Here is a 71,302-nt window from a genome sequence, read left to right as displayed (position 1 = left end):
CGGATCCTGTGAATAGTACAGATTCCTATTCACTATTGTCATTTGGACATTTTGTCATTTTTGTGTAGATCACATACAATGGTATTTTTTCGTGAAAACGCACACAAATATGTATCAACATAATATGTACATGCAAAATTTTACTACATATTTTTTTAAAATTTTGAAATAGCGTTTTTTTTCATTTTCTGGAAAACTGGGTGCGCCCGCACCCAGGTTCCATTCGTGCATGTCGCATAGGAGGAGGCTTATATGATTCTAGGTGGGGCTTGGGCAGTGTGGATTGAACGTGCCATATGGCATGGCGAAGTAGGATGCTCGGTTACCACATCATTGCGTTGGGCCATTGAGACTACAGTAGATGTTAGACATACTGGAAAGGAGAAAGCAGTGCAGCCACAGAGGAATAGTCCTCGCTGGATAGTGCTGGAGCAAGGTACCGTCAAGATCAATGTCGATGTTGGGTACAACCCTGTGAACAACAAAGCTACCTTTGGTTGTGTGGTTCGGGATCACAATGGATCACTTATAAGGGCGCAAGCCTTGTGGTACGAGCGTGGATCTTGCCCCCGGTGATGGAGGCCGAAGCACTAGGAGATGGAGTCCATCTGGCAGTCAACATTGGACTTCAGAATGTGATTATGGAATCTGATGCTTTATAGGTTGTTAACTTATGGAAGGACTTAAGCTCTAGCAGATCTTTAATCACTAGCATTTGCCATGAGATAAAGGAGCTTAGTGGTTGCTTTGGAATTCATCATGTAAACCGGCTTTCCAATGAGCAACTCATTCTTGTGCTCAAAGAGCTAGTGCTGCTATGAGAAGGTGTGTGTGTGGATTAATTTCACTCCACCCTTGTTAGAAGGTATCATGTTGAAGGATTGTAACCCTGTTGATTAAATCAATAAAGCTCTTGATTCGCAAAAAAAGAACATTTTGTCTTTTTATGAAATACCAAAGAGTCAAACCTAGGGTTCGATCTCTGGTAGGATGGGGTGTCGCTGCCCTTCTAACGATCCAATCGTAGGTTGGTTCTCTAACTTAGTATTTTTATTCTGCCGCTTGACCGAGCATCTCCTCGCGGTCCACCAAACCATTTCGCAGAGACTTTTGGGACGTGCCGGACAGAAAAACACATCCAGCCGTGTGCCTCAAGTGTCTTTTTATCCGGCAGCGCACAATACCGCGTCCGACGTCCCAAAACTATGCCCGGTCTACAAGTGACATGTCAGGCGCGCCGGACGCAACCCGGTGACGACGTGGCGAGTAGCGGGTCAGCACTGTCATAGACACGATGCTTGGCTCATATGCCTCACAATTCTCATCTTCCTTTCATTTCTCCCACTCGTCGATACAATTTCCCGCCCACACCTCGTTCTTGCTGCCGAGCACACGCTCCCCGTTTGCTCCTCGCAACTATGACATCGAAAATTCCCAAGCCATCATCGAAGTAAACCTAGCCAAAGGCGATGAAGGAGCCCTTCAACAATCCACACAAGGCTTCGGTAGAGAAGACAAAGCCGGCTTATATGTCGCGAGAGAAAGACAGAGAGAGGCATGGTGCGCCACCGGTTCGAGATGGCGGCATGCAAAAATCAGCACGTGAAGACCGATATCAAGAAGACAGCGTCCGCCAATGCGGCGCACATGGCCTTGTTGACTTCGGGAGTCATTGATCTGGATGCACCTCTAGAAACCTCGATGGGACGCCCAATCAGCAACAAGAGGGCCAAGCTAGTTGTGATTGAAGCGGCATCACCAAACAGGGTGCAAGCGTCGATTGACTAACGCCTCGCCGATGTCTCGGCGAACTTGATCATTCGGGGTGAAAAGAGCAATGAGGGGCGGAGGGTCCTATTTTCGAAGCAAGACGAGAAGATCATGATCGAGAAGGAGAGAGTTGTTGTGAAGAAAAGGAGGGAGGACTTCACGATATTGACCGCTAACACTTTGCAAATGAACAATAAGGTGAAGGCGTCGCACATGTTCTACCACAAAATGATCTTGCAAGAAATTACCGTTCTAAGGGCAGCGGCGACGATGGAGACAACAACATTGGTGACAGCATTGGCGTCGGCAGCATCGGCATCGGCATCGGCTACCGTAACGGGCAAGCAGAATGATATTGTTGGTCTGGACGAGACGCCATCCACATCGGGCACCAACCCATTCTTCTAAGTTTTATTTACGCCTTGGTTCTATAATACTATAGTTGGCTGTAGTTGGCGAACAGGTCGATTTAATGGCGTGAAATTTGGAATCCAGATTTTGAACTCCATGGCCGGTTCTATTTCTACTTTGATTTGAATTTAGTTGCAACAAACTGTTTGGCGGCCTGTTTGGGGTTGGGGGTGGGAACGGCTAGGAACGGGCATGCCCCAAACACGGCATCACGTGGAAGCGTCCCCAGTAAATCGATCTGGGGTTGTTCCCATACGTCCTTTGAGGGACACGGCTGGAGATGCTCTAATAGCCTCAAACCACCACATTTTGAAAAAAATTACCAAATAATACTGATGAGGACATCCGTACCTCACTACTACCTCCGTCATTACAAGTTGAAGATGATCCTGCTGTGAAGCTCAAGTCCAATGAAATTAGGATTGGACTAATGACACGAGCCCGTGCGAAGCTACTTAAACAACAGGTGAACTTGTTCCTAAGTGATACTTTGATCGACGAGAATTTTATACTGCCTAAGTCGTATTACTTGTGTATGATCAGGTATAAAAAGGAGCAAGCATCGCACGAGGAGGAGAGGAACAACTGGACAAGAAGCTGGACGTGAAGCTGGACATGGAGCTGGACATGAAGACATCCCATGAACGCGTGAGGGAGGAGCGGGAGGCATGCGCGAGAGGAGGAGATGTTCACGCCGGCGCCCAGCCCGGTCAACCGGCCGTGACGCCGGACCACCCGGTCACAGGCCCGGTTCCACCGGTTTCCACGCCGGACCAGCCCGGTCCCGGCTCCGGTCGGCCGGCTCCCACGCCAGACCAGCCCGGTCCCAACCGGGCTACACGCCTGTGCCAGCCGGGGCGATTCCAGTAGGTCTGGACGCCCGCCCGGTCGCCACCCGGTCCCAGGCCCGGTCCAAACCGGACCGTCCGGTCCCAGGCCCAGTCGACCGGATCCCAGACCGGCCGAGCCCGAGTCTGTCTCGACCAGATCTATTCTGGGTCGGTTATTTTCGTACTTTTTCGACCTGAGGTCGTCCTGAACTCCTATATAAGTGCCCAGGACGCCCCCAAAGTAGTTTTGGACCACGTTTAAGATAAACCCTAGTTCTTAGTTGTTTGCTATGCAAAACTATTGAATCCCTACACCATATTGCTTGATTTGGTGTAGATCTGAAAGTCTTATGTGATCTGTTGTCCCATTGGGAATTGGGAGGGCTACGTGCGCAAGTGTGTGGAGTTGCGAATATCTTGCAGGGTTGAGAGCTGTTGCATTGGCGACAGGGACCAATCGATAGATCTCGTTGCGTCATACAAGTTATCATCCACTACATCATCGTGTTCCTCCGCTGTGTTCATCCCGTGATCATCATCACCACCGTTGCTTACTGAGAAGATCGGGCCACCCCATATCATCTTGGTATCAGATTCTCGGGTTTCCTCGGTAAGCCATCCACAATCCACCCCATAGTTGAGTTGTGAGTGTTTTCCTATCCAGAAAAAGCCAAAAAAAATATTTGGGTTAGGGTTTGCCATAACTTTAGATTGCACTAATTTCAAGTTTTAGTTGCTTTTCGTAGTTGTTTTTGCGTATCTTTTTCTTTCATCTAGTATTGTTAGGGTTTGTGTTTCCGCTTTCATCTCGTTTCAGTTTTTGTTACTCCGAGTCCACATAGCGTACAGTGTGCTTGTTCCTAACCATAGAAACAGCCTATCGATATAAGTGACTAGGAACTTCCCCAAAAGAGACTAGTTTTACCGCTCGACAGGCTCCTCATTAGGGTTTTGGTGCTTTGCATATTTTGTTGGCCGTGTTATCAAGGAGTTGTGTCATAAAATAAAAAAAAAAAGAAAATAGAAAATAAGCAAAAGGAGCTACATAGCTGTGTTACAAAAAGAAAATACAAAAATAAAAGTGTGAAGTGCTAGTAAGATCAAGTGAAGGCCTAGTTTCCTTTTCTGCACCTGTAGTTGAGCAATCTTGTGCCTGTTTCGTTGAGCTTTGCTAGTGTCTCTCGAGTGCATTGCAACCTTTCCTCCATATAGTTGCATTGCCACATTTATCGCCTTGTGTGAGGAACTTTGGTTGTCTACGGTCAGCGCTAGAGCTTGTTATTGGTGCAATTGTCGTGTAATTGTTCTTATACCCTTGATATTCGCTTCGCTACATCCGTGCACTAGTTGTTACTACAAGTGGTAAGCAACACTAATTTACTTTGGAACGGTAAGATCTCCTTTTCTTATCAATTTTTGAGTGAGTTGTGAGAGTACCACCATATATTTTTGATTTAGTGCACTAACCTACTAATCATGTCTGCTAGTGATGCTAAACTTGTTAACCAGGAAAACAAAAATTCCACAGATATCATCACATGGAGGTAGTATGAGGCTCTTCGTAATGAGATGCGACGTGAATTCCGCACTCAGGATGATGAGCTTAGGGGTACGGTCCAAGGGATCTCCCAGAAGTTGGATGCTACTAGTGAGACCGTCAATACTATGAAAGATCAAATGACGGATATCCAGCACACTCTTCAAGTCTTGCAAATGTCTGTTGAGAATCTTACTTTGATCCTAAGTGATACTTTGATCGACGAGAGTTTTATACTGCCTAAGTCGTATTACTTGTGTATGATCAGGTATGAAGAAGGAGCAAGCATCGCACGAGGAGGAGAGGAGCAGCTGGACAAGAAGCTAGACGTGAAGCTGGACATGGAGCTGGACATGAAGACATCCCATGGACGCGCGAGGGAGGAGCGGGAGGCATGCGCGAGAGGAGGAGATGTTCACGCCGGCGCCCAGCCCGGTCAACCGGCCGTGATGCCGGACCACCCGGTCACAGGCCCGGTTCCACCGGTTTCCACGCCGGACCAGCCCGGTCCCAGCTCCGGTCGGCCGGCTCCCACGCCGGACCAGCCCGGTCCCAACCGGGCTCCACGCCTGTGCCAGCCGGGGCGATTCCAGTAGGCATGGACGCCCGCCCGGTCGCCACCTGGTCCTAGGCCCAGTCGACCGGATCCCAGACCGGCCGAGCCCGAGTCTGTCTCGACCAGATCTATTCTAGGTCGGTTATTTTCGTACTTTTTCGACCCGAGGTCGTCCTGAACTCCTATATAAGTGCCCAGGACGCCCCCAATGTAGTTTTAGACCACGTTTAAGATAAACCCTAGTTCTTAGTTGTTTGCTATGCAAAACTATTGAATCCCTACACCATATTGCTTGATTTGGTGTAGATCTGAAAGTCTTGTGTGATCTGTTGTTCCATTGGGAATTGGGAGGTTGCAACTTACCGCTTCGTGGTCGGCGGCTACGTGCGCAAGTGTGTGGAGTTGCGAATATCTTGTAGGGTTGAGACCTGTTGCATTGGCGATAGGGACCAATCGAGAGATCTCGTTGCGTCATACAAGTTATCATCCACTACATCGTCATGTTCCTCCGCTGTGTTCATCCCGTGATCATCATCACCAGCGTTGCTTACTGAGAAGATCGGGCCACCCCATATCAAATACCACTTTTAAAATAGTAAATCATTAAAGGTTCCGGCTTGAAGGAAAAATACAGTTTCGGCTTTAAGGAAAAATACGGTTCCGGCTTGCGTTGCTTGACTGAAAACCCCCCGGGACCTTATTTTTTCGGTGAGTTTACGGGTTCGGGCCGAAAGCTGCCCAGACGAGAGCCTGAACTCGCGGCCTGGCTCGTAAACTCAAATAGGGGGCCTGAGAAACGTGAGGCGCACCCATATTAAACGTGACGTGGAGGGGAGTTAGGTTTCCAAACCCTACTGCCCTACGCCGCGGCCGCCGCTCCGCCGTCTTTCCTCCACCTCCTCCGATGAGAAATTTCACCACCGACAGCGCCGCGTTCGCTCCACCGAGACCTCCCATGGCTAGCCGCGGAAGCTCCGCGAGGGGAGGCGGCTGGCCGGGCGGCGGAGACTCGCCGTTGCGCCCTCCCCCCCCCCCCTGTTTTCCACTCGGAGGTGGAGCGACGGAAATGGAACCGGTGGGAGGGCTCGCTATGCAAACGTGGCGAGGGCTCATCCTCCGGCTGGTCGTGCCACCCCTCTCTCATGTTGGTGTACGACATCAGCTCGGAGGAGGAAGAGGACGCGCTGCCGGCTCTGACCTTCTCCGCCGGCGACTACGTCCACGACGACCAGGAGGAGGACGCCGTGATTGCGCAGGTCGTGGACGTGTCCGAGGCGGAGGCGCGAGCTCGATTCCGCCGGGAAGAGGCCGACGCCGTCCACTAGGTCCGCGAATATCAGGCGGCGTGTCGGGAGGTACGCGTCTGCCGCGTGAAGCTCGAGATCGTCAAGCTCGACTCGGAGTAGGCCGCGCGCCGCCATCCGTCGCCTCGCCTCGCCTTCCTCCGGCACCCACTCCGCCGCCGCGTGTAGAGACCCCCGGGGCCAAATTTTAGTGTAAATTAGGTACCGCAGCGGAGTATTTTAAGTTAATTTTATGTTCGTAGTACAAATTATGTAAGTTTGATGCTCAATCGGAGCAAGAACTATCATCTTAGTATATTTTTATTGCCGAATTCTCTCACGAAAATTTAATTTCGTTTTACGGATTCTATTCTGCGCGAGTGCCTAAATCAACCAAAGCTGCGTTTTCGGGAGACTAAACTCACCGTTTTCAGTTTCGGGCGGAGGGAGTGGTCGACAAAAATTAAGTGGGTGACTTGAATCAGTGGTTCTAGGCGGAAGCTGATACGTCCATTTTGCATCACTATTTTATATCATAATTTATTGTTATTCATTGATATATTTCATATTTAGAGATGATACTTATGTTATTTCACCTATTTTGCATGTTTCATGATTATTGGAGAATCACTCACCGGAGTCAGGATTCCGATGGAAAAAGCACCGTCGGGATACGGTATTTCCGAAGATCAACAATTGACGGAAAATATACCGAAGCTCTTATTATTCTAGAAGACGGACACAGCCAAAAGGGGAGGCTGAGGAGGGCCGCCATGGCCCCCCCATAGGCCGGCGCGGGCTCCACCCTGGCCGCACCGCCATGTGGGGAGGGGGCCCACGCCCCCCCTTGGCCATCTCCCTTTCGCGTACTTCATCTCCAGAGAACCCTAAGGTGTGGAGGGACATCGAGAATAGACGTAGCCCCCTCTGCGGGGCGGAAAACACCAGAGAGAAAAGAGCTCTCCGGCAGGCTGAAATCTGCCGGGGAAATTCCCTCCCGGAGGGGGAAATCGTCGCCATCGTCACCATCATCGAGCTGGACTTCATTGGGATCATCATCACCATCATCTCCACCGCCAACACAATCATCTCTACTGCTGCACCTCGTCTCCGTTGTAACATCTAGGGTTGAATCTTGATTATTTCATAGGGAAAACTCTCCCGGTATTGATTACTCCTTGTTATTGATGCTATTGAGTGAAACCATTGAACCAAGGTTTATGTTCAGATTGTTATTCATCATCATATCACCTCTGATCATGTTCCATATGATGTCTCATGAGTAGTTTGTTTAGTTCTTGAGGACATGGGTGAAGTCAAAATGTTAGTAGTGAACTATGTTGAGTAATATTTAATGGTTTGATATTTAAGTTGTGGTGTTATTCTTCTAGTGGTGTCATGTGAACGTCGACTACATGATACTTCACCTTTATGGGCCTAGGGGAATGCATCTTGTATTCGTTTGCTAATTGTGGGGTTGCCGGAGTGACGAGCAACCTAAATCCCCGTTGGTATATCGATGCATGAGGGATAGCGGGATCTCGGAGTTTAAGGCTGTGGTTAGATTTATCTTAATTACTTTCTTGTATTTGCGGATGCTTGCAAGGGGTTTAATCACAAGTATGTATTAGTCCTAGGAAGGGCGGTGCATTAGCATAGGTTCACCCACACAACACTTATCAAAACAATGAAGATTAATCAACTATATGAAGCGAAAGCACTAGACTAAATTCCCGTGTGTCCTCAAGAACGTTTGGTCATCATAAGTAAACAAACCGGCTTGTCCTTTGTGCTAAAAAGGATTGGGCCACTCGCTGCAATTATTACTCTCGCATTTTACTTACTTATACTTTATTTATCTGCTATATCAAAACCCCCATGAAAACTTGTCTGTGAGTATTTACAGTGAATCCTTCATCGAAACTGCTTGTCAACACCTTCTGCTCCTCGTTGGGTTCGACACTCTTATTTATCGAAAGTACTACGATACACCCCCTATACTTGTGGGTCATCAAGACTATTTTCTGGCGCCGTTGCCGGGGAGTGAAGCGCTATTGGTAAGTGGTATTGGTAAGGAAAACTTTTACTGTACGTGTTGTTTTTATTTCTGCCTAGTGCTATAATTCATTATGGAGAGATCTTCTCTTAAATTCCTATTTGGAAAATCTACTACTACTGCAACGGTAGTGGATGAGGCGCCAAGTGAGAAAGAGGTTCCATATAAAATACCTATGAAAATTATTGAACGTGTTGTGGATAACCGCTATGAAGGGGATGGAACCGTCCATCTGGGAGATCATTTACTGTTTTTACATGAATTATGCGGGTTATTCAAGTGTGCAGGTATTTCTATGGATGAAGTTAGGAAGAAACTATTCTTTATATCGTTGTCTGGTAAAGCGGCGCATTGGTATAAATTGCTGAAGAATGGGAATTCTCTTGATTGGAAGGATATTGTGCCTCTGTTTTATTCTAAATTCTATCCTCCAAGTGAAATTTACAAAGACCGGAACCGCATATATAATTTCTGGCCTCATGATGGAGAGAGTATTGCCCAAGCATGGGGGAGATTGAAGTCTTTAATGCTCAAATGCCCCATTCATGAGCTTCCTGGTAATATCATCATTGATAATTTCTATGCAAGACTTTCTTTTCAAGATAAAACCTTGCTGGATACTACTTGTTCGGGACCATTCACACGTAAAAAAGAAGAGTTTAAATGAGACCTTCTTGATCGGATTCAAGAGAATACTGAAGGATGGGAGAACAACAAAGGTAGAGAGTCAGGTATAAATTATGATTATGAATGCATTGAAACTTTTATGGATACTGATAATTTTCGTAATATGAGTGCTACTTATGGTCTTGACTCTCAAGTTGTTGCAAATTTTTATAAAGCTTTTGCCTCTCATTTTGAATTGCCAAGGAAGAATTTTGATAAGTATCATGAACCTTACAAACATAAAACTGATTCACCTATAGGTAAATGTGTTGAAATTAAAACTTTTGATCATATTCTTCCTGAAGCTTATATTGGAAAAACTCTTTTCCCTGCTAAAATGAAGGAGTATTCTGTCATAACTAGTGTGGTTAATAAAAGTGCAAAGAAACCTATAGAACCTGAGGAGCAAATAAATGTTGAACCTGCTATTGCAATAGTTAAAGATCTTGTGACTGAAAATGTAGAAGATGGTCACATCATTTTCTGTGAAGATGCTTCTAATATTGTTTCACATCCTAGTAAGTCTAGGAAAGCTAGTGTTCCTATGCTCTCTGTTATAATTGGTGATCATTGTTATTATGATTTATGCGATATTGGTGCAAGTATTAGTGCCATTCCTTATGAGCTTTACAAGGAAATCATGCATGAAATTGGTTCTTGTGAAATTGAAGATATTGATGTGGTTATTCGGCTAGCTAATAGAGAAACTATCTCTCCTATTGGTATTGTTCGAGATGTGGAAGTTCTATGCGGTAAGATTAAATACCTGTTGACTTTTTGGTACTTGGTTCTGCTGCTAGTAAGAATTGTCCTATTATTTTTGGTAGACCTTTTCTAAATACTTGTGGAGCTATTATAGATTGCAAGAAAGAGAAAATTGTGACTAAATTTTCTTGTGAATCTTATGAGTTTAATTTTTCTAAATTTGCCAAAGTTCCTTATAAAGCTGAATTGCCTAACGATGATTTTAGAGTTGAACAGTGTGCATCTATTGCTCTTGCTCCAAATAATCCTTTGCAGCAACATTTGGAGGATCATGAGAGTGAAGTCTTTAGGGAAGAAAGGAATGAGCTTGATGAAATTTTCCTTCGTCAACCTATTCTTAAGCATGACTTACCGGTTGAAGATCTAGGTACAACACCACCACCAAAGGAAGATCCTGTTTTTGATTTGAAACCGTTGCCTGATAATCTTAAGTATGCTTATATTGATGATAAGAAAACATATCCTGTTATTATTAGTGCTAAGCTTTCAGATTTTGAGGAAGAAAGATTATTGGAAATATTGAAGAAACACCGAGGAGCTATTGGCTACACTCTTGATGACTTGAAGGGGATTTCTCCCGCTATTTGCCAACATGCCATCAACATGGAAGATGATGCAAAGCCTGTTGTTGAACATCAGCGTCGTTTAATTCCTAAGATGAAGGATGTGGTAAGGAATGAGGTATTAAAACTTCTTGAAGCTAGTATTATATATCCTATTGCTGATAGTAGATGGGTTAGTCCTGTGCATTGTGTTCCTAAGAAAGGAGGAATAACTGTTGTACCTAATGATAATGATGAGCTTATCCCTCAAAGAGTAGTTGTAGGGTATAGAATGTGCATTGATTATCGAAAAGTTAATAAAGTTACTAAAAAGGATCATTACCCTTTACCATTTATTGATCAAATGTTAGAAAGGTTATCTAAAAATACTCATTTCTGCTTTCTTGATGGTTATTCTGGGTTTTCACAAATTGTTGTCAGAACTAAAGATCAAGAGAAAACCACTTTCACTTGTCCCTATGGAACTTATGCTTATAGGCGTATGCCTTTTGGTTTATGTAATGCTCCTTCTACTTTTCAAAGATGCATGTCTACTATTTTTCATGGTTTTTGCAAAAAGATTGTGGAGGTATTCGTGGATGATTTTTCTGTCTATGGGAATTCTTTTGATAATTGTTTGCGAAACCTTGATAAAGTTTTGCAGAGATGTGAAGAAACTAACCTTGTTCTTAATTGGGAGAAATGCCACTTTATGGTTAATGAAGGAATTGTATTGGGACATAAAATTTCTGAAAGAGTTATTGAAGTTGATAGAGCTAAGGTTGAAGCGATTGAGAAGATGCCTTATCCGAGGGATGTTAAAGGTATTCGTAGTGTTCTTGGTCATGCTGGTTTTTATAGGAGATTTATTAAAGATTTCTCTAAAATTTCAAAGCCTCTTACTAATCTTCTTCAAAAAGATGTACCTTTTGTTTTTGATGATGATTGTAAGGAAGCTTTTGAAACTCTAAAGAAAGCCTTAACAACTGCTCCGATAGTTGAACCTCCTGATTGGAATTTACCTTTTGAAATTATGTGTGATGCTAGTGATTTTGCTGTTGGTGTTGTTCTTGGACAGCGAGTAGATAAATAATTGAATGTTATTCATTATTCTAGTAAAACTCTTGATGCTGCTCAAAGAAATTATGCTACAACTGAAAAAGAATTATTAGCCGTAGTTTTTGCTTGTGACAAGTTTAGACCTTATATTGTTGATTCAAAAGTCACAATTCATACTGATCATGCTGCAATTAGGTACCTTATGGAAAAGAAAGATGCTAAGCCAAGGCTTATTAGATGGGTGCTTCTTTTGCAAGAATTTGATTTACATATTGTAGATAGGAAAGGCGCTGATAATCCTATTGCTGATAATTTGTCTAGATTGGAAAATATTGCTTATGATCCTGTTCCTGTTAATGATAGTTTTCCAAATGAACAATTGGCTATAATAAAGGTGAGCTCGCGAGATAGTCCTTGGTATGCTGATTATGCTAACTTTATTGTTTCCAAGTACTTGCCTCCAACCTTTTCAGCGCAGCAAAGGAGGAAATTCATTTATGACTTGAGGCATTATTTTTGGGATGACCCACACTTATATAAAGAAGGAGTGGATGGTATTATGCGAAGATGTGTCCCCGAATATGAACAACAAGAGATATTGAGTAAGTGTCATGGTAGTGTTTATGGAGGACATCACGCCGGAGATAGAACCGCACAAAAGGTTCTACAGTCAGGTTTATATTGGCCAACTCTCTTTAAAGATGCAAGGAAGTTTATTTTATCTTGTGATCAATGTCAAAGAGTTGGTAATATCTCTAGATGCAATGAAATGCCTATGAATTATACTCTCGTTATTGAACCATTCGATTGTTGGAGATTTGACTTCATGTGTCCTTTCCCTTCTTCAGAAGGTAATACTCATATACTTGTTGCTGTTGATTATGTTACTAAATGGGTGGAAGCTATACCCACAAAAAGTGTTGATGGTGAGACTTCTTTAAAAATGCTTTTAGATGTTATTTTTCCTAGGTTTGGAGTACCTAGATATATTATGACTGATGGAGGTTCTCATTTTATTCATGGTGGTTTTAGAAAAACTCTTGCTAAATATGGTATTAATCATAGGATTGCTTCCGCTTATCATCCTCAAACTAGTGGGCAAGTAGAATTATCAAATAGAGAAATTAAATCTATCTTGCAAAAGGCTGTTAATAAATCTAGGAAAAATTGGGCTAGTAAGTTGAAGGAAGCATTGTGGGCTTATAGAACTGCTTATAAAAATCCTAAGGGTATGTCTCCTTATAAAATGGTTTATGGAAAGGCTTGTCATTTACCTTTAGAACTAGAGCACAAAGCTTATTGGGCTGTAAGAGAACTTAATAAAGATTTTAAACTTGCCGGCAAGAAAAGGTTGCTACAATTGAGTTCTCTAGATGAGTGGAGAAGTGAAGCTTATGAAAATGCTAAACTTTTTAAGGAGAAAGTTAAGAAATGGCATGATAGAAGAATTATCAAAAGAGAATTTAATGTTGGAGATAAAGTCCTATTGTATCGGTCTCGTCTCAGATTTTTTGCAGGAAATTACTCTCAAAATGGGAAGGACCATATGTCATTGTGGAGGTGTATCGTTCGGGGGCAATAAAAATTGGTTCTCCGAAAGGTGATGCCACACAAGTGGTGAATGGACAAAGACTCAAGCATTATATTTACGGAGATTCTTATAATGAAGATATTGATGTTATTCGAGTGGTGACTCCGGAAGCTTTCATCAAAGATCAAATTGATAGTTCTGTAGAGTTCAACTTCGAATAGGTAACAGTTCTGGTAATAAAAAGTCCGCGTTTAACTTTCCGAACAATGTTTCAGCTATTTTTAGAAAATATGAAAAATTACGAGATCGAATCGGAGCGGAGGAGACGCACGAGGGCGTGCCCCCATAGGCCGGCGCGGGCCCTACCCTGGCCGCGCCGCCCTATGGTGACGGCTCCTCGGAGTCCCTCTTCCACTCGTGTTCGACCTGGTACTTTCCTTTTGTCGTGAAAATTCTTGCTATATAATCCCCCGGATCCCCAGAGGTCCGTATATCGTTTCCTCGTCGTGTTTTGTTTCGAGCTGTTTTCTGCCAGGATCTGTTTTTGATCTAGAAGCGCCGTGGTCTCCAACAACAAAGGCAAAGAGCTTTCGGAGGAAGATATTCAAGACCCCGAATTTAAAGAATAAGTTGAGAGTGAAGATGAAAGAGAAGTGGAGGAAGACCCGCGTGTATACCCGCGTTCCACCGTTGCAAGCATCGGGGTGGTGGCAAATCCGTTCAACACCAAGAGAAGCGCACGGATTACCACCGGAGGAAGAGTCCCACGTCGCTTCCTCGCTCCAAGGACATCTCCTCCAGGAATCGACAACCCCTTCCACACTCTAATTCATAATAGCCAAATTGAAAGGATTCCCAAGGCAGTATTGCCAAGTAGTTGGGATATGGATCGTTCTAACACTGCAGGAAGGATGAAACCTGAAGCTGAGGAGTGGGGACATAACTCTAAGAGTTGGGACTCACCGTCTGACATACTACTTAACCGCGTCGAGAACAACTCGGAACTGATCAGCGACCTCACTTACGAGATTGATGAGCTAAAGGAGCTGGTTAAGAAGCTTATCAAGGATCCACCATCACCACCGAATGAGTAATTCATCATTGGTATTGGCATCCCCTTGGTTTGTTCCAAGCTTGGGGAGTGTCGCGGTATCACATCATGACTATCTTTTACCTTTTTACTATCAAGTAGTGTCATATCATGAGTAGGGAAGTTATCATATAAGATAGTTTGCAGTGTGGAAGTATCTCTCTTTTAGTTGGTTATCTATGCATCCCTTGGTGTGAGTTATCGTTATGGAATATTAATGAGAAGTTTTATCATTTACTTTTTGCACACCTTATTTTAGTTTGCAATTTATGTTATATGATTGATCTTGTTGTTAGTATTGGTATCATTTTGGGAGCATCAAGTAAATCTATTTGGTTTTGGCAAACTTAGCATTGGTCAATAGCAACATTACTTAGAGACTTAAGTAGAAAAGAGGAAAATACATGTAGATATATTATTTCAATATCTTTATTTCTTGTTAGATAATGAGCTTAGTATTCTGAAGCTAAAAGTGTTTGTGCTTACAAGGAAGATGCATGATTGTTTCTATCACATGTATACCTGTTTGTTTCCCTCAACTCTTATGCTTGCTAACCAACCTTGCTAGCCAAAGACCTGTACTGAGAGAGAATGCTTCTCGTGCATCCAAAACCTTAAACCAAACCCATGCCATTTGTGTCCACCATAACTACCTACTATGTGGTATCTTGCGCCACTCCAAGTAAATATTTCATGTGTTACCTTTAAACAATTAAAAATTTATTATCTCTTATTTGTGTCAATGTTTTATAGCTCATGAGGAAGTATGTGGTGTTTTATCTTTCAATCTTGTTGGGCAGACTTTCACCAATGGACTAGTGACACATCCGCTTATCCAACAATTTTGCAAAAAGAGCTGGCAACGGGGTTCCCAGCCCCAATTAATTAACTTTCATTAATAATTCTCTTCACATGTTTTGCCCTGATTCATCAGTAAGCAACTTAATTTTGCAAATAGACACTCCTCCATGGTAAGTGAAATGTTGGAAGGCACCCGAGGATTCGGTTAGCCATGGCTTGTGAATTAAAGGTTGGGAGGAGTGTCATCTATAAATAAAACTAAAGTACATGTGTAAACAAGAGAGAAGAGGGATGATCTACCTTGCTGGTAGAGATAACGTCCTTCGTGGGAGCCGCTCTTTGAAAGTCTGTTTGGCAAGGGGGTTAGAGTACCCACTACCATTCGTTGACAACAACAAACACCTCTCAAAACTTTACTTTTATGCTCTCTATATGATTTCAAAACTTGAAAAGCTCTAGCACATGATTTAATCCCTGCTTCCCTCTGCGAAGGGCCTATCTTTTACTTTTATGTTGAGTCGCTAAACCTATTTCCCTCTATCTCAAGCAAGCAATTGAGTTGTTGTGATCCAACCATTTATATTGTGATCTATTTAATCATGTCTTTTATTCTTCCTTGTTTAGTACAAAATTTATCTGAATGGATATGACTTTGAAGGTTATCTATGCCTATGAGAGATTATGATGAGCATACAGATGCCATAAAGCTCTAATATAAAGGCTTTACTCAAAGATAGTACAACTATGTTCTGACCAAGAACAAAGTTTGCCATCACCAATTATGATTTCCTATGCACCTTTATTTGTGATTTCTCTTTACTTGTTTCAAGTTGAGTTATATGAGGAAGTTGTTTACTAGAATGTCTTGTGTGGATTAATAAATGTGATGCTTCTTGTCCGTATTTTATTTATCGACTCTTCACTCCATAAACATGTGGTCTTGTTTACCGAGTTCAGTTTCGCTTGGGGACAAGCGAGGTCTAAGCTTGGGGGAGTTGATACGTCCATTTTGCATCACTATTTTATATCATAATTTACTCGTTATTCATTGATATATTTCATATTTAGAGATGATACTTATGTTATTTCACCTATTTTGCATGTTTCATGATTATTGGAGAATCACTCACCGGAGTCAGGATTCTGCTGGAAAAAGCACCGTTAGGATACAGTATTTCTGAAGATCAACAATTGACGGAAAATATACCGAAGCTCTTATTATTCCAGAAGACGGACACAGCCAAAAGGGGAGGCTGAGGAGGGCCGCCATGGGCCCCCCCATAGGCCGGCGCGGGCTCCACCCTGGCCGCGCCGCCATGTGGGGAGGGGGCCCACGACCCCCCTCGGCCATCTCCCTTTCGCGTACTTCATCTCCAGAGAACCCTAAGGTGTGGAGGGACATCGAGAATAGACGCAGCCGCCTCTGCGGGGTAGAAAACACCAGAGAGAAAAGAGCTCTCCGGCAGGCTGAAATCTACCGGGGAAATTCCCTCCCGGAGGGGAAAATCGTCGCCATCGTCACCATCATCGAGCTGGACTTCATTGGGATCATCATCACCATCATCTCCACCGCCAACACCATCATCTCCACCGCTGCACCTCGTCTCCGTTGTAACATCTAGGGTTGAATCTTGATTATTTCATAGGGGAAACTCTCCCGGTATTGATTACTCCTTGTTATTGATGCTATTGAGTGAAACCATTGAACCAAGGTTTATGTTCATATTTTTATTCATCATCATATCACCTCTGATCATGTTCCATATGATGTCTCGTGAGTAGTTCGTTTAGTTCTTGAGGACATGGGTGAAGTCTAAATGTTAGTAGTGAACTATGTTGAGTAATATATAATGGTTTGATATTTAAGTTGTGGTGTTATTCTTCTAGTGGTGTCATGTGAACGTCGACTACATGATACTTCACCTTTATGGGCCTAGGGGAATGCATCTTTTATTCGTTTGCTAATTGTGGGGTTGCCGGAGTGACAACAACCTGAACCCCCGTTGGTATATCGATGCATGAGGGATAGCGGGATCTCGAGTTTAAGGTTGTGGTTAGATTTATCTTAATTACTTTCTTGTATTTGCGGATGCTTGCAAGGGGTTTAATCACAAGTATGTATTAGTCCTAGGAAGGGCGGTGCATTAGCATAGGGTCACCCACACAACACTTATCAAAATAATGAAGATTAATCAACTATATGAAGCGAAAGCACTAGACTAAATTCCCGTGTGTCCTCAAGAACATTTGGTCATCATAAGTAAACAAACCGGCTTTTGTCCTTTGTGCTAAAAAGGATTGGGCCACTCGCTGCAATTATTACTCTCGCATTTTACTTACTTGTACTTTATTTATCTGCTATATCAAAACCCCCTGAAAACTTGTCTGTGAGTATTTACAGTGAATCCTTCATCGAAGCTGCTTGTCAACACTTTTCTTTCCATGCTACGTTATACACTCTCTATTTGTTGGATTACGATTCATGTTCTATGCATGGTTATTAAGTCATATTGTTGTGATTATAGCTATCATGCATATTGTTAGGGATTCTATGATTCTAGCTATGTTAGCAGGTACACTTAGATTGATCAAAGTAGTGTGACAACATGTCACCGCAAAAATTATCTATGTGGTTATCACGTACCTACTCGTGGACGAGTCGGAGTTAACTTGGAAATCGAGTACTCAGATCTACAACATGGATCTATAATTTTTGATGCTCCATGCTTGTTTTGTTACAATTCTTATATGTTTTATGTGCACGTTTTCACACTTTTTAGCATTTTCTAGGACTAACCTATTAACAAAGTGCCGCAGTGCGCTCACTGTTTTCTGTTGTTTTTGTGTTTCGGAAAAGTTGTACATGAAAATTTCTCGGAATTGGACGAAACAAAAGCCCGCAGTCTTATTTTTTCGGGACGAAGACGGAGCCGGAAGGACACGCACGGGAGAGCTGCCACATGAAGGTACATAGGGAAGGCGCGGCCCCACCCTTGGCCGCGCCTGGCCCATGTACTGGCGCCTCGTCGCCTCGTTTGCTCCGCCCTTCCGCCTATTTATTCCTCGTATCGGGAAAACCCTAGGGACGAGAGCCTCCATCCACGAAAAGTTCCGACGCCGCCGTCAACCGAAACCCTAGTTCGGGAGGGTTCTGCAGTCCATCCCGACACCCTGCCGGAGAGGGAAATCACCGCCGGAGGCCTCTACATCGCCATGTCTTCATCCAAGGTGATGCGTGAGTAGTCCTCCACGGGACCATGGGTCCATAGCAGTAGCTAGATGGTTGTCCTCTCCTTGTTGTGCTTCATGTATAGATCTTGTGAGCTGCCTAACATGATCAAGATCATCTATTTGTAATTGCTACATGTTGGTTTGATGTGGATCCGATTTATAGGGAGATTGCTTTGGTTGAGATTAGGTATTATGTTATTATGATCTTGCATGCTCTTCGTTTCTAGTAGATGCTCTGGCCAAGTAGATGCTAGCGACTCCAAGAGGGAGTATTTATGCTCGATAGTGGGTTCATGCCTCTATTTAACCATGATAAGTGACCTTGTTCTCTACGGTTGTAGATGTGCTGTTGCTACTAGGGAGAAAACAGCGGTGTTCTATTCAAGGGTAGTTTCATCATTTACTTTACACACATTGCTTAAAGCGATAGTCCGTTGCTTGCAACTTAATACTGGAGGGTGTCGCGGATGCAATCCTGAAGGTGGATTATTAGTCATAGATGCAGTTGGATTACAGTCTATGTATATTGTTGTAATACCCGCATACTTTTATAGCATGTATTCTGCACCAACCATTAGCGTAGAATCTCTCGTTTTGTCAATTGCCCATCTGTAATTTGTTTACCCAACATATTTATTTTATTTGGGAGGCGCCTCTAGTGAACTGTGGACCCCGGTCCTTCTTCTTTTAATTGCAATCTTCTACATCATTTTTCTGTTTTGTTCTTTGCAAACAATTCTTCTTCCACACGGTTCGTTTAATCCTTTGTTTTCAGCAAAACCAGTGAGCTTGACAACATCGCTGAAAGTTGGGGACAAAGTACTTGGTTATTTGTGTCAGCAGCAGCAACATCCACCTCTTTGAAGATCGAATTGACATTGATCTTAAATATGTCATGACTAGGTTTCTTCTACCGTTCTTTCACACAATGAGGTTTAGCTACCTTACTTTCGCCCACACTAGCAAGATCCATTGTTGTATAAAAAGTCCATTTCACCGACTAAATTATGGGTCTTCATATGTCTCCATGCCACACCTTGTTTTGTTCATCACCCAACACCCACATAAAAGGACACTTGTCTTTTCCTCGGTAGTGACCTTTCCTTCCACCAAATTTATTGCCTAAAATATAGGGCATGATTGTGGTGCTTTGACCCTTAGAATTTCCTTCAACTCTTGCCAAAACTTATTCGCCCATATGAAGAGCAAATAGTTGTTTCCTTTTCGGCACCACGGGTTTTGTAGTAGGCTATTAGTTTCATATGACTTTGCTTTAGTACTTGGCGACATGGTACAAAATCTTGATGACCCTCCACAAGAAACAACAAACTTTAGGTGGAACCTAGAGTTTCCACACCTTTTTCCAAGCGTTTTCATCCCTTCACCTGAGCTTGATGTTAGCAAATTCTTAGCTCACCAACTAATCAATCTGTAACATCTACACCATTGCTTTCTTCTGACCAAACCCAACTATCATCCAGAAACCTCTCAATAGGAATTCTGAGTGGACGCACTTGTAGGAACGAAATTCTAATCAATCTTCATGGAAATCCAGCATTTTGTGTCCACATCAATCAACTAATGGACGAAAATAGTTTTTTTGGATGCCGCTAGGGCTAGCCCTGCCAATTCACTGGTGCGCGACAAAAGTTTGATGAAGGAATCGAGCGTCCGCTCCTTGCCAAATGTTGGCTTGAAATGAGCTCGAAAGCCAAGCGAGCAAGAGCACACCAATTTACCAGCACTCAACTAAACATATGCAACAAACCGTTCAATCAATGGTCGCGCGGCTCAAGACTCTAATCCAGACAACCCCTACAAATTTCATCGGAAAACATAGAATCAGTCTTAATTTTTGCCCAATAATGATCCTTTATATCTGTCTTTCGCAGCGACGTTGTCTCCCCAAACCCCTTCTCTCGATTTTATGAAGTACAGTGTGCTTTTTGTTGTCATATATACGTTGCAGAAACATACATTAAAACATACTGAATGTTTTGGCAAACATGCTAAATGTTTTCTTTTGTTCACATATATCCAAATTTTAACAAATCTACGGCTACTTTTGTAGGACGGAGGGAGCATTTTAGTTTACCAAAACGTTTTAGATTATGGAAGGGAGTAGTTGTCAGCGGCATATGCACATCCTGTGAACTGAAAATATAGCGGCCTAGATGGCTAGATCCCTGCTTTTTTTTTTCCACTTGATTGAAGAAAAAAATCACTACGGTTGATGTAGACATGTAGTACGTGCTTCTTTTGCTTTTCTCCCCAAAAAGACAGAAAATCGAGCGATTGCTTCACGAGATGAACGTTGGCGATGGCGATGGATTGGGCGTTTTGAATCCCGTGCCCAGATAAAGCAGAAACCAACGGCCAACGGCCTTCTTCCGCGAGCCCCACCACACCACAACTTCTTTCGGATTTTGGCCGCCGCCGCCCGCCCCCACGATTCCCACCTCCCTCCGCTCCCCCGTTTCAAATCCTTTTCCCCAGTCCCCACGGAATTCCCGTCTCCCCTTCCAAATCGGAGGCAATTACTACGATTCATTGCCACTCCAATCCCACCATCCCGACGGTTGCCGCTGCACTCCGCTCCTGTGCTCGGTGCTCCGGCCCTGCGCCTCCCGGACTCCGGTTCTCCGGTCCGATTCTCTCGTACCGAGCGGCGCCGCGAGTCGCCACGGCGGCCGGCCTCACGAAACAGGCAACTCCTCACCCTCCCTCTCCCAGGTAGGTCTCCACTGCCCAGTCCACCGTGATTATTACTTATCTCAACGTCATCGGAGATTTTTCACCAAAACACGATCACGCGGTGAAATTTCCGTTTCCAATGTTGTTTGATGTTCGGCGATCACGGTCTGCTGTTTTGGTCAGTCCAGAAAATGGATCGGCTGTCAATTTTTATTGTTTGGCGTCGTACTGTTTGTTGGTGATTTGGCGGCGAGATTTTACTGACGCAGAGTGAGCTAGCCCGCTGCCTAGTTTTAGTAGCTCTGCAATATAGTATATGACCCGATCTCCTGTCCTGTTCTCTTCCTCGCGCACAAAATCTCCAGGCCTGGTTTTACGTTCGATGTTGCCGCTCAGTTTAGTCGGTCTCAGATATTTGAAGAGTACAACATCCGATTCCGTTATTCTTTCCTGGTTCTTGTGTGTACGTTTTCTTGTTCCTTTCCCAATAGTATGATCTATGCCTGCATCCCGTTCGACGAATTCCCTAAACCAAATTTAACCGGTAATAATGGCTGAATTGTCACGAATTTACCCATATTTCCCTACTCTCTTCAATTGTATTGTTGTCTATCTCTAACAGCTACCGGCCTTATCACCATTGCTATGTTTCGTGCTACAACAATTCCACTATCCTTTTTTGACCCCAACCTTTCTCCATGCAGCAGGTCACTAGGCATTTTGGGAGATGAGAAGATTCTTTCCATTCCGCTCGTTCACAGGCAATGCCGGGAACGACAAGCCAGCCCCAGGACACGATAAAAGGAACGAGAACATATTGGATGAGGGTGGGACTAATGGTGCCTCTCATTCTCCTGATACCAGGGCGTTCAGATCGAGGGGCCGGTATGGGAAACCGGGGAAGGAGGAATCACCTAATCCGCAGCTCAGGAGATGCCTGTCGTTTACAGCCACAGCCACTGACCGTCATTTGGATGATCGGGCAATGAGCTTTTCAGGCGATGTTCCGTGTTCCATGTTTGATAGTTCTGACACGCCTCGTCATGTTGCCGATGTTGAGTAAGTGGCTTGATTATTATTACTGGAACAACATCAATTTTGCAATAGTTTGCTATCACCTTGCCACTTCCTGGATGCTATGTTAAAATCAATGCATTCAATGAATTGAAATTAAAATAAAATCTGGTAGTATGTTTTTGTTAGGTTTGGCTGTATGTCATAAATTGTACTTTAGCGGTAGTTTTAGTTTAAGTGAAAGTTCTTCTCTTACATGTACACCTTGCCCATTCTTTGAATTAAATTCCTCATGGCCATACTTAGTGTTGTGTACATATGATTTTCTTTGGTGCAGACAAACTGCAGCCACCAGCTCATTCGTTGGATTAAAGTCCTGTTAGCCATACCATAACATTTTTGTTACATACCATACCATAACATTTACTTGCATGTTGTTCTTTCTAGCATGCTGCCTAGAAATTTGTTAGTAATACAGGTTAATGTCTGCAGGTGCTACTCATGGCCACCAGAAAGACATCCTAATCTAGGGGAATACACGATAAAGGTTCCGAAAGGACATGACGTACAGGAAACTGATTCACCACGTTCAAGAGGCTACTCATGCTCATCAACAGGACACTCTCCTCTTAGCTCTCCTGTTGCATTAAAATGCAGACCTTCTAGGTTGACCAATTTATTGCACAAGAATGAAGTGCTGGACCTGTACATTGATAGGGATCAAGAAGCAGACAGATTAAATGAGAAACATCAGCAGAAATTCCCCATCAGAACTGCAGCTTCTCATTTGGGCCGTGGACGGCCACCTCGACCTCATTCTACAGCTCCATCTTCACCAAAATCTTGCAAAGAAATATATGAGAACTACTATAACATCGACAATAATGATGCCTACCACCATCAACTTGCTCAGGAAGGGACAAAGGGCAGCTTGAATCACAAAGTTGCATCTATGTGTGATTCAGATGGAAATGGCACAAATCTATTTGAAGGATCTTCTGATAATTTTTCGCACCCAGAGGAGTGTAAATCACAAAGCATGACTACAGTGGAAGATATCTATGAGGACTCACGAGATCCCCAACCTCCATGTTTCTGTGGATCTTCAGTGAATCCGTTTTCAGTAACTACCTCAAGATGCTTTGCTGCCGATACTTCTCAACATGATGAATCTTATGGTTTTCATGACAAAAACTTGGAACAAGACACTGATGATAAGTTGCTTAGAAGAGCTGAAGAATTAGATGCGTGTTTTATGGTTCCTTCTGAAGAAGTGAGTGAGCTTAAAATGCTCAGGGATAAGAGACTGAACTCAACTGACTTAATGCAGCTGATTCAGAGTTTGATTGAAGACAGAAAACAATTAGCACTCGAACTGTCTTCACAGATTGAGTCACGTCTTACAGAAAGGTTTGTGGCCAAGGAACAATATAAGCGGTCCAAGCTAGAATTGGACACCAGAACTAGAAAGCTGGAAAATGAGAAGACTGAAGCACAAACTAGCTTGGAACTGGAGCTTGACAGAAGGTCAAATGATTGGTCAGCCGAGCTGGCAAGATTTCAATCTGAAGAACAGAGACTACGTGATAGAGTAAGGGAGCTAGCAGAGCAGAATGTGTCATTCCAGAGAGAAGTTACTTTGCTTGAATCAAACAGAATCGATGCTTCTAAGAGGATTAATAGTTTGGAACTGCAAAACAAACAACTGAATGATGAGCTGGAGAAAGTTATGAATGAGCACAGCAGTCTTTACAGATCCTCAGTAGAATTGCATGATAGCCTTACAAAAACTGCAGAAGAAAGGGACCAAATCCAAGAATGCTTAAAATCCAGGGAAGATAACAGCAGGGCGTTACACAAGGTGATTGCAAGGTTACAAAGGGCATCTAATGAGCAGGAGAAAACAATAACTGGGCTCAGACAAGGATTTAGTGCTGAATTAGAAACTAAATCTGTTGGAAATAGCGAAAGCACCAACAGGATGCAAATGGAACTTCTGAGACTTACTGGAGTTGAGCAAAAGCTGAGAAAAGAAATTCAGTCCTGTACCCTTGAAGTAAACTCTCTTAGGCAAGAGAACATAGGGATTTTAAATCGCCTGCAAAGCAGTGGGAGCGGATTAAGCTTATCCTCACTTCGTCTTGAACAAGAGCTTAACGCTAGAGTGGAAAACTTGCAGATTCAAGGCCTATCATTACTAGATGGTTCTAGTCGGCTTTGTGGCAGATTGTTGGACGTGCTGAAATCTAAGAGTGAGAATATTGTTAGTGTTGATGCACTAGCAGTCATCGAATACAGTTTGAAGTACCAGAACATAAAAGAAGGAATGGATAATTTAGCACTTGGTCTGCGAAGAATTAAATCTCTGTTGGTTGAAAAGCACAATGAAGAAGACATCGCATTGGGTATTCCCTCAAGACATGATACATCATCTAGGGTATGAAACCTCCGTTGAATTTTGATGTTTTAAGTGAAGTGTATGAGTCCAGTGTGGGTTTATCGTTTTGCTATAGAGAACGATATACAAACCACTAATAACATTATTTAATGCTTGTATTGTAAAACATGTGCTACCCTGAAATTTGCTCTAAAAGAATCTGTCAATTTATGGCAAAGTATACTACAGTATTATGAAGCGAAATTGCTGATAAGGATCACAGTAGAATATCTGGATTAGCATGACCGGCTGAAACTAGTAGCAGTAGCTGAAACCAAAGCAAGCTTTCTTATTTTACTTTTCTGCAATGTAGGATGACTTCGAAATTAAGCTGAAAGAAGAAGCTCTGATCAATAGAGTATTAAAGGAGAAGCTATTGTCAAGGGAACTGGAGATTGAACAATTACAGTCAGATATAGCATCTTTAGGGCGGATCCAAGATGTCATGCAAGACGAGATCTATAGAGCTCAGGACGAATTATGTTCCATGACCCAGAAGTCCAAGCAGTTTGAAGTTGAGGTAACCTTACATGACCCTGATTGGCCCTATTTTGAGGGGCAATCAATCTAGCAAATCCACTCTCGTCATGTATTATCCTCTAACAATGAATGATCAATTGTCTTGTGAGTTACATTGTGTTCTAATCCCTCTGAAGTTGTTCTCAGCTATTTCTTTATGTATATGTTCCCCGACAAGTCTTGTTTGTTGCTTCAGTTAATAAATTAGTAGAAAGGAAGAGCTTTCTACCCTCTTGTAAAGAAAATTGCACAAATTCTCATGTAGCAGCTAATCCGCATCTAAAATCTTGTCGTAAGTTCCCGTTAATCATCTGATGCATCTGCTTGTGCATGTCTCTAACATTACATTTGGTTTCAATTTGCAGGTTTTGAAGAAAGCCGAGAGCATTAAACAGATACAACAGGATTTTCAGGAATCTGCAAAGGAGCTGACTGCTCTCCGGTGCGCACTTAAATCAGTGAGCGATGAAAGGGATTCCTTGTGGCAGGAAACAAAGCATTTGCGGAATACTGTTAGTGACTTGCAAAACGATGTTGCCTTGTTCAAGCAGAAGATCAAATCGCTTGACGAAGACATACAGCTGAAGGAAGGGGAGATCCTGCTTCGCGAGGGGGAGATCTCCATATTACGGGACAGTATCGACCGGCCTTTCGACATCATCTGCAGTCCCCGGTCAATGAAACAGTTCGACATGGAGTGAATTTGCACATAAGAAATTGGAGAAGTTGGATTCTCAAATAGCCTTTTCCTTCCCTCTCATACAGAAGACAATTCACATCGTATCCCTCTTTAGACAACGTTCTCTGTGAATAGTGAATAGGTCGTTGGATAATTTCCCATCCCCTTTGTTTACACCATGATCATGCAACCTGTGTTGCTACTCTCATTTAGTTTAATGGTACCGCACTTTGCATTTTGTCTAAATGTAATTGTCTGTTAAAAGAAAATAGTTCGATAGTTTTGAGTTACAGTTTCCTAAACCGTGCTTTACCTTCCATTCAACGGTGCCAATTTAAAACAGAAGGTCTTACGAGAGGCATGATGAACATAGTACATAATTTCAATATGAGTAATGCTACACCTACAGAAAAATCTTACGAACTCAGCACCCAGAGGAAAGGATGAGAACGTGGCCCGATTTTTTAGGGCGGAATCAAAACTGAACCAATCAACAGGCTACACATCTGTCCGTGTACTTTCCGTAAGGCCGGAACGTCCGTAAGTGTTGAATTATTGTTTCAATATTCAAGTAATGAAAATGGCTAGTAGGCCCTAGTAATGAAAATGGCTAGTAGGCCATAGTTTCAATATTCAAGTAATGAAAATGAAATTCAATTCGGCTCCCGGATGCGTATGATCCCTCTACCATAAAAATATATTTCCAAGTGTTAAAATATTTTGACAAAAAATTTACATGTACATCTCCATAATATATGTGTATTCGTCAAGTTTCACGAAAAAATGATAGTATTTTTGTAGTCTAAGCGAAAAAGACAAAATTTATCTTATGACAAGTCTTTGTTTCAACACCAAATTTTATCTTTTTTACACACCCATATGACATGTCAATTTTTCATGAAACAACTTTGTGAGCCCATAGCACATGAAGATGTACGTGCGAAATTTTTGTTTCAATTTTTTTGACATTTTAAAATATATCTAACATGTGCCAAAACATCACTCCTAGTGATTGTGCATACTAATTTAAGTACGGTTCTGAAACCAGCATCGATTCTCTTCATTGTTTCATGGGCCATGCTCACTTCTCAAGTGCTAATCTCCATACATTTTCAGCCCTTGTTGACAAAAAAGTGTCGCAAGGATAAATAAAGCTATGAACTGAGTTACATATAAAAAGCAGTAGCATATAAAAAGAAATTGCACAAGTAAATTGGCCATAAAAGATAAAAGAGAAACCAAATGTCTTTCAGACTTTCAAGGTTGCAAATGATGGATATCTGCAACCGCACAAGTCAAAATTTTTGGGTGAACACAAGCTAATCAACAATGGAACAAAAAAAAATCTTGAATCGCCTGACCTGTAGCCTGTGGATCTGCAAATACCAATAGCAGACCCATAAACAGATGCTGCAGTAAGTTTCAGCACATAGCTTATTGCAAAGAACACAATGATACTATGTAATGGCAGTAGTGCTCAGCTCAAATCATGTCCCAAACCTTAAGCAGATTTCCATCACTTATTTAAATCTAAATCCCTGTGATCTTCCTCGTCATGCTTGTATTACAGGTCATTGCTGATCTACTCGGACAGGTCTGTGAGGCTTCGGCGCTGAAATGCAAGGGAGAAAATCATCGTCATCATATAGAACATTAAATGACATGGCAAAAGCATGTTTGATGCTTTTATGTTACTAATCCTCAACGTCAGTTTTTCAAATCAAACTGAAAATGAAATCTCAGTGATTAGATCTATATTGCTAAGTGCTAACTGCTGAGATCCCCAACTACGTTATAACAGAACCGGTAGATTTTGAATTTTAAGCAACATTTTAGCACAGAACTGAGAATTCTAACGTGCAAAAGAACAAACCATTCGGGTTTCCTTGTTCATAGAAATTCCTGAAAAGAGCTACTGCCTCTTCTGCCATTATCCCCCCGGTACATTTAAAACCTCTTGGTCTGGTATCTTGCCTCCTAGCAAAAGAAATATGTAAGACCATGTTAGCTGTACAATCCGTGAATAACCTAAATAACTAACGTAATTCAGGTTACAAGAATTTACGAGAACTCAAAAACCATGTATGGCATGCACGCAAGGAAGAAAAAAAATGGAAGGTTATTCAAGCCCAACTTTGTCATGACACATCATTCAGCATATTGAAATTCTGGCAGAAAAGTGTTAGCACTCAAGGTATTTGTTCTGATATTTCCCTCACCCTGTCAAATCATCTGACGAAGAACTCTCATGCAGTGACATGACTGATCCACATCCTCCAAATTTATCATTCGCACAACCGAAGTATACTTCCCTTATTCCTAACCAAAAGAAAGAAATTCTTATTACTGTTTAATATATAGTTTTGACAAGAAAAATAGAACAATCAAGGTATTCAGACCTAGTATTGCTAATGCTGAAGCACACATTATGCAGGGCTCACACGTGACATAGAGGTCGCATCCTGTGAACTTCTCCGCAACTAGTGGCTGGTCAAGGCCAAGACTCTGCCACTCACGGAGAAGGACATCGATTGCTTCCATCTCAGCATGTCTGGTAGCCTTAAAATTGAGATAATCTCTTTTAGATAGGAAAAGACGGGAAAACATTCAAATATCCAGCACCGATAAGAATAGCATACGTTTCGGGTGGCATTGGTCTTGTTGCTACCAGACGAAATAACCTTCCCATTCTCCACAATCACACATCTATCTTGATAGGGACAGAACAATATGGTTAGCATGTTAGGAACTACATATTCACCTAGTGAACTGTAACAATATTCAAGCGAAACTGGAGCATACCCTACAGGAACCTCGAGGTTGTCCAGCGCAAGCTTGGCCTACAAAAACAAACCCAATTTTTTTTATTCAAGCAACTAGCAGTAGCTCTGCCTCTCCACAAATCGAAATAATTGACAGGTTTATGAGAAAAAAGTAGAAAACAGGCAAAACTGGCTCAACCTGCGGAGCTAAACTAGGCCAGGAGCAGCACACTCACCAACAACACAGTGAATGCAACAAATGAACTCATTATCCCAAACACCCATAAACCAACGAACATTTGAGGCAACCGTGAGAAGATGTCCTCGAGCAGACCAGATCCGGTATGTCCCACATAAACGAAGGGCACATGATTCCCACTAGGCTTCAAAGAAGCACAAAGGACACAATACAGAGAGCCGATGACTCTGAACACCGCCGAAAGCTGCCGCCACCACCGCCACAAGGAGAAAGAATCCAAACCCATTGAGGCCTTGTTCGGTTGCTCCCGACTGGGCTGGTATCGGGCTTCCGTGTGGTTCCACCGGTGTTGGGCCCCCGGGTGTTAAATACCGGCCTACGCCTAGGAAGCGTTCGGTTAAACTGCGCCGGTTTTCTGCACCGCCCGGTTTTGGCCGAAACCTCTCCGTTAGACCGGTTTTCAGATACACGAGGGTAGACCCATGGATTTCATCCCGACCGACGCGAGCGACACGTGCGAGCGATACGAGTTTCCTTCCTCTCGGCTCTCGCGTCAGCGGCGGCGGCTCTACCGGAGGGGATGGCGACGGCAGCTCGACCGGAGGGGATGGCGGCGGCGGCTCAACGGTGGACGGCTGGAGGAGAGGAGATCCTCGACGCTGACGCCGCCATGGAGACCGACCGAAGACCTTGCCGACGGAAGCTCAAGATCCTCGGCATCTCCCCCTTCCCGCCTCCAACGCCGGCTGGTAGAAGGTAAGATCATCTCCTCCTCGTCCTCCTGTTCCCCTCTTCTTGTACTGTTAGGGCTTGCTCGTGTAGGAAGGTTCAGGGCGCTAGGATGTTCTTGCGATTTGGGAAATGGTAGGATTAGCACAACACAACGACAGCAGATCAATAATCCAAGCATGTGTACAGAGACTGGTAAATCTACAGGGCACCTACTTTTTACCTGAACAGTCAGATTGGCACTCTGCTAAAATAACACTCCACAAATCTAAACCAACATCATTTTGCATAACCAATATTATGTGTGTAAAGTAGCTTTTATTAACTCTACAAGGCTTACTCAAGAAATATTATTTACTAGTGGAAAATAGTACCAAATGGAGGAACTGATCTATCTGCAAGACCACAATAGTTTCAGGCATGTCCCAAGTTCTAATAGCAGCAGATTAGCAACAGTTTCAGGCCACCGTGTTTCAGTAAACTGTCTATCAGACTACAACTGTTTTAGTCAACTCTTTTGACAAGAACAAGTAAAACCCCACGTTTACTCTTTTTTATTTGTTCATGTTCAGTTTGGCACAGTGGTGACACTTTCCATCGGACCATCAATAACTTCTACAACATAATTCCTCTTACCAGGATCTCCAACTCCAGGTATATGTTGCCCCGGTACTGTTAGTTAAAGATTAGGATTACATGATTGGCTGCATCTGGCAGCAACCAAAACCATGTTAATAAATTGCTAATGTCATCTGTTTAAGATTTGCATATTATATTACTAATAATGTCATTTGTCGAGTTTTCTGATTGAAGAAGTAACCTGAGAATTATTTCGTCATCAGTTTCTTTCTGAAGGTAAAATCAGTTAAATTATCTTGAGAAAATAGAGCATAATGTGCATTCAAATGGACCATATCCTAAACAAGCCTCTCCGATGCCATTTTTCCATCCAAACTCTGTTTTTTCTTATGTGGCCTTCAAATGAATTTATGTGGTCTGCAAATGGAATATCATTTTAACAAGATCGCAAAATTACATGCAGGTGGTTGCGGGGAAGCTATCATAGACATGCTATCTATAGAACTGGATTGTTGCTACAATACCTTGCAAGTAGCTGCTGTCTCTCACTTATACAGTTTAATCTCAAGTATGCCAAGATTGATAGGAAGCGATGTTCATCCGTGGATGCAGATTTTTTGTATTCCATTGTCCATAATATTAAATGTTGTCTGGCATCTGAGTGGCATTGCCAACTACATCTACAAGCTGCGGTGAAATCAGTTTGACATATGCAACCTTGATTCTTCTTGTGGCTCATGTGTCGGCATCGCAACCTTGCTCTTACAATTACAATGATTTTTTATGTGTGCAGCAATATTCATCTGTTGAGAAACTGCAGGTTGGTCAGGTAGACAACTCAGCACAGCTAATTGATAATTTCATTCTTTGGCAGGGTTTGAAGTACACTGATGGTAGGATCTGGTATTGAGGTGGTGCACGCGAGTGCCATGGATTTGTGATTGTGCCTTGCCATTTAGGAATCAGCAGTGTCTATTTTGCTAATTAGGAGTGATGTTTTTTTCTTGATTTTGTGATGAACTGGGAAGATGAATGCTATACCGTGGACTCAATGAGCCATGGAATTTGTGTGTGTTACTTCAAATTAGTCATCAGCATTCACGTTTATGAGTATATGACATGTGAGTGCCTTTGATTTCATCGACGAACCTTCGTGAGTATACTCCTCGCTGCTTCCTTCGTCAGGTTAAGGATGTGGTTTCTGGCATTTTCTTGTTTTTTTGTCTGTTCAGATTCATCCTTTCAGTTCATATAAAAGAAAAGAGAACATTTGCGTCTGTGTGATGATGAAATATTCGAATTTACAGTATTTTAAGAAAAATAGAAGTGTAATTCTGTATGCTGATGAATTAGTGGAAAAGCATGGTAGTAAAGTAACTCATGCATGCTAACGTGCGATTTGCCCACATTTTCCTGTGAAACCAACGGACCAAGCCTAGCATTAAGGTTGCAAAGCGCAACCCTGCCTAGCGTGAGCAGGGATTAACCAAGCCTAGTGTCAGCAGGTATTAACCGAACGGCAGAAAAGTAAGAGGATTATACGGAAGGGATTAGCGGGGGTTTGGGTGGCCGGTGTGGGTTCACTCGATTCCACGAGCGATTCAATCCACCGCGGTATTCGCCCCCCTGTAACCGAACGAGGCCTGAGTTGGGTGGATCTTGGCCGCTGGTGTCTCGATGACAACGACAGTACACAACCATCCTTGAACTATCGGCAATGTAATGTGCTATCGGAAGTGGATCTTGGCCGCTGGCGGGGTCTCACTTTGGCAAGTCTGATTCCTGTTAGGCCACATCCAGTTATTATGCCATATTCTACATATCGACAAAATCAACTTCAAAAAGTCATGTTGGAGAAAAATGGGCACCTGCTAAATGCAAATTCTTCACATAGACACTGCTTCTAGACCAGGTTCTCATGGCCGACAAATTACTCATGTGTCAAAGGGGAAATGAGTACTTCTGCCTGGTGTGCATTAGAAAACTGGAACCCCAAAGCACATCCTCATGGATTGTCCATGGAACAAGGCAATATGGGTAGACGTTGCTAGCAAGTTCCAGGCTACAAATTCAAACCCAGAATGCGGGTGTGACGATGCAGCATGCTTCAAGGATACCTTCACGAACTTGGCTAACAAGGGCACTTTGGCCCAAAGAAAAACAGCGCATACTATCTCCTCCCTTGTTTGCTGGGATTTCGAAAAGAACAAAATCATCACCATCTTCAGCAGAAAGGGTATTACAGAGCAAGCACTATCAATTTTAATTAAGGAAGAGGAGGCAGCCTGGTGCCTGGTGCCTGGCAGGAGCACCTATCCCTCTGGTGGCACAATATGGATGAATCCCCTTTGATCCAAGTTGAGCTTTCCTTCTCTTTTATTTCATAGGGGACTGACCTCTAGTTTTCCTCTTTTTTGTAAACAACCCTAAATTCTCCATTGATAAATGACTAAAGCATTCTCCTGCTGTTACTAAAACACACACTACTCGGTAGTTTTATTTGGAAATCCTTCATGCTTTGTTGCAACATTAATTGGCATATATCGGGTTCAACTATCCCAGAATTAATCTCAATAACGTCCACTGATTACTGAACCATCTAAATTATCTAAACGATGACCTTAGGATTGAGCTAATCTACCAAACTTTGAGAGAGTTGACACAGCATACTCTCAGACTAGCTGTAGGGAGAACGAACAAATCATTTAATTAGGGGAACACCCCAACTACCCATTGGCAAATCCACCAGCCACACCTATGGTAGGGATCAAGCTCCCCCAACACCCGATGCTGCATGCCCAATGCCCGCCGCAGCAGAGGAACACGCACACAGACCATGCCAGATGCCACCGCACCGCCCACATGGCCATGACAGCCCACCTCTGCCACAAATCGACCTGGGGCCACCATACCGACGTCCAGGCTCCGTTGAGCTTGCAGCGAGGACGGAGGATCCCTGTCACCATCAGCGACAGGCTCCACCACACTTACATTGGTTGGGCAGGATGTTTTACTCGTACGACAAGCAGGATTTGAGCCATACCTGGTCAAGCGCAAGCTCCATAAACCCCGTCACTGCCATTAATTAGGCACGAAGGGTCACCCGGGCGAGAGAGTGCAAGAAGGCGGACCGGCGGCGTCAGGTGCGGCCACGCTGGGAGAAGCGGCGAGGAGACGAACTGCTGTCCAGCAGCGGATCCAGGATTTTGAAGTAGGATGGTCCACCTTTATAAAAAAAAATATCACAAATAAGACAATGGTGATGTACTACCGAGTTACTCCCTCTATCCCAAAGGAGGTGGCACACACGTTTTTCGAGATTCAAGTTTGACCATTGATTTCACCGACCAAACATGAATTATATGTTATGCATGCTATACCATTGAATTTGTATTTGAATAAAGTTTCTAATGATATAATTTTTGGAACAATCGAGAAATGTTAAACTGGTCAAATTAGTGGTCAAAAGTTTAGGCACGCAAAACAATGGCGCCACCTCCATTGGGACCCAGGGAGTATCACCTTTTCCATGCCGAAAAAGTCTTATATTTTGGAACTGAGGTAGTAGCATATAATTTAACTACTCCCTCCGTTCATAAAAGAATGCCGGAAATTTATCTAAAGTTAGATGTATCTATACACTAAAGAGTGTCTAGGTACATTTAAATTTAAACAACCTTGCGACATCAGGTAGAATATAACTATGGTCTTGCGAACTTATAATAATTCACAATGAACTCTGAAATTTGAGAGAGTAGCCAAAATACCACTAGTGAAAACCGAACATGCCAAAATACCACTAGTGAAAACCAACTTGCCAAAATAATACTCGTCTCCCAGCTTTTCAGGCCAAAATAACACTACCGTAATGTCAAAGAAACTCTGGTACCTTACCTAAGAGGAATAAATTGCTGCTGTGTAACACGCTGCTCTCTACTGCTGTCTGCTGCGTGCACGCCGCCGGGCGAAACGGAGTGCTGCCGCTGCCGCGCCTCCCAGCTCTTACCTAGGTATAACCGCTGCAGCTAGGGATTGGGGATTTGGGGGACAAGGAGGGGAACGGAGAAGGGCGGAAGGGCAGATCGGGGAGAGGTCGGCGGTGGCCGGGTGGCGTGGCGTGGGGCGGCGACGGAAGAAAACGTGGCGAGCGAACGCTTGGTGGTCTCTTTAGGCCGTGGGCCGGGCCGAGAATCCCCGGCAGCCCAACCACTAGTACTTGGTCGGCGTCGAACCGCAGCCGAGGGGAAATCCACCCACACCGGCGGAGATGAGTGGCGGTGGCGCGAGGAGGGTGCTGGAGGCGTGGAGGCTGGGGGTGGTCAAGTACAGCGACGCCCTCAAGCTCCAGGAGCGGCTCGTCGCCGACCGGAGGGCCGGCCGGGTCCCGGACCTCGTCCTCTCGCTGCAGCACCCGCCGACCTACACCTTCGGCAAGCGCCGCACCGACCACAACCTGCTGGTGCCGGAGTCCAGCCTGGGGGCGCTCGGCGCCGAGCTCCATCGCACGGAGCGCGGCGGCGACGTCACCTTCCACGGCCCGCGCCAGGCCGTGCTCTACCCCATCCTCTCGCTCCGGGACATCGGGCTCGGCGCGCGGAGGTACGTCGAGGGGCTCGAGGCCGCCATGGTCGAGGTCGCCTCGCTGTACGGCGTCGAGGCGCGCCCAGGGGGCCGCTGCACCGGCGTCTGGGTCGGGGACAGGAAGATCGGGGCCATCGGGGTCAGGATCTCCTCCGGGTTCACCTCCCATGGCCTCGCCTTCAACATCGATCCTGACTTGGGCTACTTCAAGCACATCGTGCCCTGCGGCATCGCCAACAAGGATGTCACGTCGCTGCGGCAAGAGGCAAAAGTGGAACTCCCTCCTGACGAGGTGATCCATCATCAGCTCGTGCAGAGCTTGGCCAAAACCTTCCGGTTCAGCCATGTTGAAGTCAAGGATGATTCCGAGTGTACAGAGATGGTTTACTCTGCTGCCGCGCAACAATGATTTGTATTTTACTCTGTAAAAATACATACATTGTTATAAATTTGGGTTTCAAATTTGTTTGTCTGCAAATGTTTGTTGCCAAGGGAGGGGATTCTTCTCAATACATTTGAACCATCTTATTGGTGTCTACTTGTATGCTTCCAACAACATCATGCTTCATGGAGATGATAATTATGTGTGGACATATAACAACATCGTTGAAATATATTGGGGACAATTCGGTAACGACACTTAGAAGACAATGTCTGATTATGCTTGTTCCCAACAAATGGAAACTAAGGTATATTCCATGGTATACATAGGCAAATAGAGAACACCTGAACAGGCATATTAGTGTCTGCTTCATGGAGTTGGCAATTTCTGTGGATATGTAGCATAGTTATGCTCTGGATACTGAATGGAGCTAGCAAATGTAGATACTGATACTTTCTACTATTATTGAGCATGCAGACTTTTTGTCTGGTTTGATATCTTCTCCTTGTTTTGTTCTCTCTTCGTGATTAGGTCCATTTGGACAGGCTCTGGCTGCTGCAGGATGCTTGAATTCAAAGAAGTCGTTAAGAATGTAATTCATATGTAGAAGTGCACCAATAACCTCTCAACTATGGGATATAATCTATTTATGTTTCTTCAATTTCATCAGCCTGATTCACTGAGATGGTAAAGCTGCTATGTTGGTTCGCCACTCACAAACGATCTTATGTTTTCTCTGAATTAGAATTTTGCTTATTGCAATGGCATTCAGCAGATGATAGCCAAGGCACAAGATGTGGTTTGGAAAAAGATTGTGCTGCACATCCTTCATGTTCATATACTTCTTGACTTTTCTGTGGTGTGTTTTTATGGAGCATAGCTAACATTTGAACCATCTGATTGGTGTTTCCTTTGGTATGCTTCCAACAGCATCCTGCTTCATGGACATGATAATTATGTGTGGACATATATAACATCATTGTTGAAATATATGGGAACGCCTTGTCATCGAATTTGGGAATAACATTGGGATGAAATTGTCTGATTATGCTTGTTTCCAACAAATGGAAACTAAGGTAATTTCAATGGTATAATAGCGAACACCAGAACAGGCATATTTGTGTTTGCTTCATGGAGTTGGCAATTTCTGTGAATATGTAGCATAGTTAACAGATGCTGTGGATACTGAATGGAGCTAACAAATGTAGATACTGAAATTTTCTTCTACTATTGATCATGCATACTTTTTTGTCTGATTTGATGTCTTGTCCTTGTTTTGTTCTCTCTTCATGATTAGGTCCATCTGGACAAGCCCGGGCTGCTGTAGGATGCTTGAAGGCAAAGAAGTCTTTAAGAATGCAATTCATATGTAAAAGTGCACCAATAACCTCTCCCTATGGGATATAATCTATTTCTTTTCCTTCAATTTCATCATGAGTATGTCTCTTGATTCACTGAGATCGTAAAGCTGGTATGTTTGTACAACACTCACAAATGATCTTATGTTATCTCCGAATTAGAGTTTTGCTTATTGCAATGGCATTAGGCAGATGATGGCCAAGGTACAAAATGTGGTTTGGAATAAGATTGTGCTGCACAACTTTAATGTTCATATGCTTCTTGTATTTTCTATGGTGTGTTTTTATGGAGCATAGTTAACATTTGAACCATCTGATTGGTGTTTCCTTGGTATGCTTCCAACAATATCCTGCTTCATGTAGACGATAATTATGTGTGGACATATAACAACATTGTTGAAATACATGGGAACGCTTCGTCATTGAACTCGCTAAGAACATTTGGAGGAAATTGTCTGGTTATGCTTGTTGCAAACAAATGGAGGCAAAAGGAATTTCTGTGATTTATAGGCCAGCACCACAACAAGCCTATTTGTGTTTGCTTGGTATTCTTTCCAAGGCATCCTGCTTCATGGAGTTGGAAAATTCTCTCGATATTGAATGAAGCTAGCAAATGTCGATACTGAAATTTTCTTCTATTATTGAGCATGCAGACCTTTTGTCTGATTTGATGTCTTGTCCTTGTTTTGTTCTCTCTTCATGATTAGGTCCATTTGGACAAGCCCTGGGTGCTGTAGGATGCTTGAAGGCAAAGAAGTCTTTAAGAATGCAATTCATATGTAGAATTGCATATGGGATATAATCTATTTTCATCTCTTCAATTGTAACCTCTCCACCAACTATGGGATATAATCTATTTTCATCTCTTCAATTTCATCGCAAAGTCTCCTGATTCACTGAGATGGTAAAGCTGGTATGTTGTTAATTCATGCACAATTGGTAGAGCATAAATAATCTTACCTTTTCCCCTGAATTGGACTTTTGCTTATTCCAGTGTCATTCATCAGTTGATGGCGAAGGTAAAAAATGTGGTTTGGATTAAGATTGTGCTGCCCATCTTCATGTTCATGTACTTGTGGTCTTTTCTATGCTGTGTTTCATATCACCAAGATGGCAAGAAATTTGCTAGCTTATTTATGGCCATGCTGCATATATTTTTACTATGATGATTTGAGAGCTCTGCCCTTTTTTATCTTGTGTGTTCCAACCCTAATCCGCTATTATTGTATATATATATGTAGCATAACGCAGTAAGGAATGTATTCATTGGTTTTGCAGGTACAAGATGCAGCTGCAGTGTCTCAACAGAAATAACATGAGAGTTTGCAGAACTGAACTCTGCCATCCGAATTAGCAGTGGTATTTCAATTGAACTAAGATAATCTTGTCCACATCTCACATGCCAATACCTGGTGCTCTAGCATGCAGATGGGAAAAAAAGAAGATGTGTATTATATTAGTTCTTTGAAGTAAAAAATCAAATGTCTTCCATTGATTCCATTTACAAAAGATGGAAGAATCTGATAGAACCTTGTCTATGTCTTCAGACATTGTAGCGGCTGAATACGCATCTTGGCACTCGGTGCTGCAGGACTGGAGCTCGGGCTTTTGTTCTACGACACCGGGGCTCCACAAAAGGATTCTGACGCAGCTTAAGCGTGGTCTGGTTCTTGTTTTCCGAAGGCCGCCTGGTGCCGCTGCGATCGAAGACGGCGATCGTCCTCCCGTTTCTTGAGCCCCAGATGAATCGAAGCAGATGGAAACCGCCTTCCCAGATGCAATCCGCGGCTGGAACTCTCTCGGGGTGAGGGTGACGAAGGCGCTGTTGCATAAATGCTCGTTGTAGTAGGTGATTTGGTACAACGGGGGATGGCTGTGGTCTTTCTGCTGAACCTGCTTCGTCGCCCGGCAGTTCATGTTGTCTTTCAGAAATGCTGAAGTAAAGGATGGTTCGGAGTGTGTGCAGAGATGATTTACTCAGCTGCTGCGCAACAATGATGTGCATTTCACTCTGTGTACTGGGGATTCTTCTGAATAAATTGTATTAAATTTGGGTTCGAAATTTGTTGTCTGCAAATGTTTGTCCCCAAGGGGCGTGATCCCCATGATATGTGCCAAGAGCTAACGTTTGAACCATCTTATCGGTGTCTCCTTGGTATGCTTCCAACAACATCCTGCTTCATGGAGATGATAATTATGTGTGGACATATAATAACATTGTTGAAATATATTGGTAACAACATTTGGAAGAAATTGTCTGTTATGCTTGTTGCAAACAAATGGAAACTAAGATAATTTCCATGTTATAATAGAGAACACCTGAACCGACCCGGACGTTTGGAACCTGGGTGCGCGCGCACCCATTTACGAAAAGTTCAAAAAAATGCTATTTAAAAGTTTCAAAAAATTGTGAAGTAAAATTTTGCATGTACATATTATGTTGATACTTACTCGTGTGAGTTTTCACGAAAAAATACCATTGTGTGTGGCCTGCATAAAAATGACAAAATGTAATATGTACATGCAAAATTTTACTTCACAATTTTTTGAAACTTTTAAATAGCATTTTTTTGAACTTTTCGTAAATGGGTGCGTGCGCACCCAGGTTCCATTCACCATTTCCGACACCTGAACAGGCATATGTGTGTCTGCTTCATTGAGTTAGCAATTTCTGTGGATATGTAGCATAGTTAACAGATGCTGTGGATACTGAATGGAGCTAGCAAATGTAGGTACTGAAACTTTCTTCTATTATTGAGCATGCAAACTTTTTGTCTGATTTGATATCTTGTCCTTGTTTTGTTCTCTCTTCATGATTAGGTCCAGTTGGACAAGCCCTGGGTGTTGTAGGATGCTTGAAGGCAAAGAAGTCTTTAAGAATGTAATATAAAGTTGCACCAATAACATCTGCAAATATGGGATATACATCTTCGTTTCTTCAATTTCATTGGCATGCCTCCTGATACACTGTGATGGTAAAGCTGGTATGTTGTCATGCACAAATGATCTTATGTTTTTCCTGAACTGGAGTTTTGCTTATTGTAGTGTCATTCAGCAGTTCATGGTAGGCCAAAGTTACAAAATAAGGTTTGGACTATGATTGTGCTGCCCATGTTTCATGTTGACCTACTTCTGGTCTTTTCCATGCTTTGTTTCATATTACCAAGATATTTCCTATAGCTTATTTCTGACCATGTTGCATATATTTGTACTGTGATTTGAGAGCTCTCTGCCATTTTTCATCTTGTGTGTTCCTACCCTAATCCGTTATTATTGTATATATGTAGCATAATGCAGTAAGGAATGTATTCATTGCTTTTGAAGGTACAAGATGCAGCTGCAGTGTCTCAACAGAAATAACATGAGAGTTTGCAGAACTGAACTCTGCCATCCGAATTAGCAGTGGTATTCCAATTGAACTAAGAAAATCTTGTCCACATCTGGCATGCGAATACCTGGTGCTCTAGCATGCAGATGGGAAAAAAAGAAGATGTGTATCATATTAGTTCTTTGAGGTAAAAATCAAGAAGTGTCTTCCATTGATCCCATTTACAAAAAATGGAAGAATCTGATAGAGCCGAATCTGCCTGCATCTATGTCCTCAGACATGGTCGCGGCGGAATACGCGTCTTGGCACGCGGTGCTGCAGGACTGGAGCTCGGGCTTTTGCTCCACGACGCCGGGGCCCCAGGAAAGCGCTTCTGACCGGAGCTTGAGGGTGGTCTGGGTCTGGTTCTTGTTCTCCGACGGCGCGCCGCGTGGCGCCGCCGTGCTCGAAGACGGCGAGCCTCCTCCCGGCTCTTGAGCCCCGGATGAATCGAAGCAGATGGAGACAGCCTTCCCGGACGCGGTCTGCAGCTGGAACTCGGTGGGGGTGAGGGCGAGGAAGGCGCTGTTGCAGGAATGCTCGTTGTAGTAGGTGACCTGGTACAATGGGGGGTCGCTGTGGTCCTTCTGCTGAATCTGCTTCGTCGCTGGGCAGTTCATGTTGTCCTTGTAGGTGCATCTGTAGTAGTACCTGCAGCGGGACAGAAGGAAGAGCACAAATTTGTGAGTAAACCGAACTGATCCAGCTTTCCCCAACTCCATATATTTGTGACACTATGCATCTCCCTCTTATGGCAGATTTGTGTAGGAAGCAGAGAAGCAGCATAGAGGTGGGGAAAAGGAGCAGGCAACCATCAGACGAGTTGTTTTCCAGAAGCTGTGCAGATGCAGATCAGGAAATGGCTACGAACCTGGGGAAGTTGCAGTTGTTAATCTTCTTCTCGCCGTACTTCCTCCATTGGTGGCCGTCGTTGTGGGGCGCAAAGGTATCAACTTTCCTCATCCGCTTCTCCTTCCTGCATCAGAAACGAATCAAGAAAGGTTACTCCAACTGAGCCGCCGCACACACATATACAAACATCACAACAAACAGAATAGCAGTGTCTATACCTTGATCCATGGCCTAGAAGGTGCGACTGATGTGGGCTGGGCACAGGAGACATTGCTCTCAGTCGCCAAGAGCAAGAAGACTAGAGCCGGCCGGAAGAGGAGGAGGAGGAGGAAGACGAAGAAGAAGGAAAAGGTATGAGCTAGGCTTAATCAGAGGGAAGCGTACTAGACCGGAGCTCCCCTTTTAGCTTAACGTCAAGACCTCTATAATTGAGACCCTGATGCAGCTTACAGACTAAAAAACTCCCCCTCTCATAAACTGAGACCGGGAACGGGAGATGCAAAGATTATCTTCTCCTCCCAGCGAGCGAGCGAGCGTATCGCTATCACGTGCTCCCGCCGCACCGACGGGGAGCCCTCGCGACCCTCAGAAATTTCTCCGCACCTTCTTTCTTTCCTCCAAGCTCCAGAGGCCTACAAGTGGCCTCGGCTGATGTGTTCCGGCCTTATTTTTATGGCACTCTCATCGATCTCGCAACTTGGTCTAGCCTGAATAATAAACAAATCCTTGAGTTGATCGGGACTCGCTGGGGGTGATACAGTATTGTATTCGGCCGGACCGGTTCAAATCTTGTCCAAAATGGAAGTTTGGTACCGCTGGGGGATTAAACTAGTCGGATTCTTCTTGGCTCGCGGAGGCCGGGAATCGTCTCGTTGCTTGGCAAGGGAGACTAGCTAGCTGCCTAGCTATGCTGATGATACCTAACGCACATCGACGGGTTGTGTTTTTATATAAGACCTGCACATGCCGCGGAGGCAAGTTGAGCGGGCAAGGAATCTCTAGAAAAGCTTTCCCCCTTATTTAGGACCCCCGTACCCTAAAAAGAAAATTAGGACCCCTGGAACATGAGATCATCGCTGAGGTTTTATCAGGCAACTGGATGGATGCCTGGTCACAGGAGCAATATGTTAATGCCCAGATGCCCCTGCTGCATCACGATGGTAGATTAGCGTCAGTAGCGTGTGTTCTGAATTGATTTTTCTTTGTTTGTGACTTTCTTTTCTTTGCTGTCCTGAAATAGTATTAGCAAATGGCATGCAAATCTTTTACCTGTTCTTGGGAAAATATTAATAGTACTATTAGCAAAAACTATATATGTTGATGGCAACCATAAGGAAGGAGGTGTTGCCAATTGACTATTTATAAGGCTGATGTAAGTTGTGAGGTACTTAGCTTAGTGGGTGCTTACGAAACTAAACCAAACATTTTCTTAAGTATTAGTGTTTATTTGATTGGAGAGATGTCTAGTTAGGCATCTGTCTGGTGTAAATAAGCACTACTGCTTAAGTGAAAACCGATTTACTTTTTAAGCACCTTCTATTATACATGCCTTAAAAAGACACCTAGCAAATGCAAGGTCAGAGAATTCAGAAAGAAGGAAAAAACCAGACACACCCTTTGTTAGCTAGTCGGTGCGTTTGTTTTCTGAATTTCTTTTCTTTTCTTTTGTTTGAGATCTTCTTTTCTTTCCGTACAGAAGTAGTATTATTGGCCAAAAATATGGTGATGGTGACCATAAGGAGCTGCTGCAAATTGACCATGTAATATAGGAAGACAGCTCACAAGTGCAAGGTCAAAGAATTCAGAAAGAAGGAAAACCAGTACACCAGATCACATTGTTTATTCCTCGCGCCAAGAAAAAGATCACATTGTTTATTGTACCAGCATGTTACTAAAATTAAGACCTGCTGGGCCAAGCTCTGACTTTTCTTTACCCCATCTCATACTCTTGGAATTTACTTTTGTGTTACAATTTACAAACACTACCAGACTGAGACACGTATCTAATTTTCTAACTGGCTTCTTCTAGAAATAGGACAGGTTACGCCTTCTGATTGGCCGGTCGACGTAGAGAGAGAAGGAGGATGCATTGCCATCCAGATCTTGGCTTATTCATTGACTTTGCATTACATATACATATAGGAGTTTGTATAGATGTCCCGCTAATTGAGTTGGTTACCGACTAAAATATGGCGTCACAGTCCCTGATATAGAAGGAGATAAATAAACATTGAAGTGTGGTCACAATGAACTACACGATTAACAATCCAGAGCCAAGTGATAGAAAAGGTGTATAATTGCGGCTACGCCAGTCGACCGGCATACAAAATGTGCAACACAGCTACACAAAGGCGCGTCCATGTTCACACTTTCAAAATATCTCTCAGGGTCATAGACCATACACTTAAGTAGATACGAAGTGATTGCCTCAAAATAGAAATGATTTGTGAACTTTTGAAACCAATATAAAGAAGCAATACCACAATTAAAATTATTGGTAATCCTTGACATTTCAGCACAAAGAAGCGGTACTGAAATCACTACTTGAGAAGAACTGAAGTAAGATCCGAATATCCTTCGCTAAGTCCAAATGTGCCGTCGAATGTCGTCTGAAAATGAGTGTTTTTTGGCAATGCATGCCGCTTAAGCTTTGTGAAAATAAATTAGCACTGTGAGCCGTGAGCCGCCAGCAGTAGGGCCAAAGCACAAAATGTTTTTGTGACAGATGATAGCGCCAAACTATCTTGTGGAAAATGTTTCTTACGCAGTCATTACTTATGTGGAAACACTTGTTACTAGCTTATTGGTCTTTGTTAAAACTGACCTCACTTTTTTGAAGTCAGATTAAACTACTTCGGGTGGCGCAAGCCGGCAAGTCTGGTCACCAAAATTAGTTGTAGGAGTACTTGTCGTAGCTTGACACACATCCATTAACTAAGACAAGACGAGAAGATTGACACTTTCCTGTAGACTACTTTTCAAAAAAATTGTTGTGCGGACCTACGCTTGGAAAACAAAAAGAAATTCGTTGAGTTTCTAGCTGTTACTCAATAGTAGTATATGCTAAGTATTTCGTTATGAAATATTCAGAGCGGACCACCGTTGGTCAAACTAAATTTGATTGATTGGGTTGCTCGTCAGTCGTCATGTTGCTGTTGGAATCCCAGAACTGGGAAAAGGTAACAGAAAAGAAAAATGTCAAGAAGATGATCCCTGTTGGCGCCCATGGTTAACTCTTCCAGTTGGACGGATTAGTCTCGCATGATATATGAGGTGGCCGGTGCGGTGCTGAGTGTTAGCAGCTGTTCTTCTCACGTCGTCACCGCATCTCCCACTTTATTCATTCGTCCATTAAGATTGTCGTCAAACTTTTCGTCCTATATAGGAGAAGAAAACTTGTATGTGCAAATATTTCATTTCCTTTTGACTATTTCCAATGATTTTCTTGGCAATTCTTTCTCGCTTTTTTAATATCCCTGCTCGCAATGACTAGGTGTGCCACTATTGTTGGATAATTAGGCATAATTTCCACGATTAATTTCAGAATATTAAACATAACTATAACAGCTATTAACATGTGAAACTCAAATGGACTAGATGTGCTAAGCAACATGAACAGCAGCGCATACAATACAACATCCATGCTAAACAGATCGAAATATGACGCACGTACCGATCAGATGTAGATGAAGCAGATGTTGATGCAGCGGTGACGTTGTTGACGGTAGCATTGGCGAAGAAAGGTCGAAATAGACGGTGATGTAGATGACGATAAGCGGCACCGCCCAACTTGTCTGATAGACGACCCGCCGTGATGAAGAGCTTGAGCAGCAGAGGGCTTCCCAAAAAGCTAATTCCTTCTCATACATGATCGCAACGACGAGTGGTTTTGGAGACATGCTCTCCCGTTCGCTGGTGCATGCTAGCGAGCGGGATGAAATAGGCTACGGTGGCGGCACAACCAGAGAGAGGTGGCAAAACCCTAACTCATGTATCAGATGTGTGGCTACGATGATGGCGCAAGCAAAGAGAAGTGGCAAAATCCTAAGTCGTGTATCAGATATGTTTCGGTAACAGTCGGGAAAGAGATTATATAGGCTCAGGAAACCCTAGACAACGTGGACCACACCCATATCGCATGTTTCGAGTTGGTTATAGATAGCCCACGACCCAAGAGTGACCCGAACCAACTAATAGCAAAAAGAAAGCAAGTATCGACTCAATCCACTCAACACGAGCACGGCGCGTCGTGGCTTGGCGTGGCGTGTCGAGACGCGATGAGCGAGCGAGGAGGAGGAGCGCGCATGTACCACTCCTCTTCTTACTCTGTTACTAGTGGTGGAATAACCGACCTTATAAGATGGTCTAACTTCCCTTGTGAGCTGCTACCAACTAGAGCTCAAACTCACATGGGTTGTCACATATGTGGTCTTTGAGATTTAATCAAAATCTGAAATACTACATGGGTCAAACGATTTAGCCCATTATTTTAACAATGCCCCACTAGATCTCAAATGCCCATTTTAAAATTTGCCGATACTCGCTGCTTGTTTATATACCATTGTTTCGGCAGACACCGTTAAGTTGAATTTTTGCCTAGCACTTTAAGCTACATCTATTTGATCGGACTTGAATAATGAACTATGTTTTGAATTGAAAGTTTTGCGTGAACTGGTTTCAATAAAAGTCATAACCAGTACATGATTGTCAGTAGCCTACCCTGCCGGTGAAGCATATATGTTAGTAAACAAGTTAATGCATGTTGCCAAAGTGCCTTACAACCATTGAGAGTTGTGCATCTTCACATAGAGAGGATTAGATAATACCCTCCTCAGTTAACCCACTAGCTAGCTTGTTTTTTCGAGGTCCTAATTCACGGGATCTCTAATCACAAAGCTTGGGTTACTACTATGGTGTAATATTTTTGGGACTCAAACCCATCTCCCTCGATGCACTTTCTACCATATTTTTGTATGTTTCAATATATGTAACCGATATTCCCCCGGAGTTTCGCAATTTTCTGACAGACTTCAAACGTCTCTTTACGTTTCTTGATGATTTCGTGGTATCCTTAGAATTATTCACTTTGACAATTACAGTTGAGAGAGCATTTCATGATCTCTAGGATTTTATGTGTTTGACGACAACATCAGTGAACTTTTAATATGGTGCTAAGTGATGCAGAGAAACTACTTAAGTGATTATCGATGGGATAGTCCCCGTAAAGCGAATGAGAAGAACACAAGTTAAGGATTAGTAGTTCTTTTTTGAAATCGATTTCGAAAAAGAATGGATTCGGTCTTATACATACGCGAGGAAGGTAATCAAAAAAGAAAGAAGACGAGTTCTTCTTTCTTTTATCACTTAGGAGCCGTGCGAGATGAAAGTCTCATGCAAAACAAAGAAGCGAGGAATCCTCTTTTCGACTCGGACTCCCCCACTCCAGTCGTTGCTTTTCTTTCTGTTACTTCAAAAGTAGCTGCTTCAGCTTCAGCCACGCGAATTCTCGATATTCCTTTTTATTTCTCATCAAACGAATGGCATCTTCTTCCGGAAATCCTAGCTATTCTTAGCATGATTTTGGGGAATCTCCTTGCTATTACTCAAACAAGCATGAAACGTATGCTTGCATATTCGTCCATAGGGCAAATCGGATATGTAATTATTGGAATAATTGTTGGAGACTCAAATGATGGATATGCAAGCATGATAACTTATATGCGGTACCAAGTCAGGGCGGCACTGCCGCCGTTCGTGGCGGCAGTGCCGCTATTCTGGGTAGTACTGCCGCTAGGATTGGCGGCAGTTCCTCTGCCCCTGGCAGCACTTCCAGTGCTGGTGATCAGGCCACCCCTCTGGGCGGCACTACAACCCTTGTGACCGGCACTACCGCTGGAACTTTCTCCCAGGAACGGTACTGCCGCCTATTTCCAAAGGTAGTGCCGCCAAAGATGCTCCAGCGGTCAGAATCTGCTGAGGGGTATAAATAGGACCTTTTCCCTATCTTGGAAGGTTGATCGTTTTTTCTCAAGAACACCACCTCAAGCTGAGCCACTAAAATCATCAGATCTCCTCCTCCAACCATCCAACAAAGCTCTTGATCTTTGGAGAATCGAAAGAGAAGACCCCGATCTACATCTCCACCGAAGCGATTTACATTTCCCCCTCATTTATTTGAGGGCCCCTTTGCTAGTGTTCCTTTTTGGAAACCCTAGTTGTTGTGACTTGATTTGTTCTTGTTGTTGTTGTTGTTGTGTTATTACAACTATTGGGAGCCTCCAATTCGGTTGTGGATGTGTGCCCCAAGAACCTTGTAAAGGCCCGGTTTTCGCCTCGAGGAAATCCCTTAGTGGACAAGTGAGCTAGGCCTTTGTGGCGTTACTCATCGGAGAATAGGGTGAGGCCTTTGTAGCGTTGGTTAGGCCTTTGTGGCGACCACACCCCTCCAACGTAGACGTACTTCCCCTCAAAAGGAAGGAACTACGGGAATCATCCCTTGTGTGTCCGTGTGCTCCACTCTCGGTTACCTCTATCCTTGATTGCATTATTATATCTTGCCTAGCTATATCTTGCTTAGTTCTGTACCTTTTCATCTAGGGAAATTCACATAGTTGCATATATAGAGAATTACCTTTGTGTCAAGCCTTAATTGAAAAAGAACTAAAAATTGGGTAGCGCCTATTCACCCCCCCCCCCCTCTAGGTGCGGCATACGATCCTTTCAATTGGCATCAAAGCCTTGGCTCTTATTTTGGGCTTAACGGCCTAAGATTATGCCGGACGATGATGTTTCGGAAGGGACCGCAAAGCCGACTTCCATGGACGAACTCAAGTCTTTGGAAACATCCTTGAGATCCTCCATGGAAGCTAATATGCTAGATATGAAGAAATGTCTAACGGAAATACTAAAACGGTCGGTCCCTCCCGTCATTCCCATCACGGAGGACAAGGACAATGACTCTTTAGTAGAGGAAGATCCTTCGGCCTCACCCTCTACTACAAAGCCCTTTGATGGTGACGACCTAGCAAATGTTAAAATATCTAGTGCTTCTCCTAAAAAATGGCTTAGGTGAGAAGGAGACCTACCATGTCGTTGATTGGCTCTCTCCGGATCCACCTGTCCCTCACCCTCATATAAACAATAAAGGTGATCCACGTAAGCTTAATGTTGAGGATTTTAATTGGTGGCAATTTGAGTCTCTCTCATGTGTCATGTGTGAAGTGCCTCCAATGAGATCTGGAGAATCATTCTTGAAGGGTACAAGCCTTTCAACGCCGACAAATTAAATAGAAGAGAAGTGGTTGATCAACAACTCAACTTTGTCGCCTTGAACATGATTCATCAAGCCGTGGGGACAAATGGCTTGGCTTATATTCGGAACTACACCACCGCCAAGGAAGCTTGGGATGGGTTGTCCAAAATCTTTGTGGGAAGTGAAAGCATGAAGAGAAACAAGTATAGTGCTCTTCGGAACCAAGCCGAAGGGTTCATGAGGTTGCCAAATGAAGATCATCAAGAGATGTATATAAGGCTCATATCCATTGCCGACGCCTTCCGTAATGTGGGTGCCCAACATATTGATGACTTTTGGATCAAGGACAAGTATATCGATGCCATGATGCCTTATGAACCCATTGATGTCAAGAGTCTTTTTGGGAAGGAAAGCTATCCTAAGCTAACCTCCTATCAAGTGGTGCACGAGATGCAAGCTCTCAAGGTGGCCAAACAAAATTCTCAAGATTCTCGGAACCGTGCAATGGGGATGGCAAGAGGTGCAAATCTTGTTTTGAATGTCAATACGGTGGAAGAGGTGGACACTCAAGAACCATCTAGAACCTCTTGGAGCATGTCCTATCTGGAGGACTTGGAATACCATTACCATGACCATATGGCATTCCATGAAAGAACCTTTTGGGTTGATCCATCCAAGGCAAAATAAGAGAACATCAAGAGGAATAAAGCAAGCGGATTCAAGAGCTCGGGCCCAAGATCAAGATCTTGCTTCAGTTGTGGTGATAAATACCACTTAATCACCGAATTCCAATATGAGAATAGAGAAACTCATGGTGGAAGGCTCATTCCCAAGGATAAGAGCAAAGATTCAAAGGTTCCCAACAAGAGACCATTCATCAAGAATAAAAAGAACAAGAGGCCATCAATGATTGTGCTATTAACTCAAGAGGAGTATTCTTCCGAGGACAATAATAGTGATAGTGATGAAGAAGAAAACTCAAAGGAAGTGGCCGCTATTGCTAATACCTCTACTCCATCTTCATCCCTCTTTGAATCCCCCAATGAGAACCCTCACATCAAGAATGCACATTGCTTTATGGCAAGATCTTCAATGGATACATCTATTGTGCTCTCAACTCAATGGGTTGGTTACTCTTGCTGATGATGATGATGAAACTACCAATGGGTTGGTTGCTCTTGCTTCCATCTCCACTACCTCTTCATCACCAATTGAATCCCCCAATGAAGGTATCACATGAAGGAAGAAAATTGCTTCATGGCTAAATCTTCCGAGGTATCATCACACAACCCCCTATGCCTAATATGCCAAATACTCTAGGGGTTGATCACGCTAGCTTAAAAGTTAAACAAGAAATGCTTGAGTTCGATGAGTTCATCTTTAACTTGAATGGTGACCACGAAAAGCATGTTGGGGCTCTCATGTCTCATCTAGCACAACTAGAATATATCCTTGATAAAAAAATGTCAAAGAGAAAGAGAGGATCCTCTTGAAATTGCCTCTTTAAAAATGCTCTTGAAGAAGAACAAGAAACTATAGCTTCTCTTGAAGAGAAACTAGAAACTCTCTTGAAGAACCTCAAGATGAAATTGTCAAACTAATCAAATAAATATATCTTGGTAGGGCTAAGGTAAACGTGCTTAAAAAGGAAAAAAGCACAATTTGGTGTTGATCGTGAGAAACTTGTTAAAGATCTAGATGATCTAGACAAGGCTCACAAGGCCTTGAAGACTGAACACTCTCTCCTCGCCAAGTCAAATGAGCAACTTCAAATTAGGCTTTCTAAATATGATGTGCCTAGCTCTTCTACTTCTACTTATGATCATGCAAATATTATTGAGAAAAATGCTAGGTTGAAGAATGAACTTGCCAAGTCTTCCTCTCCCTAAAGTAAGCAATCTTTGGATGAACTCATGAGTAGGCAAAGGTCAAACAATGGGAAGGAGGGCCTTGGCTATATTAACAAGGCAAAGAAGGCAAACAAGAAGAAGGCCAAGCCCGCACAAGCAAAAAAAGAAGGTTGTCATTGGTGGTGATGCCTCAAAGGGCAAAGCCATTAATGATGATCATGCGGGAATTGCTAACCCTCACTATGTTTTATTCAAAGATTATTATGGTGATATTTATGCAAAATATGTTGGATCGGCCTTATGATGGTTATATTTCTTGGTTTATTTGGGTCCCAAAGACCCTTGTTGCTAACAAAAGAGGACCCATTGAAAAATGGGTACCTAAATCCAAGAATTGATCTCATATAGGACTATGCCGCCGGAGGGTCAAAATGGGTGCTTGATAGTGGATGCACAAGTCATATGACCGGCGGCAAGGATCTCGTGAACGGGTTGAGGCCCAACACTCACCAAATCACCGTCTCCTTTGGCAATAATTCAATATCTGAGGTATTAGGTTTTGGCAAGGTTGTGGTTGCACACAACATTACTCTTGTGGATGTCATGCTTGTCAAAACCCTTGGTTATAATTTGTTGTCCGTTTCCGCCCTTGGCAAGATGGGTTTTGCCATCTTTATTGATAGAGATATTGTGGTCCTCTTGTGGAGCAAGACTCTAAAAGCCGCTTTCGTTGGGTATCGTGAAAAAAACTTGTATGTGGTGGACTTCTCAGGGGCCACCACTTCAAGTGCGATGTGCCTATTCCGAAAGACGGACGTGGGTTGGTTGTGGCATCGCCGCTTGGCCCATGTCGACATGAGAACTTTGCAAAGTCTTCACAAGGGGAACCATATTGTGGGACTAATGGACAATGTTTCTTTTGCCAAAGATCATGTGTGCGGGGCTTGTGTTGAAGGCAAAATGCATGACTCTCCGTATCCAAGCAAGATTATTATCTCTTCCAAGAGGATCTTGGAGCTCCTTCATGTGAATCTATTTGGTCCTACCACTCATGCAAGTCTTGGTGCGAAGAAACATTGTTTGGTGATTGTTGATGACTATTGAGGATACACGTGTGTCTATTTCCTCAAGAGGAAGGATGAAACTCATCAAATCTTCATCGACTTTGCTACTGTCGGGGGGATGGCCCCCGGTAGGCCAATGGCATGGCAAGGTTGCCCTGTTTATCTTCTAAGATACCGGATTGAAGGTTGATCCGGATGACCAAGTTAAGATGGCAAGCGCCAAGGTAAAGTATACCGGTATCCCAAGAGGGGTATACCGTAATACGGTAAACATGAGAGATGCCGGAGTACCGTCATAAGCTCAATTGTAGCATGTCGGCATTCTGGTCAAATATTCCCCCAAGGACTAGAGGACAAGGATGAGCGAAGCAAATCAGTTTTAATCGAAGCCCTGAAGCTAAAGCAGAAGGTGACGTATAAGGTACCGAACGAGGTCATCTCTTCCTGATTAAAGACAAGACCGGTGTCATCAAGGCCAAAGAAGCTTTATAAAGTAGCTTAGCTCATCAAAGATGCCATTAGGGTTTCTTCCCTTGTAAGCCACCCTCTCCCCTATATAAGGAGAGGGAGCACACCCCTGCGCGGGATGGATCGTTAGGCAATAGAGAGAAGTAGAGCAGGATAGAGGTGCTCACCTTGTATTCCGTACGTTCTTCAACCTCTGGCCAAGGCCAAGTTCATCAAATACATACCGGGATTCCTTCCCAAATCCTCTCCCTTGTTACCAAAACCCTCCCCCGAATCCTCTAGCGCACATTCGGCCCCAACTTAAGCCATCCCATGGCATCTGTCTGTTCACCACGACGACAGTTGGCGCCCACCGTGGGGCCAGCAGCTGCGCTTGCTGGAGTTCACATTCGGGCGGGCCTCCTCACCATCTTCGGAGAGCGCGTGGTGTCTGGGTTCGTCCAGCGCCTCGGCTCGTTGGACTTCGTCGACGACAACGCGGGCTGCTTCGCCAACGGCGGTAAGTTCCCCAAGAACGGCCGCATCATCGAGTTCGGCAGCCACCGCGTCTACTTCGGCACCGTCCCGGAGCGCCAGTACCTCTCGCCGGTGCTGCCGGCGCCGGACCTGCAAGATCTTCTGCTGCTCGCGGGCTGCGCACCGGCTACGCCGCCGGCAGCGTGGAGGTGATGATGGCTGGCGTGGGCGACGCCGGCAAAGAAGCTACCGTGGAGGGCGCTGGGCAGACCAAGTCCGCGCGTCCAGCCAAGCCTCCAACCGAGCGCGACGAGATCATCAGCGGAACATCTGCCCCACCGCCGAAAACCCCGCTCCATGCGGCCATGAGCGTGCTGGCAACACCCATCGCGCAGAACATCGACCCCGCCACGGTTCAAGCTGAGCTGGAGGCGCAGCGGCAGAAGCTGCTCTCCGGAGGAGCGGACATCATCAAGGCTCAGAGAGAGCTAAACCTAACCCTACGTGAGTACAACGCTGCCCATGGCTTTGCTTCTGTTAGCGCTCAACCTGCTAGAGTAGCGGGAAACCGGCTTAGAGGTCGCAACTTAGACCAGGATTTGCGCCGGGAGGTTCTTGCCGGAAAAAGCACGTCGGTATCTTTGAGCATGGTAGAAAAACCTAAGTATAGCAGTCCGGATAAAACAATAAAAGCTGTTAGGGCTGCAGTAGAGATGTGTGAATCGCTTTCCGGTGATGCTTTGGCAAAACAGCAAGATCGAGTAAGAGAGTTGCTTGATATGATAGAGGCACAAAATGCTGAGCTTGCTAGGATTAACAAAGCAGTTGCAGCGTCAAAAAATCAGTACGTTCGGCAAAGAATGCCGGAAGCAAGTCGCATGGGCAGGCATCATCCCCCCATCCCGACAGAAGAAGAGAAAAGGATGCAAATGCACAGCAGATGATCGTGTACGATCCGGTTCTTGCCGGGCAATACGATGCCGGTAGAAAAAGCCAAGTGGCAGGTCGCGGCTATGTCGGAAAAGGCTATGTCGGAAACGCTTATGCCGGTAAAGATGAAACCGGGCAAAATTATCCGGCGGCAAGAGCATCTTATGCGGATGAAATGCCATCGCCAAGGTACCAGCGAGGAAAAGTTGTGATACCGGAATACTGTGATGAAGCCGATTCCGGAATGGAAAGGATCGGAGCTTACCGGAATCCGTTGGGAGAGCGTGTTGGTGAAAGATGCCTGCCAGACCGGGATGCGAGGCACAGGCTGGACAGAGTGCATCTTTCCGAAATGATCGAAGCTGAAGGTCCACCGGGTCCGCAGTGCTTTGGCCCACGGATTATGAGGGAAGAACCACCGGTACGCAACTTTCAGTTGCCCCGTGATACGAAAACATACGATGGCACGACTAAGCCGGAAGATTGGCTAGCTGACTATGTCACAGCGGTGTACGTCGCTGGAGGCGGAGGTACCGCAACTGGCGGAGGAAACCGGCGTTGGGCGGTGAGAATCATACCGTCCTTCCTGGTGGGACCAGCACGAATTTGGCTTAACAATTTGCCAAAGGTAAGTATAAACGGCTGGCTGGATTTCGAGGAAGCATTTGTGAGCAACTTCAGCAGCACATACCGTAGGCCAAACAGACCGCATCAGCTTTCTCTATGCCAGCAGCGCGATAATGAAACAGACCGGGATTACTTGACCCGGTGGAACTCCACAAGGAACTCATGCGAAGGAGTGATAGAAGCACAAGCTAGTGCTTGGTTCTGCAATTGATGCCGGAGAGGCTCGCCGCTGTGGCAGAAGTTGCAAAAAAACATGCTGACAACCTTGGCGGAGATGATACGTGTGGCAGATAGCTACCCGCTGGGAGATCCAATGCAACCGGCAGTTCAAGATGATCCGGTGCAAAAAAAGCCATCCGCGCCAGGATCAGTACCGGGACAACCGGCATAACAAAAGAAGAGAGGATTTTCCGGATCGGAGGTACGGTCTGTGGCAAGTGGCCGCGGTGCAGGATAATTCCGGTGCCAGCGGAAGCCAAAGACAAAAAACCGGAACACAGCCTTGGGCTGGTCCGAAAAAGCAACGGGTTGAGAAAAAACCATGGCAAGATCAGGAGAAGTACACCATGGAATCCGCGATGGATTAACCATGCCGGTGGCACACACCTAATCCGACAAGGCCGGCAAACCACTTGACAAAATATTGCTCCTGGACCAAGAGGTTGATGTAGAGAGGCATGATGAAAGATGCCGGAAACCAAAGTTTCGTGAAACTACAACCACCACCGCCGCTAACCAGCGCAAATGCGCATCCAGTTTTTGCTCAGCAGAACAGGCCGCAGCAGCAGCAAGAAGTTCATCAGGTAGGAAATGGTAATGATCAAGCGCCACCACCGGCACCTTTGGGCCGGAATGTTTACCAGGATCCGCATCTGTGTTGTGTTGTGTTTGTCACTGAGCCAACAGATAGGCAAAGTGTGCATCGCCGTTGCATGGAAGTGAGCGCAGTGATGCCGTCAGTTCCAAAATACATGATGTGGTCAGATCGGGAAATTACCTGGTCGTTCAAGGATCACCCGAAGATAATGCCGAATCCGGGCGGATACGCTCTGGTTGTGGACCCAATCATGCATGGGCCAAGGACACGAGTCAAGTTCAGCAAAGTGCTGGTAGACAATGGAAGCAACATAAACATCATGTACCAGCACACCATGCGTACGCTCGGCATAACCGAAAACATGCTGCAGCCAACCCACACAACATTCCATGGTATTGTTCAGGGCCTGTCCTGTTCGCCCATGGGAAAAATCCGGGTGGATGTATCATTTGGGGGACGTGACAATTGTCGGGTTGAGAACCTTCTGTTCGAGGTGGTTGATCTGGACAGTCCCTACTATGCACTGCTGGGGAGACCGGCGTTGGCGGCATTCATGGCCTCAACTCATACCGCATATCTCAACATGAAGATGCCAGCACCCAATGGACCCTTGACTGTGGTGGGAAACTACAAGGTCTCGCTGGAAACCTCTTCTGCCGGATCGAATCTGGCTGAATCGCTGGTGATAGTAGAGGAAAAAAGGAGGATGCAAACCGATGTGGCGCTGGCTCAGTCCTCACAGCTAAACTTAGCGGCCATGAGCGGCAACTTGGGCACACCGGCATTCAAGCCGACGAAGGAGACAAAGGACATTGTGCTGGATCCGGCATACCCAGAGCGCACCGTTCATATCGGTGCCGGCCTGAGTGAGGCATAGGAAAGCGCGCTCGTCAGCTTCCTCCGTGAGAATCGGAACATCTTCGCCTGGTTTACCGATGACTTGGTGGGTGTACCGAGGGAGTTGGCCGAGCACTCTTTAAATGTTCGGAAGGATGCGAAGCCGGTGAGACAACCTTTACGCTGGTTTGCTGAAGATAGAAGAAAGATCATTCGAGAGGAAGTGACAAAGTTACTGGTTTCCGGTTTCATCGTGGAGGTGCTGCATACTGAGTGGCTGGCCAATCCGGTGTTGGTCGAGAAGAAAAAAGAAGAAGACCCCAAGGCTCCAAAGGTGTGGCGCATGTGCATTGACTACACCAACCTGAACAAGGGATGCCCGAAAGATCTTTTCCCTTTACCCCGGATTGATGAGGTGATTGATTCTACTACTGGTTGTGAACTATTGTCTTTTCTGGATGCTTATTCCGGTTTCCATCAAATTCCCTTGAAAAAGGAAGATCAAATAAAGACTTTGTTCATCACCCCGGATGGGGCTTATTGCTATGTCACTATGCCTTTTGGTTTGAGAAATGCCGACCCAACTTACCAGCGCTGTATGCAAAAATGCATGTTCGATCAGATCGGCAAAAACGTGCAAGTCTACGTAGACGATGTCGTGATAAAAACTAAGGTAAAAGATACCTTGATCGATGATCTGAGGCAAACGTTTGACAACTTGAGAAGATTCCGGATGAAACTTAATCCGGCAAAATGCACTTTTGGCGTTCCAGCCGGAAAACTGCTCGGTTTCCTGGTATGAAGCCGCGGTATAGAAGTTAACCCGGTAAAAATTCGAGCCATCGAGAGAATGACCATACCTCAGGACCTCAAGGACGTCCAAAAGTTTACCGGAAGCTTGGCATAGTTAAGCCGGTTCATCAGCAGGTTGGGGGGAAAAGCCCTGCCACTCTATGCTTTAATGAGAAAATCGGACACTTTTGTCTGGACCCCGCAGGCAGATGCAGCGTTCAAGGAGCTGAAAAACATGCTAGCCACATCTCCGGTATTGGCTTCACCTTTGGAAAGGGAACCCATGTTGCTTTACATAGCGGCAACGAACCGGGTCGTAACTATTGTGGTCGTGGTAGAAAGAGACGAGGAAGGAAAAACCGTGCAGAGGCCGGTATACTACCTGAGCGAGGTGCTCTCCCTATCAAAGAAAAACTACCCGCACTTCCAAAAAATGACGTATGGCGTGTTGATGGCCGCAACAAAACTCAAGCACTACTTTGAAGAACTTCCGATGAAGGTGGTGAGCGAGGCACCCATCTCGGAAATCATGGGCAACAAAGATGCCAGTGGCCGGATCGCTAAGTGGGAAATTTAGCTATCACCGTACGTATCGGCGTATGAGAGAAGAGATGCCATCAAGTCACAAGCTTTGGCAGATTTCCTGGTTGATTGGGATGAGATGCAATACAAGCCACCGAAACCAGAAGTGGATTACTGGAAGATGCACTTTGACGGATCCAAACTCAAGGAGGGTCTTGGTGCCGGAGTGGTACTCACCTCGCCAAAGGGGGAGCACTTGAGGTACGTGCTGCAAATACACTTCAGGGCATCAAACAATGTCGCTGAGTATGAAGCTCTGGTCCATGGGCTCAAGGTCGCAAAAGAAATCGGAGTACACCGGATCATTTGCTACGGAGATTCAGATCTGGTGGTGCAGCAGTGTTCCGGAGATTGGGATGCAAAAGATGCCAACATGGCCGTGTACCGGTTCCATGTGCAAAAGATTGCCGGATTCTTTGACGGATGTGAGTTTCACCATGTGACACGGGCAGAAAATGAAGCCGCGGATACTTTATCCAAGCTGGGCTCATCCAGGCAAGAGATTCCTTCTGGAATAGCCTTAGCTCACCTGAGAAAACCATCAATCACACCAAGTCCAGAATCTGAATCAATTTTCTTACCGGAATCCCACATCGTACCCATGGACATTGATGAAGGAAACCCGGGGACTGTTCCGGCAAACCCGGGAACTTCAGGGTCAAAACCGGAAGAAACTATGATGGTGGATTGCATGGAGATAGATGTACCAGTGTTTACGATTCGGGAAGCGCCAACTTGGGTTAAACCTATTAAGGAATTCCTGATCAACGAAGCCTTGCCGGTTGACGAAACTGAATCGAGGAGGATCCAAAGAAGATCCAAGGCGTACACCATCATCAACGGTGAGATGTACAAGAGAAGTGTTACCGGTGTCCTCCAACGATGTGTGGAACCGGAAGAGGGAAAAGAAATGCTCTTGGAGATTCATCAAGGAGAATGCGGGCACCATGCCTCATCCAGGGCGCTGGTGGCGAAAGTGTTCCGGCATGGGTTTTACTGGCCCACGGCACTGGAAGATGCTGAGGACTTGGTACGAAAATGCAATGGGTGCAGAGGTACGCCAAGCAAAATCATACCCCAGCATCCGGTTTAAAAACTATACCGATACCTTGGTCGTTTGCGGTTTGGTCCCTGGACATGGTTGGACCGTTCAAAACAGCAAGAGGAAGCATGACTCACATCTTGGTGATGGTCGATAAATTCACTAAGTGGCTTGAGGTAAAGCCAATTGCAAAGTGCGATGGGCATACAACCGTGAAATTCTTAAAAAGATGTCATCTTGCGGTATGGATACCCGCATAGCATCATCAGTGACAATGGAACAAACTTTGCCCAAGGAGAGTTCAAGCGATTCTGTGAGGATAACAATATCCGGTTGGATTTGTGTTCAGTGGCACACCCACAAGGCAATGGCCAAGTGGAAAGGACCAACGCACTTGTGCTTTCCGGTATCAAACCAAGGCTTATTGAACCACTCGAAAAGACGCTGGGATGCTGGCTTGATGAACTACCATCAGTGTTGTGGAGCATAAGAACCACACCAAACCGGTCTACCGGATACATACCATTCTTTATGGTATACGAAGCAGAAGCGGTCATACCAACCGACATTCTCCATGACTCACCACGAGTTCAACTCTATACCGAAGAAGAGGTAAAAGAGGCCCGAGAAAATGATGTTGACTTGCTCGAGGAACAAAGATAAATCGCTTTGGCGAGATCAGCCATATACCAGCAAAACCTCAGACGTTATCATAGCCGGAAGGTTCACCCGAGAGTGTTCCGGGAAGGAGACTTGGTGCTACGTCTTGTGCAACGCACTGAGGGACGGCACAAGATTTCACCTCCATGGGAGGGGCCCTTCATTGTGAGCAAGGCTCTGCACAATGATGCCTACTACCTAATTGGAGTAGGAACCTGGCATGGTCCGTCGGATAGAATCCGGTACGCTTGGAGTAGGAACCTGGCATGGTCCGTCGGATAGAAACCGCCGGACTATACTAGCTTCGGGGACTAATGTCTGGGGGATGGCCCCCGGTAGGCCAAAGGCATGGCAAGGTTGCCCTGTTTATCTTCTAAGATACCGGATTAAAGGTTGATCCGGATGACCAAGTTAAGATGGCAAGCGCCAAGGTAAAGTATACCGGTATCCCAGGAGGGGTATACCGGAATACGGTAAACATGAGAGATGCCGGAGTACCGGCATAAGCTCAATTGTAGCATGTCGGCATTCTGGTCAAAGATTCCCCCAAGGACTAGAGGACAAGGATGAGCGAAGCAAATCAGCTTTAATCGAAGCCCTGAAGCTAAATCAGAAGGTGACGTAAAAGGTACCGGACGAGGTCATCTCTTCATGATTAAAGACAAGACCGGTGTCATCAAGGCCAAAGAAGCTTTATAAAGTAGCTTAGCTCATCAAAGATGCCATTTGGGTTTCTTCCCTTGTAAGCCACCCTCTCCCCTATATAAGGAGAGGGAACACACCCCTGCGCGGGACGGATCGTTAGGCAATAGTGACATAGGCATCCCAAATGGGCCTGCCTAATATAGTACCCGGGGTTTATTGAAGGCCCACTACCCGAAGAATAAGAAGATTCGAGAGCCCAAGATGTATTTAAGGAAAAGATAGAGTTGTAATAGGAAGTGTTATTTGTAATTTGGCGGGATGAGTTAGAAACCATCCCGGACTCGTAATCCTTGTATAGCACGAATCCCTCGGCTCCACCTATATAAAGGGGGGTCGAGGGACGAGAAGATCATCGAATCATTGTCTCGCAAACCCTAGTTTTTATATTCGTCGAGTACTTTTCGGCTGAAACCTTCGAGATCTACTTACCCTCTACTTCTAACTAAACCCTAGCCTACAATCCATAGGCATTGACAAGTTAATCCCCGTCAATTGGCGCCGTCTCGTGGGAATTAGAGGCGTAAGGATCTCGATCTCGATGGCACGTTCAAGATCTTCGACATCGTCAACCGGAAGCAACACTATGGATCGAGGTAAACAGATCGCTACCGGTCCCGTTGATTTTGTTCCTCACCCACCCTCCCGTTTGGATGCATATGCGTATCTGGCGGAGCCCTTGGAGATGACGTTCGGAAGGTTCCACTTTCGCGTCGAGAAAGAAGGATCGTATCGTGTCGAAATTCCGATTTCGTCGGGATCGTCGGCGGTCGATTCTCAATTTTCAAGCTATGCATCATCAACTGAGTCAGAAGAAGAAACTTCGGCAACACGCTACGTCAGCGTCAGAGCAAGAGAGAAACTCGCCAAGATCTTCAGCAACGCATCGTTTGGGTCATCTACGGACTCATATACAAGCGATGGCTCAAGCGATGTCGACAGTTACGACTTCGTCGACAAATCTCTCACAGTGGGCAAAGTCTTCATCAATCTCAACAATGATGTCACCAAACCCAACATAGATCTGAGTACAAAATATCATCAGATTTATGCTATCGAAGATCAAGAGGAAACATCGGAGGCTTTCGACCAATTGGGAAATCCTTTTGTCGATCCCTCGGATCTAAGGAGAGGTATGGGCACTAAATATGTCGGGCCCACACCACGCGTCGAGTCCAACTTCCACAGCAGCTCCGGGATAGAGCGGCAAAAGCCATAGATGGTTCGTAACCAATGACGACAACAGCTACAGCTCAAGAACCGCAAGCTTATCAATATATGCTCGCACGAACCGCCCGAGAAATAGAAAAACAGACAGCCTGAGTTGAACAAGAGAAAGGCGGCAGCTTCGCATCCAAGCAGAGAAGGGCAGATCTAAGTGGACAGTCTAGAATTTCGGGTGATAGCCACAGGGAAGCTCTGAATCGCAGGAAGATCAAGGCTACAACACATACCCGAAGCGACAGAGAGTACTTGGTTCAAAACCTTGACATGTCCTTTATGTCGATAGATACAAGAGGAAATATTATCCCTAGGACACCGTAAGCCGGGTATATGGCGACACAAGCTTACATCCTCGCATCCAAGCCACCCCCGGGAGATCCAAGGGAAACATTATACAACATGGCATTGGCAGGAGTTGGAGCTATGGGGACAGCGTTCGTAGCAACGCCTCCCGAAGGAGCAAGAAGGCAAAATAGTCCACGACCCGCAGCAGCAACGGCGGCAGCTCCGGAAGGACCAAGTGGAGCAAGAGACACAGGAGTGCAAGCAAGGGTCGACAGAGCAAGGCAAAGCGTAAGAGATCATCGGCAGTCCCCGGAGCTTAATGACGAGGATATGTGCGGTCTACCGTGCTTCACGAGAAGAGTCCGAAAAACTCGAGTCCCCTCCGGATTCAAGTTACCCGATCACTTCAAAAAGTTCGACGGCCTGCAAGACCCGGAGGATCGGTTAATTGATTACCTCGAGACGGTGAAGCTAACTCGGAGGAACTAGAGCAACAGCGATGCAAAGTATTCAGGTGCACTTAAGTGGAGCCGCACGATCTTGGATCAAAAAACTTCCGCCAGATCCATCGACAACTGGGAAAGTTTCGAGGACGTTTTCGTCAAGAACTTCGGATCCACATGCAAGAAGCCTGCATCGTTGGAAGAGCCGAGGGCGTGTCGACAAAAGCCGATGAGTCAATGAGAAAATACATCCAAAGGTGGAACATCATAAAAAACTCGGCAGAAAATATATCCGACGAGAGAGCAATAGATGCGTTTGTCGCAGGAATCGGCGCGGAGATTTTGTCGAGGACTTGGGAAGGACCAATCCAAAAACAAGTATCCGCGTTGATGGAAATAGCAAATAGATGGGCGGACGGAGAAGACGCTGTCCACAATAAACGACACAGTCGCCGGAGGAGGACCGTGGTCGAAATTATCAGACGAGGCGACGATTTCCTCGGCAGTATCCGAATTATGACGCCCCAGGACAAATTTCGGCAGGATTTCGGGCAAATACCGGAGGAAGCAACAGAGACGATTATCAGAGAAGCAATGAGCAGCGAAGTGATAATAGGGATGACTCCCGCAACAGGCAAAATAGTGGGCCAAGGTTTCCACGACCTTTTGTATCTCCCGAAGAAATGTTAAATGGACCGTGCCGGATGCATTTTTTCCTCGATAGCAATGGGAAAAGACAATCGGGACACCCGCAGAAAGATTGTCGAAATTTCCAAGCAATGTTCGGATGTGCGTAAAACGCTCACGCACGAGCAGCACAGAGAAACCCTCGGGAGCCTAGGAGCGAAGTTCATCTACCGCCACCTCCCGCTGACTATGGAAGGCAATCAACACCAGCTTAGAATAGCGGCAGCACTCGCACCACCACCCTATGTTGATCCTAACTCCAACGGAGCAGATGTCGATGATTCGAAGGGAAGGCCATCCAATAGAGCTCAAAAAGTAATATCGCGACAGTGTTCATGGCGGAGAAAATGCCTCCACCAACAGTTGAGTACCTCAATTGGTCGGGGCAAGACATCGGTTTCACAATAGCGGATCATCCGCAAGCAAGTTCCTCGACCAGTAGCGGTCAAGCACTTATTCTCGCGGCCAGCTATCGCAGGCTTTGATGTTTCTCGAGTATTCATAGATGGTGGCAGCAGCTTAAACCTCATGTATGCAGATACATTGAGGAAGATGAACATATCCTTAGCAAACTTGAAGCCAACGGACACAAGGTTTCACGGCATCACACCAGAAAAACCAAGTTACCCATTGGGAAAGATCAACCTCGACGTTCGCTTTGGAACCCGAGAAAATTATAGAATCGAGAAGCCGGAGTTTGAAGTCGTAGATTTTCCATCGCAATACCACGCTTTGTCGGGACGACCAAAGCATACGCTAGATTTATGGCAGTACCACACTATACATACCTGTTATGGAGATTGCCCGGACCCAAGGGACCAATCACGGTCAAAGGGAGTTTTGCCTTAGCCGATAAGTGCGACAAGGATTTCCATCGGTTATCGAAACCTTCGGGATGCAAGCTGAATACTTGGCGTCGAAGAGCATGATCGATTACGACGTATTGCCGTACGTCGGAAGGCCAAATAAAGAATCAACTTTCAACACAGAGAAAATTCTAAGGAGGTGCAGATTCACCCAACAGTATCCAAAAAGACGACATCCATTGCAAACAACATGGATATCGCATAGGAAAGCGCGCTCGTCGAGTTCCTCCGTGAGAACTGGAAAATCTTCGCATGGTGTCCAGCTGACATGCCAGGAGTACCCGTGGAACTTGCCGAGCACCACCTAAATTTGGATCCAACAAATGAAACCAATCAGACAACCTTGCGGCGTTTTTCGGAACCAAACCGCAAATCCATGCTATCAGAAATAAATCGACTAGAGGAAGCTGGTTTTATCGTAGAGATATCTACGTAAGCCACATGGGTAGCTAACCCAGTTGATGGTGCCGAAGAAAAACACGACAGCTCCTTCGCATGTGCGTCGACTTTACGTGTCTCAACAAACATTGCCCTAAGGATCACTTTCCTCCCAAGGATCGATCAAATTATCGACTCCACTGCAGGTTGTGAACGTCTTTCCTTTTTGGATGCATACTCGGTTATAACCAGATCAGATTAAAAGAAGATGATGAAGCCAAAACAGCGTTTATTACACCTTACGGCGTGTTTTGCTACAAGACAATGCCCTTCGGTCTAAAAAATGCGGGAGCAACATATCGGAGGATGATGCGTAGTGTTTAGCAACACAGATTGGGAAAAACGTGCAAGTATACATCGATGATGTCGTCATAACATCAAAAAAGGGAACAACACCGATCGAGGATCTCAAAGAAACTTTTGACAACCTCGACAAATTCTGCCTCAAGCCGAACCCGACGAAGTGTTCTTTTGGCGTCCCAACAGGAGAACTTCGGGGTTTCTAGTTTCAAGCACGAGGGATTGAAGCAAATCCCGACAAAATACAAGCCATAGTAACAATGAGGAAGCCAACGAAGTTGAAAGAAATACAACAGACTAACCGGGCGAGTCGCAGCCTTTGAGCAGCATTCGTCGCCGAGTTAGGAGAAAAGCGTTACCATTTTATGCGCCGATAAAACAAGGAGATAAATTCCAAGTGGAACGAAGAAGCCGATAGAGCTTTCGAGGATCCGAAGCGAAAAATCTCGACACCACCAATCCCGGTAGCTCCAAAGGAAAAGGAACCTCTCCTCGCTGTATATTGCAGCTACACCCCAAGTGGTTAGCACGGTGTTAGTTGTCGAAAGAGAAGAAGAAGGGAAAATCCATGGAGTGCAGCGACCAGCATACTTCGTGAGCGAAGTCTTGTCGCCCTCAAAACAAAGGTACCCTCGCACCAAAAGCTAGCATATGGAGTGTTCACGACAAAGACGAAAATTGCGTCACTATTTTTCGGCACACCCGATCATAGTGGTCAATGAAGCTCCTTTGTCAAACATACTCGAACAACCCGAAGTTACGGGTCGTGTCTCCCTTTGGGGAATAGAACTTTCCCCTCGGGACATCACGTACGAAAAAGAAAAGCAATAAAGTCGCAAATACTACCGGACTTCATCGCAGAGTGGATGGAGTTGCAAAATACAGGACCCCCGCATTTATCGAGAACCCGGACTATGAACTTCGATGGGTCCAAGAGGCTAGAAGGGGCCGGCGCAGGAGTAGTACTCATATCACCCGAAGGCGACAAGTTGAAGTACATCCTTCGGATGACGTTCCCTAACGCATCTAACAATGAAGCGGAATATGAGGCTCTCATACACGGGATGAAGATGGCGAAAGCCTGCGGAGCAACTCGACTAAAAATCTTTGGCGACTCACAGTTGGTAGCTCAGCAAGTTATGAACCAATGTGACGCAGTCAATGATAGCATGATGGCATACAAGGAGGTGTACAATGAGCTTGAGAAATTGTTCGATGGATGCGAAGTAAATCATATTAGCAGATTGAGCAACGACGAAGCCGACGTTCTTGCAAACATCGGGTCGCAGTGCCTTGCAGTCCCACCAGGTGTATTTTGGGAGGAGATAACAGAGAGATCCACTGAGACGACAAAATCAAAAAAGAAGGAGAAGAAACCTCTGGGGCTATCAAGGAGAAGCAAGAGGAAGAAGAAGAAGAGCAAGACCTGGTCCTAGTAATACAGTATACCATGGATGCAGCCATACATATCATATATCCTCGTGAAAGAAATACCGGATGATCCAGCTTGAGGCAAGGCGAGTAATTCGACGCTCCAAAGCTTTCACGGTGGTTAAGGGAGAATTATATAAGCGAAGTATTTCAGTGCGCCTTGCAAAGGTGCGTTACACCCGAAGAAGGAAGAATAATTCTAAAGGACGTACATGAAGGAATATGTGGCCACCACGCAAGTAGTCGAGCTATCGCAGCCAAGGTTTTTCGGGCAGGATTCTACCGGTTGACAAGCAATAGAGGACGCTAAGGACATAGTACGAACTTGCGACGCGTGTCAAAGGTTTGCCGCAAAACCTCACTCTCCAGCCAGCAGAGCTAGCACCAATACATTTGTCATGGCCCTTGCACAATGGGGACTCGACATGGTAGGCAAGTTACACAAATCGTCGCCAGGAGGAAAGGAATACATGCTAGTAGTCTGTCGACAAATTCACAAAGTGGATAGAAGCGAAGCCGATAAATTCACCGGACGGAGCATCTGCAAGTAAAATTCATAAAAGACCTCGTCTTCAGATTTGGAGTGCCCCACAAAGATCGTCACGCACAACGGCAGCAACTTCACGTCCAATGAATTCAAAGACTATTGCGAAGAGGTGGGTATCAAGCTGAACTTTGCATCAGTTGCACATCCCCAAACCAATGGGCAAGTCGAGAAAGCCAATGGCATCATCTGCAATGGCATCAAGAAGCGCTTGTTAGGACCACTAGAAAAAGCTCGACATACCTGGCCTGAAGAATTACCAAGTGTGTTATGGAGCATCCGAACAACTCCAAATACAAATGACACAGAAACTCCATTTTTTCCGGTACATGGAGCGAAGCAGTATTGCCAATCGAGATAGAGCACAACTCTCCACGTGTCGCGGAGTATGACGAAGAAACGTCGAGAAAAGCGCTAGAAGATGATGTGGACGCACTTGATGAAGCTCGAGATGAAGTATTGTCTCGAGTAACAAAATATCAACAGGACTTGAAGAATTACCACAGTCGACGTTTGCGGCCAAGATCTTTTCAGGTGGGCGACCTAGTTCTTCGGCTTACGCAAAAAAGTCATGAAAAACTCGAGTCACCATGGCTCGGCCCTTACATCGTCACGGAAGTAATCGGAGGAGGAGCATACAGGATAAAGGACAAGAAGACAGGGTGGAGGAGCCAAACCCCCGGAACGTGGCGCAACTCAGGCGGTTCTACGCCTAGAGTCGAAATATAGTCCTTGTAAAACTTCAATGTACTGAAACGCCCGCGAGTTTTCAGACGCACTCTTTTCCTTTTTCGGGGCACCGAGTGGGGCCGGAGAAGGTTTTTAATGAGGCGGGCTCGCGGTGCTGCAATATAATAAAGATAGTGGCTATATCACCTTCTTCTTTATCAACGTGACCAAAGTCACCGCTCCGACGAATTTCAATATAGTTCATCGATGAAAGAAGGAAAAAACCTTGCCTTGGTATTCAAATACCTCGTGAGTCAATAAAAATACAAAATAGTACTCAATAAAAGCTCGGGGGCTCATATTTGCCTTCAAAATATAAATGCCTTGGTCCACAACCTCGCAAATATACAAATATAGTAAAAAGTCACCGAAACACTCGGGGGCTAGACAAACATAGAAATATAATGGTTGCTTTACAATATAGTCATGGACTACAACGAAGAAATTTCTACAAGAAGCAAATAACTAGTCTTGATTCAATATGTCATCAAGAGTAACTCTGTTTTCTTCAGGAGCAGCACCAAGAAAATCGGCATAATGGCCATCGAGAAAAAGTCGGCATCCATCCGAAGAAGGTCCTCAATCATTTCTTCGGCTATAGGTGTAACCTTCGTGTTAATCCTATCAACACCAACTCTTCGACGTTTTACCTTTTGATGAACCCTCTCGACAACTTGGGCAAGGTCAAGCTTCGAGTGGCGGATCCGGAGCATGATAAGAGCAAATCCGGCACCAGCCTACCAGCTTGTGCTTTGACAAAATCGTGGATACCGCGAGCATCCTTGAACCTTTCCATCAGTTCGAGAAGAGTTTTTGGTGGGACATTCCGAGGAAACATGGAGTTGTAAACCATGGATAAGGTTTTGGTACGTAGTGAAGGAAATCACGGGTTTGAGAGGTACGATCCTGAAATCTGGTAATTTGGCGGTTCCTCTCCGGAGTGGCCCAAAACAAAGAACCGTGGTCCAAGGAAAGATTGACAAGGAGGTTTGTCCTAGTGTTTACCCGCTCTTCCTCGAGCAAAAGATCAATAAAGGCACCTATCAACACAACGAAGGGACAACCTTTAGGAGACAATAGCATGAAGATGAAAGATATCACAAGACGAGACAAACATACCCGACATATCCGCACTGGCTTCATTCATTAACTCGAGCATGAAATTTTCTCGAGTGACCGCTTTTTCAGCTTCAGAAACAGCAATCTCCTTAGCAGCCACAGCCTCGCGGGCTTGTTGAAGGGCAACTTTTTCGGCTTCAGATGATTTACGAGACTGCTCCATCATCACAAGTGTTTGCTTTTTCGCATACTGAAGTTGCTGTCGAAGCTCATCCAAGTCTTGCGACAAGGTATCATCGACAGGTGCAGTATCGGAAACAGTTCTCTTCGCACGGAAAGAAGGCGAAGCATTGGAAGGAGTAGGAGTTGGAGTGTAGTTATCAAATATCAACTGAAATTTAAACAGAACAACATCAAAAAACAGGCAAAAGATAGAGTTCTTCATTAATCTCTTGGGAATAATTACAAGGGCACTACAGTGGAGCTAAGGAAATACGTGTCGCCAAAAGACTACTTTGGCGACAAGAGCAAAAGAAGCAAAAGAAAAACAGAGGCATGCAACTAGACCTCCGGCCTTGACGAACTAGGAGTCGACGTTGGCTTGATCCCGAGATACGCCAAGATTTTCTTCGTATTGGGCTTGGCCGCCTTCATCAGTGACTTCCACCTCGACTGCTCTATCTGATCGGTGTCGCCAACCTTCGTCCAGTCAAGAGTTTGCTGACTGTCAGCAACCAGAGCAACAGTATTTTCAACAGCCACCTTCATATTCTCATGGCGCATCTTCAGCCCAAGATCTTCTGATGTATTGAAAAGCTTGGCAAGGTCAAGGAAAGTCGAAGGTTCCTCTTTCTTCGGGAAGAAGTAGGGGAACAACGCCGACAAAGCCCCACTAGCATTGGCCACGCCTTCACGAATTTCGCGTCCATGAAGCTCCAAAAGAGAAAGTGCGTCGAGGAGAGGGTCGTTGACGGGATTCTCCAGATCATAATCTTGGCCTGTTTGGGCTGACACACGAGACAACATATTAGTCGAAAATCAAGACACAGGAAATGCAACAAAATAGAAGAAATTGAGGATATTACTCAGCGTACGTCGACATTGCGACTTCAAACGCTTGATAACTCCTTGCTCACGTGCAGCTCGTGCAGTTTTCCGCTCGTGTAAGGCGATTCGAGCATCTTTGAGCCTTTGCTGCAATTCTTCGACACTAGCGGCCTTTGCTTTAGCATCATCGCCTTCAGCTCTAGCTTCGCTAGCGGCAAGCTCAGCCTTCTTACGAGCCGTCTCACTTTGCTCGAGTTTTCGAGCAAGTGTCTCGAGCACGTTGGTTAGCTTCCGCAAGTTTTTCTCGTTGAGAAAGGAAAAGGGAGAGAAGAAAGATCAAAAATAGCGACAAGCAGCAGGAGTAAAAAACCAAGGAAAAACAGCAAGTATAAAAGTCATTACCTTCGGCTCTGCTGGCATACTCGCGGTACCCAATAAATTGGGACCCGATGCGGATAAGATCCTTGATCATAGGCTATCAAAGAAGAAGAAAAGAAAGGGAAAAACTTCGGCGTTACAAAAAATAAGGCTCCATGAAAGCAAAAAAGAGTAAAGATGGATCTCGATAAACTTACATCATCCAAGAGCTGCGACGAATAGCTGCTCGGTTGAGGAGGAGGCTCAACGATCATTTCAACCCTTGCCCTTTTTGGCGAAGGGACAAGGGGGCTCGATGGTGGAGTAGTAGTGACGACGTTTTGTTGGGGAGGCGATGTTTCATCTCCTTCAACTAACGTGTCTGAAACAAGCACGGTACGTGACGTGCTGGTCCGAGGAGCTACGTCGAGAATCGGTACTTCTTCCTCATCACTAGTGAACAAAAATCGACAAGTACAAAAAGCAAGACAAAGTTAAATCTTTCGAGTACATAAAAAAGAGGAGGAGAGATAAAATTGACTTACGAGCCGATGAGGGACTCAAAATAAGGATCATAAGCTGCCTTCGGATCGAAGGAACAACTTCTTCAGACCTTAGAAATGTCGGAATCCTCGACTTCGGTCCTTTTCCTTTTGTTCTTGGGAGAGACAAGCAGGAGGAAGGGACTCGGTTGATTCACCGGCCTCGTATTCAATTTCTTTCTCATGGGAAGCCGCAGATTTGTGGGAACCCGCGACTTCACTTTCAGGAACAGAAGAGCCCTGAGTATCGTCGGCAACGATGGTCATTTCTTCGACTTCTCCACCCTCAGGAAGCGGAGGAAGGGAAGTTATACTAGGATGGTCCTGAAAAAATAGAAACCAAAGAAAAAGTAAAGAGATGACAATACAATGAGATGCAGAAAAAAGGCGCAACAAGATAAAAATGCGGAAAGACAAAATACCTTGGGGAGTGGATTGGTGGAGCTGTATGGTTCCACGCGACAAGAAGAAGGAACTGGATCTTTGCCCAGGCGAGAAAGTCTTCGAACCAACTTTTCCAAGTCCTTGGTGGAAAGGTCACCGGAGATTCTCGTTGGCGTCATTTTTACCGTAGTACGTCCAAAGGGGATTTTTGCGAGCCTGAAGAGGCTGCACTCTAATCCTAAGGAAGTAGGCAGTGATTTGAACACCAGATAGCTCCTTGCCTCGAGTATTTTGAAGCTGACGAATGCGAGACATGAGCGCCTCTGTCGCCTTTTTCTCTTCTTCAGAAGCTTCGGCATCCCAGGAGCGACGGCGCTGAATTTTGGCATTCCCGTCGAAGGGAATTATGTTGTGCTCAACGGAGTTGGCGCTTTCTTCGTGAATGTAAAGCCACCTCTTGCGCCATCCTTGGACGAGAATCAGGAAACTTGACGTCGAAATAATCGACATCGGTACGAACACAGATAACAACGCCACCTATGTTATAAGTGACGTTGTGGGAGCCATTGCGGCGGATGCGAAGATGCGTTTCCAAAGAGCCCAATTAGGAGTGACTCCAAGAAAGCATTCGCAAAGGGTGATAAAAATAGAAATGTGAAGGATGGAATTGGGGGTCGGATGATGCAATTGAATCCCATAAACGAAAAGAAGGCCGCGGAGGAAATCATGAATTGGAGGCGAAAGGCCGCGGATCAGATGGTCAACAAAACTAACCCGATACTCCATTGGAGGTTTGGGATAGCTTTCTTCACTGGGAAAGCGGATGGCGCCTTCCTTCTTCATCAGGCCAAGCCTTTTCATCAGGTTGGCGTCTTGATTGGAGATTTTGGATCTCTCCCATTCAAGATCTTCAGCGGCCATTGCGGACTCCGGAGTGCTGTGGCGAGTCAAACGCGCACGCGGTGGCATCCACGGCAGCGGATTGAGCAATGTATGTGAGAGCGGAAAAATCAGAGAGACTTGGGTGCAAAGGAAGTTTTGCGAAGAGGAATGGTGAGCGGCGCAAGCAAGGGGATGAACGGAGGTTGAAGACAGGTTTATATAAGAATTGGGTGAAGCAGTGTGCCGTTGGATGAGGAAATCGTGTGGTGAGAATAGATCTTCTAGACACAAGGGCAAAAAAGTATTTTTACTGGGATAGGCGTTACAGTACGTGCGCCAGAAAAAGCGGAGGACGTGTGTCCCCCACTTGCACGAGGTGTCAACATGGTGGGAACGATGGACCCACAAAGCAGTAAAAATATCGACCATTGATAGAGTTGAAGAAAATTTGACAAGGGAAAATATGTCGACAAGAGAAAGGAGAATGGCGACAGGATAAGTTATTTGAATGCATCGGGAGCCTTTGGTCAGAAACAAGTTTTTGCCCAAATGCTCGGGGGCTACTTCGAAAAAAGTAAAATTTCGACAATGGCAAATATAGAAAATGTTGAGCCTACAGTCAAGCACAAGTTCTTGGCTGTAGCCTCGGGGGCTACTCCCATCGGGAGCGCTGTTCGCGCACCCGACAAAAAAAAAAAAAAAATATAGAAGAAAAAGAAAGAGAGAAGAAGAAGGAGGAAAGAATATCAGGAGATAATGGCAATATAGCGACAAGATAGACTAAAATGTTGAGCCTACAACCAAGCACAAGTTCTTGGCTGTAGCCTCGGGGGCTACTCCCATCGGGAACGCTGTTCGCGTGCCCGATGAAGTTCACAAAGGAAAAATAAAACAGCAAGAGAGTATATTTCGAGTTATAATTAACTCTACATATACTCCCATCGGGAGAGCAATATAAGTCATATTTGACTCGATAAAGTGTGCCATTCCAACAGCCGGAAAAGCACTCGACAATATATTCTCAGAACGCCGAAGTTGCGATCAATTTTCGAATGCCGCAAAATTGCGAAGGTAAGACCCCGGACCTATTCTCGCCGGGCGTGGCATCGCCAAAGACTGCGCTCTTGCTACTTTTATCCGTATCAACAGATACGAAGAAAAATCCTAACGGACGCGTTAGGTACTCGATAAATTTGACTGGGACTCGACAGAATGGTAAGACCTTAAGCGGCGCCTGTCGAAGTTTACACCAGTATCCCGAAATCATGTCCAGGGACGTGATTTTGAAGTAGGTTTTTGCGGATTGCCACTAGAGCAGTTAACTAGTACCTGATCCGTCAGATGAACTAGCCCCAACTACCAATATCCCCGTACAATATAGAATTTTATGAGAAAAAGTATGAAAGTTAGAGCTTTCGAGTAAAAATAAACAGTAGAGATTTTCCCTGACTCTATGATTCAAGCAAAATCTCGGGGGCTACCGACATAGGCATCCCAAATGGGCCTGCCTAATATAGTACCCGGGGTTTATTGAAGGCCCACTACCCGAAGAATAAGAAGATTCGAGAGCCCAAGATGTATTTAAGGAAAAGATAGAGTTGTAATAGGAAGTGTTATTTGTAATTTGGCGGGATGAGTTAGAAACCATCCCGGACTCTGTAATCCTTGTATAGCACGAATCCCTCGGCTCCACCTATATAAAGGGGGGGTCGAGGGACGAGAAGA

General features: G+C 44.8%; 3 protein-coding genes across 9 annotated transcripts; 1 reads left to right on the top strand and 2 right to left on the bottom strand.

The window, feature by feature from the left end:
* Positions 1 to 20,593: 20,593 nt before the first annotated feature.
* LOC124681064 (paramyosin-like) lies at positions 20,594 to 25,750 on the top strand. 2 transcript variants are annotated; one of them, XM_047216035.1, is made up of 5 exons: positions 20,594 to 20,861; positions 21,530 to 21,881; positions 22,329 to 24,273; positions 24,587 to 24,793; positions 25,158 to 25,750. In XM_047216035.1, the coding sequence occupies exons 2-5, from the start codon at positions 21,550 to 21,552 to the stop codon at positions 25,491 to 25,493; spliced, it is 2,820 nt and encodes a 939-aa protein (XP_047071991.1). In that variant the 5' UTR covers positions 20,594 to 20,861; positions 21,530 to 21,549; the 3' UTR covers positions 25,494 to 25,750. The 2 variants fall into 2 exon arrangements, with proteins under 2 accessions (XP_047071991.1, XP_047071992.1); XM_047216036.1 differs by having other exon boundaries at positions 21,527 to 21,881.
* Positions 25,751 to 26,698: 948 nt separating this feature from the next.
* Positions 26,699 to 32,961, bottom strand: LOC124681062 (tRNA-specific adenosine deaminase TAD2). 6 transcript variants are annotated; one of them, XR_006995692.1, is made up of 8 exons: positions 32,784 to 32,961; positions 28,274 to 28,311; positions 28,111 to 28,177; positions 27,871 to 28,030; positions 27,691 to 27,790; positions 27,345 to 27,448; positions 26,972 to 27,083; positions 26,699 to 26,881 (listed from the first exon to the last, which is right to left on the bottom strand). XR_006995692.1 is itself a non-coding variant. In XM_047216032.1 (7 exons), the coding sequence occupies exons 3-7, from the start codon at positions 28,158 to 28,160 to the stop codon at positions 27,043 to 27,045; spliced, it is 447 nt and encodes a 148-aa protein (XP_047071988.1). In that variant the 5' UTR covers positions 28,161 to 28,181; positions 28,274 to 28,311; positions 32,784 to 32,961; the 3' UTR covers positions 26,699 to 27,042. The 6 variants fall into 6 exon arrangements, 4 of the variants coding, with proteins under 4 accessions (XP_047071988.1, XP_047071986.1, XP_047071987.1 ...); XR_006995691.1 differs by having other exon boundaries at positions 26,699 to 26,847; XM_047216032.1 differs by having other exon boundaries at positions 26,699 to 27,083; positions 27,871 to 28,022; positions 28,111 to 28,181.
* Positions 32,962 to 39,418: 6,457 nt separating this feature from the next.
* LOC124681063 (transcription factor WRKY45-1-like) lies at positions 39,419 to 40,792 on the bottom strand. Its single transcript, XM_047216034.1, has 3 exons — positions 40,499 to 40,792; positions 40,300 to 40,404; positions 39,419 to 40,079 (listed from the first exon to the last, which is right to left on the bottom strand). The coding sequence occupies exons 1-3, from the start codon at positions 40,549 to 40,551 to the stop codon at positions 39,611 to 39,613; spliced, it is 627 nt and encodes a 208-aa protein (XP_047071990.1). The 5' UTR covers positions 40,552 to 40,792; the 3' UTR covers positions 39,419 to 39,610.
* Between the last annotated feature and the right edge of the window lie 30,510 nt (positions 40,793 to 71,302).

This window comes from Lolium rigidum, unplaced genomic scaffold (genome assembly GCF_022539505.1).
Source record: "Lolium rigidum isolate FL_2022 unplaced genomic scaffold, APGP_CSIRO_Lrig_0.1 contig_33265_1, whole genome shotgun sequence".
NCBI lineage: Eukaryota > Viridiplantae > Streptophyta > Magnoliopsida > Poales > Poaceae > Lolium > Lolium rigidum.
This window is presented reverse-complemented; position numbering and strand designations above follow the sequence as displayed.

Bases quoted from the DNA above. Each gene is read 5' to 3' on its own strand.
- LOC124681064 (XM_047216035.1), top strand. From the start codon at position 21,550: ATGAGAAGATTCTTTCCATTCCGCTCGTTCACAGGCAATGCCGGGAAC. The intron at 21,882-22,328 runs GTAAGTGGCTTG...TAATGTCTGCAG, and splicing joins CGTCATGTTGCCGATGTTGA to GTGCTACTCATGGCCACCAG. The intron at 24,274-24,586 runs GTATGAAACCTC...TCTGCAATGTAG, and splicing joins GACATGATACATCATCTAGG to GATGACTTCGAAATTAAGCT.
- LOC124681062 (XM_047216030.1), bottom strand. From the start codon at position 32,822: ATGGCAGTGACGGGGTTTATGGAGCTTGCGCTTGACCAG. The intron at 28,312-32,783 runs GTATGGCTCAAA...TTGTTTTTGTAG, and splicing joins TGGAGCTTGCGCTTGACCAG to GCCAAGCTTGCGCTGGACAA. The intron at 27,791-27,870 runs GTCTGAATACCT...TCTTTTGGTTAG, and splicing joins TTCAGCATTAGCAATACTAG to GAATAAGGGAAGTATACTTC.
- LOC124681063 (XM_047216034.1), bottom strand. From the start codon at position 40,551: ATGTCTCCTGTGCCCAGCCCACATCAGTCGCACCTTCTAGGCCATGGA. The intron at 40,405-40,498 runs GTATAGACACTG...TTTCTGATGCAG, and splicing joins CTTCTAGGCCATGGATCAAG to GAAGGAGAAGCGGATGAGGA. The intron at 40,080-40,299 runs GTTCGTAGCCAT...GTCCCGCTGCAG, and splicing joins AACAACTGCAACTTCCCCAG to GTACTACTACAGATGCACCT.